At 35.4% G+C, this 55,218-nt stretch overlaps 1 protein-coding gene and 2 long non-coding RNA genes across 3 annotated transcripts; 2 read left to right on the top strand and 1 right to left on the bottom strand.

The window, feature by feature from the left end:
* The first annotated feature begins 22,492 nt into the window (after positions 1-22,492).
* LOC129571175 (uncharacterized) lies at positions 22,493-23,088 on the top strand. The gene is made up of 3 exons (XR_008688223.1): positions 22,493-22,584; positions 22,674-22,809; positions 22,892-23,088. It is a non-coding gene; the product is annotated as an uncharacterized LOC129571175 (long non-coding RNA).
* Positions 23,089-27,289: 4,201 nt separating this feature from the next.
* LOC129571174 (uncharacterized) lies at positions 27,290-28,005 on the bottom strand. The gene is made up of 3 exons (XR_008688222.1): positions 27,731-28,005; positions 27,508-27,587; positions 27,290-27,449 (listed from the first exon to the last, which is right to left on the bottom strand). It is a non-coding gene; the product is annotated as an uncharacterized LOC129571174 (long non-coding RNA).
* Positions 28,006-28,825: 820 nt separating this feature from the next.
* LOC129571173 (aminomethyltransferase, mitochondrial) lies at positions 28,826-31,925 on the top strand. Its single transcript, XM_055450937.1, has 5 exons — positions 28,826-30,553; positions 30,728-30,932; positions 31,002-31,205; positions 31,269-31,437; positions 31,517-31,925. Exons 1-5 carry the CDS (start codon positions 30,032-30,034, stop codon positions 31,683-31,685), a joined length of 1,269 nt encoding a protein of 422 aa, XP_055306912.1. The 5' UTR covers positions 28,826-30,031; the 3' UTR covers positions 31,686-31,925.
* The last annotated feature ends 23,293 nt before the right edge of the window (positions 31,926-55,218 follow it).

The following is a 55,218-nucleotide window of genomic DNA, read 5'->3' as shown; positions in this document are numbered from 1 at the left end:
TTTGACACCGAACGCAAAAATTTGTCCGGCTGGGGAGGGGGAGCCCATTTCGGTTCGTTTGCTCAGTTCTCTTTTTTAACGCTCATTGGTGTACGTGAACACAACCATGTTTTGCCATTGGTGTTTCGCCTTCCATTCTATCTGCATCGAAATAAAGATACAAGGCTCAAAATGAATAATAATAATAATATTAATTTTAATGAGTTCAAGCGATGAAAAATCGCATCAGACCAGCCGAATGTACAACTGAAGCAACTGCTCAAAAAATATATGTACGTGAATTGATGTAATAACGAATAAAGAGTTAAACGAAACACATCTTTCCCTTCTTTCACGTTCGTAGTCACCTATACGGTTGCCGGAGTAGTGCAAACGTGTCCGCTCACAATAGACTCGTTGAAAAATGACAAATGAAAGGTGTGACATTAAGACGAGCAAACGAAACGGCGATTAAGAAAACATGACGAAAAGCAAAATACTACGAGAGAACATGGCAAATACAATACGCGCATACATGCTCTGGTATAGAACTCATTGTTTTATATGTGAACGAGACTCGAACATAGTGAAACACTTGAAAAAAAAAATTGTATAAAAATTAATTTCAGAACATGAAAAATAAAATAGAATAAAACAAACGCAACGAACAAGCCAAACAAAGATGGAGTTTCCGACGTTGAGGCGGTACTACATATAAATGCCGCCCTATTAATAATTAATTAGCATATTTATGGTAATCTTTTTCAATGTAGGACTTATTTTGTATGACTTTGCCGTTGCTGCTGCTGCTGTTGCCACTGTTACTGCCTCTCCCAGGTCGAAATCTGACAATTTGTTCTTTGGTTACTATCGGAAATAAGTTTATATCAAAAGCTGTAGCTGAAAATTAAAAAGTAAAAAGGCGAAGAAGTGTTCACAAACAAATGATGTGATACCCGAGTAGTATCGAGCTAATTTGATCAAATTAACACGTTTCCAATTACAACGTTTCAGTGCGGTGCAATGTGATAATGATGATACTCTTGGTGCCGGTGCCGGTGCTGCTGTTGCAGGTGTCGAACTTAATTTACGTTCACGATGTTTTTATTCATTGTTTGCATATATTGTTTTCAACTCCTTTTTCATTTCCTCTTACGTGTTCGTTTCGTCCATCAAAGGCATTTATTAACAAAAAGCAACGAAAGGTGTTACATTTATTGTTCTTCAACAGATTCGCAACGGTCTTATTGATGTTAAATTCAATAGAAACCGGAATGAAATGGCTACTCCAGAAAACTTGGAATCTTATTCAATTCGGCGAAATTGGACATAGATTTCGAATGGCAACGCCAACCGAAAAATCCTTTGTCGACATTATGTTGAACGATTCTATCTGCGTTTTTTTCTTCTAACATAGTTGCAACTTGTTACACACTCTTTCTCTCTTTCTCAGAGAAACTATCACCCAATCGCACACAATGGCAACTTTAAACCGTATTATGTAATTTTGTGAAACATGCCTAACTTCAACCATTCAACTGCAGCTTTCATCTGAAATGAACAGAATTTTTGTTGCTGCATGAATTGAAAATAGATGCGATTCTTTCGAATCCAAAAATGTGAAATTAAATTTCCAAACGAAAAAATTCGAATTATGGCGGCTTATTCAATGTCGATAAGGGCATTACCAATGCCATTCATTTGGTTTTAACTTTGGGTTAGCATTTTGACTCTTGTTCCATTTGTAGACATACCGTTTTATTTCCGTATAAAATAGACAATTATTTTTTACGCTTGTCACAATTCGAAAATTAACGCTTTGCAAACACACTCATGCGATCACAATGAATGAAACGGTGGTTCAATACAGCAGCAGCAGCAACCACAGTGGGATAGCTGTACCAGAGAGTTAGCATCATCCCAAACTACATACCATATTGATTTGAATAAGAATGAGAGAAAGTGTAACTGAGTCTCAAACTGGGGAGGAACTGAACGAATTGAGATGGAAAAAAAACTGTGGCAAAAAAAACGACGAATTCCACAGAACCAAGCCGAAACTTGTTTTCCATTCCAAATGTATAATTGTGTGCAAGCTTGGAAGCGCGCATCGAATTATAATCTGTTCAGTACACGGAACGAGAGCGAGAGAGAGATGCAGAGACAAAAACAGAGACAGAGTGAGATACGGTTACTTAAATCTAGCTAGCGAGGTGGTAGATTTTTAGGACGGATATGCGTGTAAAAACCAATTTGCCTAACGAGAAACATCGGTTTCGGTGTCGGTTCGTGTTGGTGAATTTCAACAATAAAAGCAGAAGAGAAAAACGGGCAAATCAAATTAGGTGAACCCTATTGGCCTGCCGATGCGATATCAAAGGAATCGAATTTAACTAAATTTTATTAGTTTCGTTTGTTTTTTCATCATCGTTGGCTGGTGTTCGGTATGGAGTATCGTGTTCGGATATTCCGTGTCTGCTTCGTGTTTCGGTTTGTAAAGCATTCACTCATTCTTTACATGGTGTGTATATTTGTTTTACAATGCGAAGGGTACTCGGCCGTTCTTCTAAAATAGAATACGAAGCGAACACACACAGCCGACATAACACAGGCACCGAAAGGAAATTAGGAATACTTTGATGACAACAATGAACAATGAACGATAACGAATGGATCCATCAGCCAACTGTTAAATCTAAATAAATATATCGTCGTTCGCGTAAATTATATTGCCATCAAGCAACTTATAAATTGTCATTTTCTCGCATGCGCCTTCTCTCTCTCTCGCTCTCTCTCTCTCTCACTCTCTCTCTTTTGCTTGCTTTTCAATTCTTTCTCATTCTGTGTCAGTTCAACAAACACGACATTTATTTCACGTGTGTGCTGCTGCTGCTGCTGCTGTTGGATACGACGACGAATATACGTTTATTTTTATGGTTATTACGTAATTTATAATAGATTTTTCCACAGCATATAATTTGGATTATGGGCCACATATATATAAAATGAATGGTATAAAAATTCACATTCATCCATCCAAATGCACAAGTGAAAAAGTCCACAAACGTTTACATTCATTTGCCTCGAGAGCCTTGAATGTGTCAACGTTCATTTCTCGCTTACATTTGCCACACTTTCCTTCAAACATGACTATTTATGAACTCCAGCGGCTATGTCGCGCCTTTTTCGCATGCAAAATATACTTTGATCGTAAAGCCCATAGCATTTTAATCTTTTCAGCCATTAAAATGAATGAGTATTTGCCGTAGACACGATCAACGGTTCAACATGTGATCTATTTTGTAGACAAAATCGTGGATAATCTCCGCTTTTTAGTTTCATTTGAATCGAAAGTGCTGAAGAGTGGCAAAACATGGAAAATTTGTTTCTCGTCTCCGGTTGCCTAATATATTTGCGAATATGATGTAATTTCAGTCTCATAAAATGAATTTTGATGCCACCCATTTTTCGTGCACCTTGTAAAATATTGAGAGCGTAAACATAAAAATTATCGCCGATGGAACATTCTTTGAACATTTAACAAGCAACGATGCGATAAATAATGATTTTCGACAGCGCTGAATACAAATTTAGTCATAAAAATGCTTGAGCAAAATATCATAAACCTTTGGCTATAAAATATTGTATGCATCACGTTGTTGTTTATTCACACTAAAGACTGTTTCAACCTTACCTGTTTGTTTGAAATGACTTAAAAAGCATTCAGAGATATTGCAACCATTGCATTTATTCTCAAACGTTGAATGTGTAAAATCTGGCCGTATGCAGTCTATAAATGGTAAATAGACAACGTTATCGTTATCATTATCATTGACTGCGTTTTCATTTCGTTCATCAAACATCCCTCTTACTTCTCGATACCCCTTTTGTAACGATTCATTTTTGACTCAGTTCATCATTTCACAAAAGTACACTTGGTATAAACATTTGCGATGTGGTGCAGTATTCAGCGCTTCAAATAAAGAACACAATGGATTTTCAGGCCAATTGTTCAATCATTTCAATCGAATGATTCATTTTTCTCAGCATTCATGTTCAAATAATAGAAACATTACCACTTGGCTCTAATGACATCGTAAATAAAGCAGTTCTATCCCATTGTTCTGGAACAGAATGGTTAATGGTAAAAAAATGATGTGGGGAACACTTGCAAAAGTACAATTTTTTTATATGTAAAGCCATTTGATGAAATTCACTGCACTAGCTAAATTTACGACCGAGTATTGTAATGAACAAAAATTACCACAAATTTAATGGAAACAATTGCGTTCAGAAGTCACAGTCTGAAATTCATATAATAAGCAAAATTAAATTGATCTTATTAGATTCTTTATTTTGTCATGGCAAAAGTAATTTTACAAGTATTATATTGAAAATAAAGAGAAAAAAAATTAATTTCACGAATTTACGGTTATCAACAGACAAATTTTCTTTTTCAAAGATCAAAATATCGCTGTAAAAATGAATATCAATGGAAGCGAATGATTTCCAATTTAGGGAATGTTTCTGATCAGCAAAAAATATCACCAGGTCATTAGTGAATAATTATACCATTGCGCATCAAGTAAGTTCACGTACATATGATATCCGCTTTTGATGCGTATTTCTTCTCTCCCTCGTCGCTACTTCGGTGATTATTTGAAATTTAAGACAGAATTTGTCAAGAGGAAGACGACATTTATTTGATTAGAGCACCCCTTTTTCATGGTAAAATCAAGAGTACAGACAGCTTGTCGTTTCGATAAATGAAAAGTGAATTGGTCTGGAACATGTTGTGGGTGAATTGTATGTGAGGAGGTGCTATGCCGAAAATTATAACGTTTACAAACGAATTCCATTGGAATCGGAAGGTCCGAACAAATTATTCATAATACTCACGTTCTTTTTACATTGAAAATCCCCAAAATTAGTCACAACATTCATACACGATTCGGTACGTTTTGGTTATTTATCATCAATGCCGGAAATTTGTAATGGTTTATAGATTGAAATGTGGCTTTGATCCAGGACGAGATGCGGATTTTGTAACGAAAATATAACGAACCCAAATTCCTGCTGCAAAATTTCATGTCCAACTGTGTATGAAATATGTTTTTGTCGACACCCATCCTCACTCTTAATTACGGGTTTCTATTTGTCGATAAATAATTTTTTTCGGTCATGTCATCTGCAGTATGGTGTGTGCCGCCAAAGCGAGCCTTCAACACTCTCTTTACATGTGATTTAAATCGTAATGACGACGATATCCAATAAAATCATAATAAAATACATCATACGAAACATGTACAGTACAAACGCACAAAAGAAGCGGCGAGAGACAGGCGAGAACAGGGATAAAACTGCAGCGTTGAAATTGGATTCTGCATCATGCTCTTCAGATTGAAGGCCTATAATTATTGAGTGACGATTGATTCACATGAGATTGGTTTGCATTTGGCTGCACGAAATTATATTACAGCAATAAAAATTCGAACGGTAATAATGGTAAACGGAACATTGTGAAAGCAGGCGAAACCATAATCATACATGTACACGTTTTACATGGTGCGAACGAGAATGTGGCGGTTGGTCGCCTTCCGATTGCCACTGTCGATGTAGGTAAGAAAACAAACGGACAAAAACAACGAGAGAAAAAAATGGATCGGTATTATGAAACAAATGCTCAGATGCACCAGTCGTACATGTAGAATAAAATCCATGAGGGTGACGCAAACGAAGCGGTCCAAGATTATATCACATTGAAGAGAGAGCTCGAATGATTCGAAGCGTCGAGTGTAACACAAATTGAACAAATATTAGCCGTTCCGCACCAACATCGACTAAATAGCCTTGAACATTTCAAACGATCCTGTCGGGTTTGCTATCTCATTCTAACGTTAAGACCATTCAATGTGTCAAACGCATGCAACATGTCGAAATGTCGAGAAATAAATAATAACACAAAAGCCTAAACCGTGTGCGAATGCATGCCGTATACACGACCATTCATTTAGGTTTGATCATAATTTCGTAAATATCTAGATGAAATGAGGTGAAAGAGACCGATAATAAAAAAGGAACAACGACGCTTAAAGAAGCAAACCGAACATTAACAACAGCAAGAACAGAAAATAAGAACGAAAACGGCGTGACGTTGGAACATAAAAAGTGTATGTGTGTGCGGAGTGTTCTCAGGAAATGTAAAAATAATTGCCTAATTTAGGTGTCAAAAAATTAACACTTCAAGCTGTGCGCTCACTCACAGTGCAACAATGACGCTGAATCTTTCGCATTGCGTCAAATATTAAAGTCGTTCTTTCGCTTTATTTTCACTCAATTCTTCTCCTCTCCCATTTGTATTCTTCTTTATTCCTTTTCTTCACATTTTTTTGTTGTTAATTCGTTTTATTTTATTAGTACTTTTTGGCCTTTTATTATTTGCTTCTTGTCAATCTGACGTGTAAAATGATTCCATTTTTCGGCACAAAACCAAATTTGTGCGCACTGTTAAATGATATATGCTGCGTTTCTTCCATTCTTATTCTTATACTTTTCGAGATTATAATGTAATTTGATTGAGTTCAATGTGTGAAAGTTGGCACTGGCATTGAGGCGAAAAATGAATGCTCATGGAAAAAAAACTGCTAAGTGATTTTTATTGGTGGAACAATGAATTGAAGCAACAATCAACCATCGCAAACACAAAAAGAAAAAAAGGTGCTGCTTAACGAAAACCTTGTTAGACCCGGTGTCGTTTTTTTGGCAGCGAGGCACAACGAATGAAACACAAATTACGGATGATTATTATTTCACACTCATCCATGTCAAACGTTAAATAATTTTCTGTTTTTTTTTCTGTTCTGGTTCTCTACACTGCTTCGTCGTCTTTTCACGCTGATTAATTTAGCCAAATATTTTTTTTTATATTCTCTTGAATCGATTTTGATTGGATTCGAGAGAATGTTGAAAAAGTGTGATGAGCCAAATGAATAAAATGAAAAAAATAGAGAGAATGATTTTAAGGGATTTTTTTTTTCAATTGCGCACATGTTTCCATGTGTTGATCTGCCACAGGGATCATATATCAAATAATTATTAGTTGAAAATTTCGACAGCAACTGAAATAAATCGATAAACCATGAACAAAATTAGTGTGGCACTTCAGTGTCTAAGTATAATGATATAGAATTATAGTATTAGGCATATTTGATCGATGCCGATGCACGAACTGTCAGTTGGGTAATGATCGTGTATAGTGCGGAACATCGTTTCATATGCTTTCTAATCATTAAATTTCAATTTATAGCAATCGACAAACCAGTCAACAAACGGTGGAACCGTTGATATATAAGTCCGTCAAAGATCTAACAGACGTTCCAACATTTGCCAATGAATACGGATGCGGATGCAGATGCGGTTGCATTTGCACGCGACAAACTATCAAATCAAATTTTGGAAAATATCCAACCAGCAGTACCAATTTTAAAATCAATTTATCTTTCATCCGTGAACATGACACTCGCAAATCAGTCATCATTATTTTCCATTTGTATGCTAAATGTTTATTGATATATGTTTTTTTTAAATCCGTGATTCAAACCATACAAAAAAGGTGCAATTTGTAGGTATTTTTTCGATTGGAAATACGATTGCTGTTGTTGCAGACTGGTCACAATTGACAATAATCCAGATTTCGTTTGCTTATTTTTCGGCTGTTTTTTGTTATAGGTAATTGATGACGATTTAGGGATGAGACTTTGAAACACCGACACCAATTTGAGAATGCTAGAACAAACGAAGACCCATAATAACAAAAGTCAACATATCAGCAGCATTTCTACATTTTTTGACAAGTCTTCCGAAAATCTGACACACGTTTGACAAGAAGGTTGACAAGGTGATGATAATCTGTACACTGTACGTACATCCTTTTCTGCATATATTTAAACTTTACAAACGAGCAAAAGTCACAAAGGCTTTTGTTCATAAAACAGAAATATTATTATCAATCCATTTGTAGAGAAAAATATATTTCGTGGAAAAAGTAAATCGTATTAAATGTTAATCCGTTTAAACTAAACTGAAAAAAGCAGCTGTCTAATGCTAATTGACTTCCGATGACTTGGTTAGCATGAACTCAAATTTGGTGTGCTGATTTCTTGATAAAATGTTCATGTGTCACACACTGCTTTTCACACACCGCCCAGAGGAAATATTCATAAGATGGTACATAATAATGAGTATTCAAATACATGCAATAGGTATATAGAAATCTTTATTTTAATATTCAATAGACTGCTCCAAAAAAAAAATTTAGATATTCAAGCTCCCCGATCGGTTTTCGAAAATTGGCCTCAAAAAAATAGGTTTGGCATCAAAAAATCGAAAAACATAGAAATGAAACCACTTTCTCAAAATTCATGAAATTTTTGAGTAAGGTAGTTTCGGAATCCATTTTAGATCGCAGCATTTCGACCTAAATCATTTTTCCAGCCAATTTTCGGCCAAAATCATTGATGAGGTTTTATTTGGCTCGTCAATATCTATAACTTTTACCAAGACATCAGCCATTGAAAGGGCATTCTGGGCCAGTTACAGTGTAAAATGACCGAAAAAATGGCAAATTTTCGGCATTTCTTGCATCTTTTGCTCTACTGCTCACCCAGGTGGTAAGCTTTTGTTCAGTTTTCGACTTGTGTCGTGTAGCTAGAACCTGTACAAAAATTTTGGTACCTGTCAGATTGCGATTTGGATGGAATTTGGCGACAATTGATTCACACATATAAGACAAATTTCAGGCCAAAATGAGCAAATCACAAACATGAGCTTCGGTTTGACAGGTAAAAGCAAATGATTTCTACCCTTTCTGCCTTTGAACATCTAGTATGGTCCTTTACGAACATTTTGGGTACTAACATGACCAAATCGAGTGATGTTTTCACATATTTCTGGCCGTATATTCGATTTCAACTCCCAAAAAATCGACTTTTGACCAAAAATGCCTTAATTATAGGCTTTTCAGGGATGGTGTCTTGGTGACGAAATATGTGAAAACATCACTCGATTTGGTCATGTTAGTACCCAAAATGTTCGTAAAGGACCATACTAGATGTTCAAATGCAGAAGAGGTAGAAATCATTTGCTTTTACCTGTCAAACCGAAGCTCATATATGTGATTTGCTCATTTTGGCCTGAAATTTGTCTTTTATGTGTGAATCAATTGTCGCCAAATTCCATCCAAATCGCAATCTGACAAGTACCAAAATTTTTGTACAGGTCTAGCTACACGACACAAGTCGAAAACTGAACAAAAGTTTACCACCTGGGACCAGTACAGCAAAAGATGCAAGAAATGCCGAAAATTTGCCATTTTGCCGGTCATTTTACATTGTAACTGGCCCAGAATGCCCTTTCAATGGCTGATGTCTTGGTAAAAGTTAAAGATATTGACGAGCCAAATAAAACCCCATCACTGGTTTTCCGAAACTACCTTACTCAAAAATTTCATGAATTTTGAGAAAGTGGTTTCATTTCTACGTTTTTCGATTTTTTGATGCCAAACCTATTTTTTTGAGGCCAATTTTCGAAAACCGATCGGAGAGCTTGAATATCTCAATTTTTTCTTTGGAGCAGTCTAATATTCAATCAATATTTTCAAAATGGGGGGAAGGGGGAAATTCGGATCGGGGGTCTTTTCGGTCCAAACATCATATCTCACTACCAAGACATCCAACACAGAATATTTATTTATGTAAGAGATAGCACAGGAGAAAAGCTTTCCAATCATCTATAAATTGTGGAAATTCGTGGTCATTTTCAAGTCGATATGACTGATTTCCAAAAAGTGATCCCAATAGCCCCCCCTTCTTTAATTTATTTTTGTTTTGTTTCACGTTTATGAAATAAACAAAAATTACTCAAATTTACATCATTCGATCGGTTATGATAACGATGCACATAAAATTCCGTCCAAGATTGATTGACCTGTGGAGGATTTCGTTCAAAATTGCTATTTTATGCGTAATAAATGGAAAAAGTAATAAATCGAGTGAGAAGATACATATCTTTTTGATGTTATCATTCTATTAGCATCATTTCAAGAGGTCTATTGTTCACAACAGTTGCAACAAAAATTTAACAGCAGCTCATATACATTCATCTGCTTCTTATAACAAATTATCCTCTTCTTTTTCTTATTTTCAAACAACATTTCAAGTTATGTTCTCACATATGGTCAATGCTGTAACTGTATTCGCATAATCATGGACGGCGTCTAATGAGAATATCACATCACATACTTTAGTATAACTCGCGTTAATAATGATTTAAATAATAGAAATACTTGAACGCACATGCACTATATTAGCAGGCAATACGGATGAGTTATATATAGCGGCTGTTCAATGAAAAAATAGTGTATGGCTAACATTATACAATTTTTCTATGTTCGGCTTGAACAGTTTTTCGTTCGTTGGTAGGTCATTTGTTAATAGTTTTAGTTGTGTTTGCATTTTTTCGGTTGTACTATAGTACAAATAAAACTGCTTATGAAGTGTGTTCTACTGTGTTAATTTTTGCATTCATGTGCAATTATCGTCTGATCGGTATTAAAATTGTCATCTTCGAGCGAAGACGCTAATGTGCACTCTTGTTTAGCAAATTGCGTAGCTGATTTATCACTTTCTTTTGCAATATCATATGTATCTCTTTATTACTCTTACTCTTGTAAGCAACAAATTGTGAGCACTTGGAATTTGCACAATCCGACAACTGAATAATGATCATTTGCATTGCACGATCGCAATCATCAAATATTAACTGTGATAAATTCTCGCAAAAGATATGTGATTCATCTTAAACACGGACTTTCAAAAGAAACAGCAATATGATTTGGGGGCATTTATTTCGCAACAAATCCGAATATTTATTCTTCCTCCTTTTCCATGTCAAGATTTAGAAAAATCGTAGCAATTCACAGTGATTCCACCAAGATACAGGTATAATACCTATATCTGACTACGCTACGAATGCAAGAAAGAAAGAAAGAATGAGAGACTGAGAGAATGAACTGATTTGGTCCGAAATTAGTTTAACGTTGGATATTAATGCAAATGCATTTCGAGAATGTTTGTCGGCCGACGGGCTCGCATTGAAGAATCTTCACCAAATATGACATTGAATAATGGGCTGTTCATTTTTTGACTGGAAAACTTTTGAATATATGAAAAGTGCGATTCGCTGTTCTGCATTTCGTTCCAGTTTTAATGAGTTTCGATTTTAATTAGTCGATTTTAATGTGAAAACAATTAGTGTTATTTTACTCTAGGGGAATATCACGCTCCTGAATCTTGTGAGATATTTGAGATATTTGAAATAAACATCAATTGTATGACATATTTTCGAATATTTCGAATAAATAAATCAGATTTTTGTGGATTTTGGAGATATTTGAGATTTTTTGCATTAAATCCAAGTAAATACATTTAAATATCATTCAAATTCACAAAAATCCACAATATTCCGCCGTATTCACAAATATCCACCATATTTCATACGACAGATTCTTAGAGATAAATTGGATTCTTTTGAAATATTTGAAATAATTTAAGCGTGATATTCCCCTAGATTTTACTATTCACACAGCTCAAGCATTGCAATACATTATTCTCAACGATTATTACATCATTAGAAAAGAAAAATAGCAACAGACATACATTAAGATTCTTAATTTAAGAATGTGCCGTGATGTTTGGCCTTCCATTTATTTTGTTGAACATAGCGTTTTCTCTCTCTCTCTCTCTCTCTCTCTCTCTCTCTCTCTGTGTGTGTGTGTGTGTGTGTGTGTGTGTGTGTGTATCTGAATAGAACACTGCTATTGAATGTGTTTTTCTCTTATTTTTGGCTTTTTGAGATTTGCGTAGCGTTTTTCTATTCCAACAATCGAAAGAAGCAGACATTGATACGATAAAACCGATCCGGATAACTCATATATTTTTGAACGTCATTCCATTACCGAACCAAAGGAGAGAAAACACCGTAACACCGAAACATCAAACCAAGTGTTTTTCTGAATATGAAGGCATATTTGTTGTGTCTATCTGCTTTGATCGATATTTCAAACATACGGCGAACCGCTGTTGAGAGTGGCCGCTGCTTGGTTGCTTGCCACCACCGCTGCTACAATCGCCACCATCGTATGTTCGCCTAATTGGAAGGAAAGTATGTTTGCTTACGATTTGTTTATGCAATACAATCAAATCGAATCGAAATCGCGCCATCATCATCGTCGTTTTCAAGTGAGTCTTTTTTTTCACTAACAGTGTGCCGTCGTCATCATTATCCATCCATCCATCTCGGCAATAATCGATGGAATGAGTAAGTAGCCAACAAGAAAAATGGGCAACAGCAGTGTAGCACAACAACAACAGCCAAGTGAGTTATTCACTTGCTTAATTGGATCTGTTTGCCACATTTATCGTGGCACGTTAATGGATAAACGGAGAGAACTAGTAAAAACGAAACAATCGAACGACGAGCTGTGCTGCCAAAGGGACAGCATAAAAAGATGAAGAAAAACACAGCGATCAAGACTACGAAAGATTGTAGTTCAACCGCGCGAGCTATAAATACATTAAGATTAAAATGATTTTTTATTTCAGATAATAGTAATTATAATGGTTTTTTTTCTCGCGGGCTATTTATGTATATCGCACGGTTTTTGGCCCTTTTTCTCTTGTTCACGCTTTAATCAGCATGATAATCAGAGCCAAATGATGTAAAATGTACATGTACGCGATGCAGAGAGAGAAACTAGTAAGATTCCTTAATGTAGCGTCATCTGAAGTTATTATATTTTTAGAGGTAAGAGTAGAAACCAATTCAAAACCAGTTTGTGTTCGATTTGAGTACGCAAAAATGTAATCGCTAATCATTGCAATATCTTGCAATTATTTGAACTTGAAGTTTGTGATTCGAGCAGGAAACGTGTGTCTTTGGACCTTGTACGAACCATCTCTGTCGATATCTAAATGAGAAAAAATTATTCATACTATCCATGTATCGTATGCATTACATATTCATTATGCTCTCTGCACACCATCACAATCGCTGCCTTCATCTTATTTTGTCCATTCTAATTTTGTTAAAACTAAAAAATGAATTTGTGATAATGAAGTGTTTATAATGAACGAAAATTAATCATAAAATATGAATAAAGGTCGGAAAAATGGAGCAAGAAAATAACGAAGGAAAGGAGAGAGAAAAAAGAAAACAAAGACACAAAACACAAAACACAAAACACATGTATACAAATAGCATGGTGTTGCTCGAACACTTACAAAGCATCTCGCTTAAACATCATTAACTGGTGTATGACATCAAGACGGAACAGAAAAAGTCCACGCACAGCTAAGGCATAAGGCATAAGCTGAATGTAACAAATGAAGTGAGCAAGCGTCGGTGCATGAAAATCCAATGAATGAAATATGGTTTGTGGATGCTGATGATGCATCTCCAGCTTCTCAGTTGTGTTTACGTTCAATTCACACAGTGGCGAATGGTAGTGATTTTACGCTACAACAAAACATTCATCGCGTCATATATAATGTGCCAAAAGGGTACTTATTCTTGATTATTATGTAATTAACTGGAAATGTGTTGGTTTGTATTTAGATTTGGTGTACGTGCTAGCGATGCGCTTCGTCAGCTTTGTTGCGAGTGTGTTTCAAGTGCTTGTGATAACATTGCCGAGGCACTATCACCCATTTAATTTGTTAAAATAGAACAAGAAGGTATTCATCATTAATGGCAATTATTATTCTCGACGGTCACATTTTGAGGTTAAGTGGAATCAGAGATCTCATTTTGTGTACGCCTATATCTCGAGATTTTAATAGCTCCTATTTTTAGGCGATAGCTGTGTATATTTTTCAATAGCAGCTACCGAACGAATGCACAATTTACATTGCAAATACATTAGTTATGGGGATTTTTGTTTTTTTTTATTTTCTGTTGTTTGTAAACAAATCTGCCTATCTTTTTGCATTGCCTCTGTGCATAGCTTATGTCCATACTAAATGTGCAGAGGCATTGCAAAAAGATAGACAAATTTGTTTACAAACAACAAAAAATAAACAAAACAAAAATCTCTATAAGGAATGTATTGGCAATGTAAAACTAAAAGGCGAACATTTTACGTCTCTGTACTATGTACAGTGGCAATGCGTTGATATAGACAGACTTGTTGACAGATCATGGTAAATAAATAAAATCTCTCTTGCTTGTGTTTTCTCCGTTGTTTTGTCTTTGTTTGTGTATTCGTTTGGTAGCTGCTATTAAAAAATATGCACAGCTATCGCCTGAAAAAAGGAGCTACTAATATCTCGAGATATAGGCGTATACAAAATGAGATCTCTGCGTGGAATGTTCGAATGTTTAAGATTTTATCATTTATGGAACGAGCACATTTCTTTTAATAGGATGTCATTTCCGTTTCTTTTTCACGTGATATTGATTCAGGTTTTCGGTTTAATGTGCGGCACTTCAGTTCTTTTGGGCCACCTTTTTACGATACGCCGAAAGAGAAATGACTTTATTAGGTCTAATTTGTCGAATGTAGAACGTTCATCGTATGCGACGACGTGATTCTCGGATTTAGCATGGTTTTTGTGGGATTAGTGGCCATGCACTCAAGTATTTAAAAGAAAAATCGGGTTCATTTATAGATGCTGTGTATTCATGCATCGCATCATTTTACCGTGATACCAAAAAAATCAGCTTATTTACAGAATCAACTACATGTCAACGAACGCAATGAAATTTTAAGCAGCTCATTTGACATAATAAGATGTTGATGTGCAAACAGAATAAATACCCAAATGTGACTGGTTAAATTGCATTTTTCAACACTTCATTATTTCGATGAGAGGAAAGCACATCGAAAGAGAGACAGAGAAATAAAAAACATCGAAAGTATGATAATCTTGGAATTCCTTAATGCAAATGACAATCTATGGAACAGATAAAGTAGAACATTTCAAATACTTTCGCGAATTGAGTTAGGTTGACATCTTTTTTTTTGGTTTCATTTGGCATTAATTTGCAGCATTCAATTTCGATGGCAATTACAGCTGAAACCTAGTTGCATTTGACGACAAAGAGCACTTTCATCATTTATAAAGTTTCTTGTCAACGCTGCAAAAGTATTTAGTTTGAAGTTGACAAGAACGAATTCCTTCCTTAGCTCGACAATCACAAAGCCAGTCCCTTGCGGCTTGAGCAATTATTTTGCACAGAACATATTTTACTGCATGCGGCTGACAAAATTTCTCGGAAAGTCAATTAGTTAGTTGCACGTTCGATTGTTCTTTGGAATTGTCATATGCAAAACAAAAATAATTAAGAACGCACGCATAACGAACCTCGGAGAAATGCACACACGTTGGATAAAATAACACTGCAGGAGTGTGTGCGCGGGTTGTGCATTTTTATGCAATCTAAATTATTTCAGCTCGGGATTTTCTGGTAAAGTCAACTTTGTTCTATTTCTACGCACACAATCGCCAGCCATCGCGCAACAAAACATTAATCAAAGCCGTGATACACCATTAATGACACGTCAAATACGAAATCTTCCGAACTACTCTTTCGCTCAATCACTAGCTCGTTCGCTCTCTCGTTCATCCATTCAGCATGTCACTAGAAAATGCAGAATTGAATCGTAGTTTTTTTGCATTTGGGCTTTGTCTTCATTTAGTCGACAAGGCATTGTGTCTGCCCTACGCAAAAGAAGTGCATTATTGACACGACGATGTGTGCATGACAATTCTATTGGTGAGACGTAAAAGAACGCAAGTTTGTCCAACTTCGTAGCCTTAAAGAGAAGTATGTTTGATGGCAACTAAAAATTATTAAAAGAGTGTATGTATTTTGAATGGTAGCGTTAGCGAAAAAAGAATGCATGTTCATGGTCAAGTAAATTTTGCAAAAAGAATGCATGTTGTTCTATCTATTCAGTTAATAATAAAGAGAAGCATGTTCTCATACATTTATATTGTCAAAAAAGAAAGTATGATGGCTAAAATAGTGTAAATTATTAAATTTATTCCGACCGCCGTGAACAGGAATTCATAAACCTATCTAATGTATTTGTTGTTGTACACTGAAACGGCGCGCGGTTATGAATGAAGTGGACAGGAGATGCGTGTTTCATCGAGCGCGCATGCGCACTCTGAGAGTACTGTGCGCCTGTTACTCCACTCGATTCATTCACTGCGACGGCACGACTGGTGTGTGACAATAAATATATTGGTCGTTCGCTTGTCCGACCGTGTTAAGGTTTATGAATTCCTGTTCACGGCGGTCGGAATAAATTTTTTTATTTACATTATTTTAGCCAACATACTTTCTTTTTTGGCAATATAAATGTATGAGAACATGCTTCTCTTTATTATTAACTGAATAGATAGAACAACATGCATTCTTTTTTCGCTAACGCTACCATTCAAATTACATACATTCTTTTAACCATTTTTAGTTGCCATCAAACATACTTCTCTTTTACTCAGACAAAATCAATCGAAAACATACTTTCCTTTTCAAATATTTAAAACTGAAAAAAAAACATACGTTCTTTTACGTCTCACGAATAGAATTGAACAAATGCAAAGTGGGAAGGGAACTTTTAATTGTGTATGAGCAGAGCATTGAGAATAGTCAAACTGAATGCTGCTGCTCAGGCAAAATGAGTGGAAATAATTTGAAAATCCTAGAACGCTTCAAGAGCAGAGACTCTCCGAGAGACAACGGAAGGGAAAGAGTGAGAGTGAGAGTGAGAGAGCAACGAAAAGCGTAATCAAAATGAACTGATCTAATTAATTGTGTTATGCGATGCTAGTTGTCGAGCTGCATGTAAATACAGAATTGTATAAAATGTGTCAACCATACACATTTCGCATTTCTATTCCATTCCTCTATTCACCCTGTTGTCTGGTCGCTGCTGTTGTCTCTCTCTCTCTTTCTCTCCTCCTTCTACTCTCCGCTCCAGTTCAGTAGAACGTTGATTTTTTTTGTTATATTCATTTTTTCGCTTGTTCCGAGTTTGGATGTAGCCGTTGTCATTTTTTCATTATTGGAATTTTCTTGTGTCGTGTTCGTCGTCGCTTCACACAAATAGCTCGTTTGGCTAACAATGTTAAACGGTACCACAGATATTGTGCGGGAGCCAAACATTTAACATGAGTTGGTGAACGAATCCCAGGAACAAAAAGAAGAGTGAGCTTCCAAAACAAAGAAAGAGAGTGGGGGCAAGTAAGAGCGAAAAATGCGAAGAGCATGTTGGCGGTTGAATTTTTTTCCACTTATTCAAATTGCAGAGCGGCCGACTGTTGTTGTGTGCGTACAACACCCTTCCACGGTTGAAAATTCATTTCAATTGCGCTGCAGCAATGGCATTGTATTCGTTCGGTTTCGAATAAAATTAAATTATAAAATTCATTCAATCGAAAGGAATGCATAAACGTGACACATGAGTGACGGATATAGTCACGGATGGTTTAAATTCAGAGCTACCGACACTCGTACTTGATTCTAAAGCAGACACGGCTGGGCGATAGAGAGAAATAAACCTGAAATTTATTATTCTCGATGCTATTTTTTCCCTTTCACAATCGGCGTGAACGACCGTGATTCTGATTCTACCATTTCGTTCTATACACGTTGTATACAGCATGCGTTGCATTGTTTAGCAATCATTTTGACAAGCGTTTGAATGAATTAGAAAAGTAACAGTGCTTCACTCCATTCAAAAGGCCAACAATCTAAGAAACACAGCATTTTGTTATTCTTCTTTTATTGTCATATTTCATATTGCATTTTTTAAAAACAATATTTTAGGACTCTCTTGTTTCATTCAAATTTTTGTATCCTTTGTCTCAACATTAGCGCTAACTGTGAATGAATAAAACCCAGTAAGGTCTGAGAGATCGATACATTTTTTCGAGATGAAAACTTCAAAAATCTAAAAAAAAATTGTTTGTCTCTTCTGCACTTTTTGCATTTGATCTTCCCCATGTGCTGTGAATTTTAAAAATGTTTGCTCGATAATTTGCTCCCCATTTTAAGGATGTTTTCGCCGTATCAAAATAAATTGTTCAATGAAAAATTCTTCTGTTTGATACGAACGCGCTAGCTTCGCTGTGCGTCATCACAAAAAAAACGGTGTTCAATGAATAATGGAGACTCAAATCTGGTTGCCATGGCATTTTCTTGCGTGAAATGTGCGAAAATTGATGACATGCTGCTTCTGCTTGAAGTCTAGTTGACTGATTTGATACGAACATATTGCACAAGCGCATATTCACAGAAATGACGGATTTGATCAACAAATTTACACTTAATTTGGGTTTGCATGCGATGTTTCGCAGTGTTCCTCTTTTTTCTGCCACACACCAAAACAAACTGAGGCCATTTATACAGAACTTTCTACACACAGCAACATCATCGACTACGTGTATGCATACATTTCGCCTTCGTTCTGATTTTATTTGATTTAGATAAATGGGTTCGTATTTTTGTCTGGCAGACAGATAAAATGCAATATTACGAAATTCAATGGGATGGCAGGAAACGCGGGGCTGAGAAATCCGTCTCAATTTTTATACAGCTACGCTTATTTTGTTGTGTTCTTTTCATGTTTTTGGCCAAATTCGTTGTTTGCGATTTTTGTTGTTGTTGTTAAATTCGAAAACCATTTTCGAGTACATTGTTTGCGCTGAGAAACGGCCACAAGACTTTGAACAATGCTTTTTATTTCAATTTAACCATTGCTTGCTGTTCTTTCCATTACGAATTTCGAACATTTATTTTAAACAGATATGCAAAATATGGGAAAAGATTTCTTAATTTTTCCATAATATTTCATTATGTCTTCGTTGTCTATGGCACGGCACATTCCAAAATGTTGCATTGGTTGAATTGCAAACGAGGATTAAGAAGACGAAGGAGACAAAAATGCACTTGTTTATGCGCTTTTCATTGCATATTCTTCAGCATGTCATCAATCAGTTTAACTCTTCGCTTTAAAACTTGCACAAGTACGAAGAAAGTATTTACTTTTGGTCCAATTAGTGGATTTATTCGACATGAATCCTCGCGACAAATTTTTACATGACATTGAGGCGAACACGATGATGACAACTGTAAACTCGAGCCGTGTTGGTATTGAATTGTTCCGAGAATTGACGTATTTTATTTTAATTATTGTTTCAAGTTAACACTTTTAACCAATTAGTCGACAAAAATTGCGGAAATATGGCAAAAAAAAGTCAGGTACAACACTTTAATATCAGACATATCAAATGTTGATATGTGTTTTTACAAACTCAATGGAAATAAAATAATCCTCGATAACTTTTCCTTTGAATAGAAACTGAATTGTTAAAGTATTTCCGTAGCATTAGATTTGTCGAACGCATTTCTATCTGAAATCAATCGATATTCCCTACGCCACTATCATTGTACATCCGAATCGTACAAACATCACATTCAATTGAAAGACAATGATAGCGATCAACATTAAGTCGAATGGTCGACGTATCAAAAGCAATCAAGGATAAAAATGAGTACACATGATATGCGTAGCTCTAAAATTGGATTCTATCTGAAAAAAAGGAAAAGAAAACAGAACAGAAGTGAAGACGAAACTTCCGAAGCGTTTTGCCGGATTTTCTTTTGTTTCGCTTGGAATGGTTATCCTTGCACATTCAATTTACATTTATTTCGTGCGTTATTCGAGGAGCTGTGGAAAAAGAGACTTTTTGGGTAATACCAAAGATTTGGCCGTGTGAATAAGGAGACTCAATCAATAATTGATTCTACATTTTTTCCTTTCGATTTTACGATTTACGCAAAACCGCATATTGACACAATTCATGGATAACGAATCCGTATAACCACTCAAATACCTGTGAAATATCAGTTCAATCAAAAAGCCAAAGTTAATCGGAATTGAAATTGAAACCAGAAGCGTAACGAGTGTACGAAACACAAAAACACACACACACACACACACACAGAGAGAGAGAGAGAGAGATAGAGAGAGAGAGAGAGAACGCATGCCATGTCAAACACACTGGCAGTCGTAAATCCGAATTAAACGGAGCACATAAGCGATTAATCCATTTTATTCCGCATTTCGTATCGATACATTCAACCGAAACTGATTTGCCATTATTAATCGAAAGCATCGTTGGAAACGGAATAAATTCAAGTAAAATCATGGTATGAGAAGTGACAGTTAGTGTAAGAGTTTGTATCTCAGAATGTGCATAAAAGCTTGGAGTTTTGACGAAATTTTCAAATCATGCTATGGTGTTCCGTTGTATATGTTGGGAACGGAGAACGATTCTAATTTACCGTCATTGTCGTCAAATAATAGGTGCTTTAATTTATTGTTTAACACCAACGATTTATATCATACGAAATGAGAAAAATCACCGCCGACGTTTTATTTACGTTCGCTCAAAATTAACTAGAACAAATTTCTTGACGGCTTTTAGTTGTTATATAGTTTACCATATGTGTTGATATTTACTTATATATTGAACAAAAAAACAGATAGCGCCCGAAATTTATAGCACACGTTGTCTAAAATACCAACTAATGAATTTGAAAAAAAAAATACATTCACTGAAAATTATTTAGAGCTCACGCGCAAAAAGTGTTAGATGGGTGATTATGTGGATCGGTTAATTACTATGTTGAATTTTGTTGGGGAAAAAATGAAAAATGTTGTACATGTGTTTTAAATTGTGATGTCATTGGAATAAAAGGGGGGAATGATGATTATTCAGCATGTATTTATCAATTTCAATGAAACTTCGTAATAGACTGCGTTACGATAGATACAAATGAATATATGGACGACAGGAAACGAGGAAAAACAGATATAACGATTGAATGTTTTACGGTGCGTGCCGTGCACACACTCGAATGCGTCACATCAAGTGAATACAATTCAAATGAAAAACAATGAATAATTTAAATGTAACAGTATCCATTGAATGCATACGAAGATGACTAATAACAAGCAAATCAAAGTGACAGCTCAGACTAATAATTCTGACGGGCTTAAACTGAACTAAAAAAAATACATAAACGACACCAATTAAATTATTTGTACTAATTGCATTAATTATTTTTTTCGTTAATATTTATTCAGTTGAGTTTGAATATTATGACATAACAGTTTACGAATGGACTCAAATTAGAACGCAAAACGTTCAATCAGCAAACCATTTCGTGATCAACGACTGGAAAATAGACATGGAGACGGTCACTATGTGGTGGTAGTGTTCCTGGGCCTCGAACAAACATTCGAAACTGTTGATGGTCGTCATTATGACGAATAAACTCCAATCAATTGGTGCACAAGATATTGAACTTAGGTGACTCATAAGTTACGTATCTGCACGGACACAACACACGAAATTCAAATTTTTTCTAAAATCAATCTAAGCGAATGTTCACGTAATTTTCAGATAAAGGGGTAACCTTCAAACGTGTTATTTATTTTTCCTAAAGAGGCTATCTGTTTCAAAATTTGTATATATAACTGGAAAGGTCTTGAAAAGTAGATGGTATATTCAGTATGAAACATCAAAATCGGCAGGCGTAATTTTTTAATCTGTTGGTCTGTTTATGAAGCCGATTTTGACAAACAAAAAAATGGCCATATGCCGGCCAAATTTTGTCTTCAAAATCATTCATTCGGTCGGAGTTTCAAAAGGCTTTCAGATTAAAAACTAAATTTGGGCAGAGCACGCTAGCTACTAGTATATCAGCTTGAATAAAAATATCAAATCCCGTGTGCAAATATTGTAACTGAGCAGTCAGTTAACTAATTTCGGACAAAAATGACCTACTTTGATTGACATTTCAGTACAAAGTGTAGTGTAAGTCTATCATAGTTAACTGAAATCATTTGAAGTTACAAGTCAATCTAAGTTGCTTAATTTGGGACTTCACTTTGATTTTCTTAGAACAAAAATATAAATTCAATCAACTAAAGTCAACTGAAGTTATAGTCGGGATATTTTTGCGCGATATTTGTGATGCGTTTACCAAGCGACACATTACTGCTGAGTTGTTATATCTGTACGTGTCTGTTCGTGTGCAAAACGATCAACAAATTAAGTTCAATGTGTGCGCTAATACATGGGGACACGTATATAGTGCGATTTGGTGGACGCATCACAAATATTGCATAAAAATATCCGATATTTTCAATCATACGGATGTAATGATGTTAGCGTGCTCTAAAATTTGGGTTGAATGAGAAATAAAAACATAAGAATAATGCATTTTAAATGTGCCTCAAACTTTTGTCCGGTAGTGTACGTTACAAAAATTGACTTGTTTTCGCCATCGGCTAGCTATTCATACGTTATCAATGCAATGCGCGAAAAGTATAGGATATTTTCATTTGATATTTCTATTTCATCTGAATATTTGGAAGTAATCCGAGATGAATACAGTTTCTATAACGGACTTGAATTATTCAATGATCTGCCAAACGAAATCAAACAGTGGCGCTGAATGTTTTCAAAGGTGGAAATATATTGTAAATTGTGAAAACACCAAATATTTCGTATTTTATTGATTTTGATTACAATACGTTTCGAATATTTTTCCGGCAGTATTTTGTGGTAATTTTGATTCGGCATAATCGGACATAGAGGATAAACGAAAATTTAATGTCATCATGTATCGGACGCGCAGACCTAAGCGAATATTCAAACGATCTCCATATAAAGTTTGAAAAGGCTTAAAAAGGTATCAAATGAATGATAAACATCGAGTGAATTCAAAATGTAGAAGCAAACAAATGTCACGTGTGATCGATTTTGAAACGTAGATTTTCCACAACGAAGCAAACAAACGAATGAATGGAACTTGAATCTTTCATATGCATCTTGCAGAAGTGAAACAAAAATAGAACACACATAGCACCAGAAAAAAAGAACATTGAAACCTTCTCTATCAAAACGTCTTTCAAATTTTGGTTGTCGTTCATATAGAATCGACGGCGACAATGGTAAGATAACCAAGCAAATAAAGTGAGGCATTTTCCTCGATTTTTGACTGCATCCGAACTGCGTAAATGACAACTTCTTGACAGATTCTAATATATTCAATGCATGCATAAACCTCAACGACAGCGATGAAAGTGTGAACTAGTGTTGCAGACAAGTGAACAGAACAAAAACACACCGAGAAAATGTTAGCATATTAATGTATGTGTATGTGTTGCTTTACTGCCTGCCATGTTTATGTTAGCGTTGTGCATAGAGAAACACGTAAATCCTTGTTAGTCGCTGGTTTAACTTCTTTATTAGAACCATTCTTACGACTTGACTATCGTAATTTCACCATTTTTACGGGATTTTTCTTTTTTTCGGTGGAAATAATCAAGTTTTGCTACTATCTTTCTCCCAATGTATGTGCCATCTTACCGACATCGTTTGCCGATATTACCATGCGTTGTGTTATTTTGTTCTTTTTTCACGGTAGATATGGATGCTTTTCATTTGAACCGGTCGTTTGGAATAAACGTTTGAGGATTCACCGTCGTATTTTTTTTTTATCTCGTGTCATTTTTCTGCGTATAAATGTGTTGTATCGTTCGATATATACGAAATCTCACACCTTTGCTTCCACTGAATATCGGGTAATTTACGGTACACATTCTATGTTTATATTTATGCTTCCTGTTTTCATGCCGGATTTTTTTTTATTTTATTTTTATTTGAGCAGCAGCATCATCAGCAGTAGCAGCAGTTGCAGCAGTAGCAGAGGTGGCTGTGATAGCAGTATCAGTAGCGGATGGTTATATGGTACAGTGGATTTGTCGGCTACTGCTTTATTTGCGTGAACTTCCAGTGTTTGGGCAATTTGTGTACGCGGCATTTATGCTTATGTTTATATGTATCCATTTTCCCATATGCAGAGCAATCGGATCGGATTTTATGGTATTCTTGCAAACGCATATTATCCAATTTAGTCTTACATTCAACGACTAATGCTCGCAATGCAAACCTACTGCGATAACAAGCTGAGATCTGCACTCGTTCCCTTTCGCCTCATCTTCTTTTTCCTCGCCTCGTCGTTTTTTTTAATGTGTGTATGTGTGCGTGAGAATGCTAAAATTTCAGCAACAATTGTATACTGTGTATATTTTAATATAGTGCACAATGCAAAACACAACGTGTGAAATATTGTTAATGCTAACACCAATTACGAAAACACATATTGTTCTACTTTCGTTTTGCATTGTTCATACAAAGGAAAATTCAGATGAAAATAGTTGGATTTCAACAGTTTGTTCATTTGTTGTTGGTTTTTTTTGCATTTTCTCTTTACTATAATTACCCAATATCAACGGGTTGGCAACGAATTCATTCAGCGTACCATGATTTTTCTTATGATGTTTGTGTTCACCTTTTATTTATCTTCTGAATTAGTAAAACGTGCCGTGCATTTGATAGTTGCATTAGTTCTTGTTTTTTGGAGGGGGGGGGGTTGTGTGAGCTAAGAGCCGTTTGTGTTGCGATTTCGGAATAAATTGCTTTGAAAATGACCTTTTCTGCGTTTTATTTCCTATTTTAAACGTATTCAACTTTTTCAAATGTAGCTCTTGATTTTTTTCGCCACAGCTACTGTGAAAAACACGATGCCCTAGTTAAGTACCATCTTCTTTTGTCAAATGGAATTTCTAGCTTTGCAAAAAAAACTACAGCTGCGTTTGGAATTGCCATGTAACTCTTTCTCAACTCAAAACAGGCAGAGTGTTCACCCGAACACAAAACCATTGTATATGAAATGAGAAAAGTTTTTATACTCCGGTAGATGTAATAAAAATGAATAAGACTGCGCAACGACCGCAGTTACCTTTAAACCACGCTCATAAACATCCGAATGTATATGGCAAAAATAGAATAAATTAAATATTTGAGAGTAATACTTTCAACGCTTTGAGTGTCACAGTAACGTTATAGAAATGGAACGCTACTGCAATAGCGGTGGAATATAATTTGTTAAGTTGTTAGTGTGGTTTTTGCTTCATCTTCGCATCACAATTTAGATTATGTGTTGACTTTTAAATAAATCAACCCATATTCCATTCGCATAATGCATAGACTCGAAGGAATTCTAACGGCCAAGTATATGAAATTGATTAGGGCCAATGAAAGACTGGTCACACAGCAGTAATTGTGCAGACGATGATGACGTGGATCAAACGATTTCATTGATTTGAATTGAATTCATACGTAATATGTTCGCAGCATTGGAGCTAGAAGTGTTAAAATATCCGCCAATCCTGTAAACACAGTCTCGACATATAAACTGCTGAGAATATTATTTGAACGTATTTCAATGCTTAGTAAAATGTGGAACTTGAGAAAAGTTGTACGAATAAGCGGTACAAGCGGAGTGCGCTCAAAGCCTATATAATCAATGTTAATATATTTTACAATATTTAAATCGATGTGAAAGACGATGTGGTAGCGTCACCTATATAGATTCCTTATTAAGATAAGTGGAACTATTGAGTGCGTGCACCATATCGCACGTGAATTTTCAATATGGCGGCGTCCATAGAATTGAAACGTCAACCAATTTCGTAGACACAAATGCGCGGTGTCTGGGTACAAGTGCTGTTGTAACCACGGTTTGAAAACCCCAAAAAATTATTTTGATGTACCGCTTTTGCGTACAACTTTTTCAAGATGGACATTTACCAACGAATCAAAACACGCCCAACGGATATTCTCAGCCGTTTATATGTGACACAACCATAAAACTAAAATCAATTTTTAATTCAAATTTATTTTATTATTAGCAAGTGCAGACTTTTTCCTTTCTTAAGTACGTGATATGTTATTTCAAGTTCCTGTTTCTATTCAATTCGCTAAGGTTTGACTTTTATTCTCAAGGGTCTTTTTGAGCCCAGAACTTTCTTCCGCCAATGGGAAGTCGGAATGGAACTTTTTTTGAATCCCGAAGATTTTTTGGATTTTCTTGATTTTTTTTTTTCAGATTTTCCAGATTTCCTCTCCTCGCAGCAAAAATCTAGAATGAAAATCAAGAAAATCCAAAAAAAATCTCCTTCTTAACTTCCCATCAGATGGAGAAAAAAAATGTATCCAGCGATACATGTTGAATGATGAAAAATGTGCCATCAATGAAATCTGTATTATTTTTGAGTCCATTGTTATTAGGTATTATATGCAATTTAGTATATATTTTTCAATATATTTATTTTTGGCTGCACGTTAATTTAAGGTATGGATCGTCCTTAATAAAATTTACACCAATTTCATTTGTATTGATGAGTCGCTACTTTGTCGGTCTTAAATGCTGCATGATTTGATGCAGCGCATTTTGCGTACGATAAGAATGGAATCCCCTCTATACGACTTCTATTTTATATAACACACAATGCAGCTATATGTACCATACCATTTTCCGGGATGTTTTTTGTTTGGTTAATATGGATCACGTGAGCAATGAGCAAATTAGATATTGTCTCAACTTTATCGCATGCTATTTCAGCTTATACTTTAAACGCAATTCCCATCTTTGTTTATGGCAAAAACGTGTTTGAAGTGAGAAAAGAAATTTAAATTAAAGTTAGCAGAGAGTGTTTCAGGACCATCGTTGCAGCGACAATGATGACGACGGTGGCAATGGTGGTGGTTAAATGGAATGAAAGGTGATGTTGGTGTTAAACCACAAAAGTCGTTTACCGTCTTCAACGCGTCCACTTCCATGGCTCAAGTGCCACAGTGCTACGCGAGTTGGATGCATGCAATGTGTGCATGCTCTGACTCGTATTATGAAATTGGGAATGGAATAAAAGTGAATAAAAAAACGAAAAACGAAAGGCGATAGAGAGTCACTCCTGGTAAAATGAATTCATTAACATTGATTCCAAATTAATCCGCAACAGAAAAACCCACATGCCCCTAGACTAAACGCCAGCAGAAAATTATTTTGCTCCAACCCACACAAGCATATATATACATCTATATGCTTTTGAAATGAATGCCGTAACCAGTAGGGAAAAAATACTTATATTTCTTTTCGCAGTGAGAGCGTGAAACAAGTGCGAGTTAATTAAAAGATGTTGCCGCAATGTGTTACATTGCCTGGGCTTATTTATTAACAAGTTTTCAACACTTTTAATCATTCTTTTTCAGTTTCTGAGCGTCTGTATTTGTTTCGTCGGTCTAAATGTCTGTATCTGTTCCTCTCTCTGTAAAGATTTTCTACTGCTTGGTGTACTATTGACCATGAGCCACAAGGAGCAACATGAAAAATGTATAATCAGGAAGTGTACTGCTGAGAAAGTGCTTTGAATCTATCCACAGCAAATCTGATTCAACATGAAACACGACAGCGCACTTCTGAAACTAAATTATACAAGAAAATATAGTTCTTAATTAATGTTCTCAACCGAGCGCGTCATACGTTAGCAAACTTGTAAGCAGATAAATTCACATGCTGACGATTTCGGATGGTGGTTTGGCATCCGTGTGATGCTAATCCGCCTGCGAACATGTTAACGAAACAAAAAAGTGCAACTTATATATAGTCTACAGAGTAAAGCCAGTATCGGACGGTGTTGATACCACCTGAGCGACGGTCAGAGGTAATTGAGTGAGTGAGAGAGAGTAACAATTACAACGCATACCTTTTTCTCTAGTATGTTGCTTCACTCGTGCGGCTGATTTTCCGATCGACAAATTCGGGTTGTAACCGCAACAAATGCTCGAATGAGGCTAAAAGTTGTCCATAAGCTATTGCAGAAATATATTATCCGTGCGAGAAATGGTGGAATTCAAAATTCAGTTTGCGCTTTCAATTGATCCTCAACCGAGCCAAAGCAACACAACGATGAAAAGGGATAGTTAGCGAAGACACATACGCGCCGCGACAAAACATGCTAACATTCTTTCACTATTTCATGTCGACGTTGTAAATCCAACTGCAAGCCAGCGAAAGTAAAATTCATAAATTTCACTTGAGAGCAAAGTCGACGCTTGCCTTCAAGTCAGCAATAAAAATAAGTTTGTTTATGTGCGAACTGAGCAACAAAAAGGAAATAAAGTCATGGAGAATATCAAATAGTGTAAAAAACAATTGGAAATAATCATCTCCAGACGCGCTCACGGTGGCGTAAATGCCAGATTCGAATGTCTGCCACGTTCCAAAACTTTTCTTTCCGTTATTCATTTTGATTGCACCAAATGCGCACGGGGTTTCATTTGAAAATTGAAATAAAAGCGAAGAAAATTTGTTCCATCCGTGCACACTGTGACACTGTGCGAGCATTCTTGTCTGGTGCATTTTTTATGGTCTGGTATTGTTTTGTTGCCGGTAATTTTAGTTGATGCTCAAGCCACTTGGAAAGTTGTTGTGTACTTGCATGAATCTAATGCCAATGCGACACTAAGTCATTATGTGCAGCTACCGAGAAAGAATAATAGCGTCACATTGGCGACGCAAAACCACCGTCAAAAACAAATGGGAAGCTTGTGGATTTTGTCCGTCGGGCTTCTTATACTTCTTTATTAATTTCTCTATCGATGTTCTCATCGCATTTTTTTTTCGGTTTCGAACTTATTTTGTAGACTCATTTTTCGGTATTTATTTGCTCAAAAAAGAAAACGAATATTCAGAGCAGACCTTATTACGAATGATTGGACTCTATCTTATCGTTACAAATGGGCTGCATTCGTAGTTGATCGAGTAATCGTCGGCTGTTGGCTGTTGGCACAATCAACTCATTTCTATTCATGGAACCGAAATGATAAGCACGACAGAGCAACTGGTTGTTATTCAAACAAATCACTGCTGGGGTTTGGGTGATCATTCTACATCATTCTATCAATAAAATATAAATATAATCATAAGTTTGGTTTTCAATTCAATTTCAACTGATTTTGAAGTAAACAACGGCCAATTTCGGATGCGAAATAAATCAACGTTCGTTGATAATACTTTAATCAGTAATCCGTCATAAACTGTTCGTCCAAAGCAACTAAAATTACAAGTTTCAATTTCAAATCGGGATTAGTGTAATCGAGTATTGAAGTCAAAATATAAACTTTCTCTCTCTCTCTCTATATATATATATATTCCTTAACTGACTGGCTCATCAGAATTTGTATGTAAGAAATGCGATAGTGAAATGTAACGGTTTGTGAAGGCGAAAATCCGAGATAAATAACGGATCCCGTTTGTGCGGTGAGAAAGGGGCAGTCGAAACATTACAAAATGAGCGATATCATTTATTGTTTTTAAATGACATGGTTGACCGCATCAAAACCGGTTTCAAACCAGTTTTTGAATGGCTTAATCACATTTGCAGTGATGCGTTTTGTTCACTTAATGTAAACAGGAGCAAAAAGATCATACACACACACACGATTGAAATGAGCACATCCAGTTAAAGGCGGTTAATCTGTCGAGAGAAAAAATTGATTTCATGTACATATATATATACGTATATCAAACGCGTCAGACTGTTTCATTTTATGCGTCTCAGCGACGAAATTGTTTGGAAATATTGAGCTCAAGAATGTGATCTCGTTTGAATTTTGAATCTGTCAAACACAACCATTGACCTTTGGAGCCACAAATTTGTGATAAACACAAACAAACATTTGGAAGAGCAACAACGACGACGACAGCGACAACGATTCTGGCCGATTGAATGACAAACATAGTTCGTGTGATTACTCGTGTATGTGTATGCGCGTGTGTGTGCGACAAAATTGTAACAATCTTATGTAGACAGTGTTTAAAATGTCTTTTGACAGAAGTCATTTTGAACGTGACAAGTAAGCACACTAGAAATTATCAAGTGCAAAATTTAATTATATAGGGATACAAGGGATTGTAGCAAAAATAATAGAAGAATTTCATACGGAAATTGGCCAAAGTGATACACGACAGAAATAAAGTGAAGTGAAGTCAAGTGGAGTGAATTATGAGTATGTCTTCAGTAAAATATGCGATGACTAATTCGAAATTATTGTTTGGTTCGGTGCGAGCAAATACTTTATCGTTGATGAAGTTGCAACGACGTTCGGCAAGCAGTACTCAACCGGAACTAAGTGCATTGCCAAAGAAGACGCGTCTGTACGATTTGCATGAACAGTATAAAGGGAAATTAGTTGATTTTGCGGGGTATTTGCTGCCGGTGCAATATGGCAATCTCAGCATTTCGGCATCACATTTACACACTAGACAACATGCATCCATATTTGATGTGTCTCACATGCTGCAAACATATGTTCGGGGCAAGAATGCTGTTGAGTGTTTTGAATCCATTTGTACGGCTGATATCAAAGGACTTGAGCTCAATTCCGGCACTCTGACCGTGTTTACAAATACAAACGGCGGCATTTTGGATGATTTGATTGTGACCAAAGTGTCAGATGATTTGCTTTATATTGTATCAAATGCGGCTTGCCGAAAGCAAGATATGGCCATCATACAGGAAAGTGTGGTAAGCAACTGGAGCAAATGTGCTCTCCATTTCTCCATTTCTCCATTATCTTGCTCTTTATGCAATAAGATTTGTTGAAGTGAAAAGAGCAACGAGAAATTGTGGCAAATAAATGAGCCAAGAAAATTGAACGTTATCCGAATTGAATGCATACTATTTGAAATCCGAAATTAGGAAAGATTTACCAAGCTCGGCAAAGACGTTTCAGTTGAATTCCTCGACAGTGATGCATGTGCATTGGTGGCATTGCAAGGACCAACAGCTGTAGCTGCACTCGAAGACATCTCATCACTTTCGCTACGCGATTTGTACTTCATGCAAACCAGAGTTGCCAATGTAGCTGGCGTTAAGTGCAGAATTACACGATGCGGATACACAGGTTTGGTCTATTCATAGCGTTTTCATCTACTTCTTGTCCAAAATGTATGTTTTTTGTGTTAAAATTCAGGTGAAGATGGTGTGGAGATTTCGATACCAGGTGAAAAGGCCGAATTCGTAGTGGAAGCGTTGCTCAATTCGACACAAGCCAAAGTGCAATTGGCTGGATTAGGAGCCCGAGATTCATTACGACTTGAAGCCGGACTTTGCTTGTATGGCAATGATATCGATCAACAGACAACGCCTATTGAAGCCGGTCTAGCATGGCTAGTTGGTAATTAATACCAATGAATAATAATTTATTTCGAACTCACTCAAATCGCCATAAATATTGTAGCAAAACGTCGTCGGGCAGAAGCAAACTTTCCTGGTGCGGCGACCATTTTGAATCACTTGAAGAACGGTTGTGGACGTCGACGAGTTGGTATTCGGTTGGAAAAGGGTCCGGCTGCTAGACACGGTGTACGAATCTTAAGCGGTGATAAACCAATTGGCGTTGTGACCAGGTAATTTACTGAGATTTTGAATGAATAGTTGGATGATGTATAGACTTTCCTATCTTTATTTATTGAATTTTATCATTAGTGGATGCCCAAGTCCAAGTCTCGGAGGCAACGTTGCGATGGGTTATGTAGCCAGTGACTACAAAGCGGTCGGCACTCAAGTCGATTTGAAAATTCGCGACAAAATGTTCAAAGCTGTTATTTCAAAAATGCCATTTACTCCAGTTCATTACTATCAAAAACCAAAATGAATCAATCGCTCACTGTTGAACGAAACCAAAATCTCATTTCACCTGCGCTCTGTTTTAACCTGTCACATTTTATTACTGAGCACTACAGCCAACGCATTCATTTACACGCATGAATAAACAAACGACTTTTTGTTCATCATTTGATTTTTGTTCATCAACTGCAGAATGAGTCTCTACTCATATGAATTTATTGTGTAAAATATGATGATTTGCAAATAAATATTCCCGTTTCTCTCTGTGTGTGTTTGTTTGTACCCTTTCAATTTTCGAGGCTATTTCTCCCTTTTCCCCTCTTTTTAAACACCTCAAATATCAATTTGTAAATATTATATACGAAGTTTCAGTGGCAACCGTTTTTCCCAACACATCACAATTTATGAATGACATGCTATTTGCGAAAATATTTATTCACATGACTGAATTCATTAGCACAATTCAACTTTTAAAAAATGCCAAATTAAAATGTATTTTGAATGGATTTTTGACTCACTCCTGACCATTAGTAGGTACCGCATATTGTAATTAAAAACACATTTTGCTGATTTATAAATAAAGCAATGAATTTGCTAAATATTTCATCGAAATGAATCTATTGACATTATTTTTGATTGCTGGAATTCCGAAATCTGATAGCAAAAATAGGTAAGGTTGATTATGGTTTTTTCAGTGGACAATTTTCACAATTCAATGACACATTGAATTAATACTACTTGCTGCCACAAAAGTGTTTCAGAATGGAAACCTCAATAGTTTGGTCACATCTTAAGGAGTATTTCATCTGAAAGTATTAGGCTGATACAAACCAAAATGTTGAAATGATCATGATTATTATTTCTATTGTTATTATAATTTTAAAAGGCCAAAATGAATTGACCTCAAATGATTTACAGGTCGATGGAAAGGAAAGAGAATATGTTTGTAATTAATGGTATATTTGATTTAGCCAGTTAGACTATATTTCTTCCTGGTTATTCAAGTTGCTATTGGAATAGGCAATCGAAAGTTAATTGGATTGTAGTAAAGCTTGGATTTGTGCAAAATGAATTTTGCTTTGTAATTATGATCATTTTGAGTTTGTAATCATGTGTATGTTATGCCCAAATGGCTTCGAATGGCGGATTGCAACGAATGACTGAAACATCATGTATACATGTGTTGTGTGTATGCATTAAATTACTGACCACTTGCAGCGAATTCGGATGGAAGGCACGCAGAGCGCGTATAACATTCGGGAATATTGATCAAGAAATTATTTGGACATTACATATGTTGCACTATTTAATAAATAAGCCATCGAAAATCTAACCGAATCTACCAATAAACATGGGTAAATGGGTAGCCGCACCCGCAGTCAAAATATATACACATGTGACACATTTTAACAGCATTGCAAACAATCATCACAGTGCTTTCGCATTCATATTGCACAATGCACAATCAGACAGATTGTAATGGTTTTAACATTTTACAAACAAAATAACAATACGCATCATTGTGCGCACACACATACACACACACACAAGCCGGGACATCGACGAACGTAGTCAATCAAGGGATATAAACATTTCGATCCCCAGTACGCATACCTTATGCATACATACAATGTATGATGTGCAATGTGCGTTGAAAAATTGCTCAATCTACAAACAGACAGACAAACAAACGGCAAATTATTATTGTTAAAATGTTCCGTTTCGATGAATATACATACAAAGTGCAAATATTCGTTTCATTTTACATGCCACAATATTATTGAGCTAAATTGCAAAGTATTTATTTAAGATCCTTGAAATGATCCACATTCGGCAATACCTAGTCGCAATTGACAAAGACAAGTAAATACTAGGCTCTACTGTGAGCCCACTGTTTCAATCGCTGTTTTCAAATCGTGTTATGATAATGTGAATTACACGCGTACACGTCCCATAGATGTGCCAGAAAGCTAGAAAAAAAATCTGCTTAAAATTGTATCACCACACGCGTACACAAATGAATAAACAAAATTATCAAAATGCGCGATATTTTCGGCAGGCAAATAAAATAAATCGATTGACAATTCGCCTGATGCTTTCGCAACGAGAAAGCACGTCATTCATTAAACGTTGAATGAACGTATTAATGGGCTAACAGCCTTCGATTATGCGTCATTTTCTCGATATTTTCAATTTTGAAATCGTATTACGTTCGTGCTGTGGGTAAAAATGTATATACCAATGTGTATTTTGTAGAAATCAGCACGAATAATCATTAATCGTGGTTTTGTCGCACAACAATATGCAACCCAAACAATTAACCACAAAAATTCCATAGCATCGTGCAAATGAACGAACGAATGAGCCAGAAGCTCTGGCTGGCAGAGAATTAGAATTTTATCGTATTTTCAAAATGGTTTCAGGTCTTTTGTTGCATTGACAATGGCGTACATGGATAATGGACTTGACAGAGGAAACAAACTAAAATCAGCACGAACGACACTTGGCAATTTAGAAGAAAAATAGTTTACCAACGTGTCCCATGTGTGGATAGTAAAATGTCATCCATTCACGTGAATACATGAAGCATATACGTTGTACGATGCATATTCAAAATACACAATTTGCAAATGAGATGGCAAAATGGGTTTGCACATGGATAACAGCAAATTTAGTGGTGTTTTTAAGTATTTTATCAAACAAACACCGGGACAACAGCGCCGCAACATAAACAATCAATTGAAAGCGAACGCATTATGATACATGGTTTGTATTTGAATGTAGCTAATTATTAAAATCAAACAAGTAATGATCAATGTACCTCATTTCTGTATTAGCCAAACCATTTAATGGTTCAATGGAAAATTCAGTGTAATGTTAATCGACGACTTCAAAACTATCAACATTTCGAATTGATACTTTAATAGATAATTATTAAACCGAGAAATACTGTGATTTGTTGTCATTAGTATCAGAAAAATGGTCGCATACTAGTTGTATTTCGATCGAAACAGATATCGGTGTTTTAGGTTAAAACACAAAAATATGGCTTCAGACAAGTGAAAAAATTGCAATCATAAGCATCCATTGTGTGCAAATAAAGTGACTGACAGTCATTCAGTTGTATGTAGCTGCAAATAACTAAAACTGGCTAAGTTGATTGAATTCAAGAATGTTGTATAGAAACAATCACTTTTAGTTATTCTTCCAGCCAGCCGTCTAATTTTGGACTTTTTGGCTACTAGATGACTATAACTGAAGTTGACTACAGTCGAATATTTTGTTCGAGATAATCACTTTTAGTTACTGATAGTCAGCCAAAAAGTCCGAAATTGGACGGCTGGCTAGTCAGTCACAAATTTTTCACACGGGTATATACACGATTTGATTGATGTATTTGTCGTCAAATCGGTAAGATCATATTGAACATTTGAAGGCACGGTGACCGATTTGCTATATATATTCATAAATCTAAAGAAAAATTGTTTGCAGTGAAACTTAGTTTTTTTGGAATCGATGTGAATGCCAATGCGTGCGCTGCATTTGTGAACGGAGGCACTAAGCGGTCGGCAAAAGAGACAAAAAATGTTGAACAAAAGAGAACTAAAATAATTCCTATTATCACTGTCAATGTACATGTCCATTCGAACATTATCCGTCGCGTACCGAACACATGTTCCAATTTTATTTTTCGTTCACTCGTTCTTTCTTTCCCTTTCTCTGTTCGTCCTCTTCATGTTCGATTGTTTGAAAATAACCTGATGCCAGCTATACGTGGATTGAATGCAAACATATTCAATATTTAAACAATGTATATGATTCCGGAAGTCAGACTAATGCGAAGAGAGAGAAAAGCAGTATGCAGAAACGAAAATAAATAATAAATCCGTTTTATCCAATGCATTCTATAATATTTAGTACTGAGCCGTTTGTGATGTGTGTAATTGGAAATTTTCGTTCTATTGGTGAATGCGATAGAAAAAAGTACTTGCATTTAACTGCTTTACTCACAATACCGAATAAAGGAATTATTTCTTTTAGTCATGAATCATCTTTTCACTTTCCTTACTGATCATTTACGATGTGAATGCCAATCAACAATTTCTTTTTTCATGCAAAACTATATTTGTCTCAAATGGAATAATATATTTTTTTATTTGCCAAACATTTTCCTAATGAAATACTATTTTCGAATTGTTGTGTGTTCTATCCGTTGAAATTGGCTTTACCTAGTCAATTCGCTAAGAAGTAATTATTATGTGATTTTGTCTTATAATTCGTATGCGGTAGATTCAATTGTATAGAATTCAAAGAATACTCAAAACCTTAATCACAAAATAAAAGCAACTTCATGGCACGGCCACAGTAAAAGAAAAATAGATAGATGATTGGCAAGAAGAATGAAGCAGTTCATGGGTTACAGCCACCATGAACAAATGCATGCATCATATATAGACCCCCCCATCCCGCCGGGAATTGCCGGGAAATTCCGGAAAATCCCGATATTTTCACCGTCTTCCCGATTCCCGGTTTTTGTTCGTTTTCTAGTCAATTTTCCCGATATTTCTTAAAATTTCGAAATATCAATTTTTTTTATTCAAATCATAGAATATTATCTTTGTTCGATGATGAATCATAACAATCGAATCAACTTTTGCAACATGGATCTAATCAGTACATATGTTTTGGCTAAGAAGCAGAAACGAATAATTCTCGGTATAAATTAATCGATTACATAAACATATTTCATTTTGGCGATCATTTTATCAAATAAACAACTCTAGACAATAAGTCAACAAAAATGAGTCGACAGTACTTAAGATGTTAAAGTAATCAATTAGTTTATTCCAAGAATTATTCGTTTCTGCTTCTTCGCCAAAACTACAGGTGGGCGAATTCGCGAGTATATACTCTCATACTCACTCATTTCGAAAATGAGTATGTCGAGACATACTCTCATACTCATAGATACTCTTTGAGTATGAGAGTATATACTCTTTGATTTTGAGTATGTCTCGACCTACTCATTTTTTACCCAAAGAGTAACTCTACACCTACTCTTTTTCCTACTCTTTTTCATACTCTTTTTCATACTCTTTTTCATACTCATTTGAGTATGTCTCGACATACTCATTTTCAATTTTTTTTCTCCTCAGAAAAAGTTATATATCCTTTATATATTTTTCTGAGGGAGGGAAAACGAGTGAGTAAGTGTAGAGTTACTCTTTCGCAAAAAAATGAGTAAGTCGAGACATACTCAAATGAGTATGAAAAAGAGTAGGAAAAAGAGTAGGAAATAGAGTAGGTGTAGAGTTACTCTTTGGGTAAAAAATGAGTATGTCGAGACATACTCAAATGAGTAGGAAAAAGAGTATGAAAAAGACTGGGAAAAAGAGTAGGTGTAGAGTTACTCTTTGGGTAAAAAATGAGTAGGTCGAGACATACTCAAAATCAAAGAGTATATACTCTGAGTATATAGAGTATCTATGAGTATGAGAGTATGTCGAGACATACTCATTTTCCGTTTGTATGGGAGTAGGAGTAGGAGTATGAATTATACTCTCTTACTCCGCCCACCTGTAGCCAAAACATATACACTGCCAGTGTTGTCGGAAAGTAGAAATAATTTATCTAGATAAAGATAAGATGATTCAACTATTTTTCAAAATTTATCTAGATAAAGATAAGATATTATCTTATCTAAATGAAAAAAGATAAGATATTATCTTATCTATTATGAATTTTTAGATAAGAAAAAAAGATAAAACATTTGCAGTATCGATTTCACTTTATTGCCGATTTTGGAAAAACAACTGTTTTGGTGTGAAACTCAAATGGTTCTCCAAAATGGCATACTTTTCCTGCGTGTATCATCCGAAAAAAATCATCGCCATTGCTGATTTTCTTGAAAATCGATGAAAGTTTATGGCAAATACGCGTGGGCGGATTCAAAAATCACGAAGATTCATAAATCAGATTCACTGAATCATTTTTCAGAGAGTTTCAGTTTATTTTGATTCAGTGGATCAGTGATTCATTTTTGGACAATAAATTATTTTAGATTGAATCACAAATCGAAAATGATTCAGAATAAAGTGAATCTCTGATCCAGAAAAAAATGAATCTTGATCCAGATTTTTTTTTTGAATCTGTAATTCACGCGCGAAGTGACGGATTCAGTGAATTACTAATCACAATTCTGCCCTGTAATGGCAAATTTCTTGTACCGTAAACGGTAAATCGAAATTGACTATACGATTTTAATATTTGGAACATCAATTCTTCTGGCAAGTACTTCGGAATTGAATAGCATTTTTGTTTCGCCACTTTGGAACCAAGGCATTCAGAATTATCTGGAAAATTATCTAAAAAACCCAGATAAATAATGAAAAAATTTACTTATCTAGATAAGATAATAGATAAACACTCTTACTATCAAATTATCTAGATAAGATAAAAGATAATATCTTATCTTATCTTATCTGAATTATCTAGATAATAAGATTATCTTCGACAACACTGTACACTGGTTACATCTAACTGCTGATCGATTGCAAATTGTGAGCGCATCGATTTCGAATTGTGGGTGTAATTAGTTCAGTAACTCACTGACCGCTAAAGTGTAAGCATTGAATTCAATTGGAAAAATCCAAAATATTGTTTTCGAATTATAATTTCATAATGCCAAAAGCCACCAAATACAACAAGAGTTGGGAAAGTCAACCGCAGTGCCAAGGTTGGTTATCTGCTCTGAAGGATGGTACCTTTTCCACCGAAAGAGCAAAATGTGCGTGGTGCGATACGAATTTCTCGATCACTAACGGCGGAATGAGTGACGTTAATGCACATGCAACCGAAACACCAAAATATCGTGAAAGCAAGACTAACAACAATGCCAGTTATCAAGTGTTTCGACAATAAAGACAATTTACTGAACGCCGCGAAAGAAGCAATGTTCGTATATCGCAATACAATCTGCTGCAAAAACCAACAGGACAAGAATCGAATGTCACAGTCTGCTCTACTACTGAATAACATGCCATACATTGAATCTACCGACGACGATTGCTAATTTTCACGTTTTTGCTTAGAAATATCTTCATGAACTTCATTATATTTATATACATTTTTTTTGCTTTTCCCTTTCAAAAAAAAATCCGGATTTTTTTAATAAAAACTCCCGATATTTCCCGATTTTTCGACGACGAATTCCCGATATTTGCCAAAATATCGATGGGGGTTCTAATCATATAAGATTTGACCAACTAGAATATTGTTCAGTAGGCCACACATTTATTGTTCAATGAAATGTTGAATTCGACAATTTTTCCATTTTAGATGAATAAAACTGATGAGATCAATGTTCAAGTATCGAAGATGCCAAAAAGATATAGGTAAAAATGTTGATCAATGCATAATTTTCCCTGTTCGGTGATAGCAAATGTAATACAGTTACTTGAGCGAGTACGTAGGAATGAGCGGATAAAAATTACGATTATTATTGAACGAAAGCATTGTTTTCTAATTTTATTCAATTTTGGATGTCTACTGTTCTCACTGTAGCTATTATGGAACAAAGATCACTTGAATTCCTGAAAATGCTGCCATTTCTTCCGGCATTCGGCACACACACACACACGCACGTTAATTGCAAGAAATGTGTTCGTTTGTTGGTATGCTGCTGGCAAAGTCGCAATTCGTTAAGAAGCATACACCGTATTTGCATTAACGTACCTTTCGTTTTGTTTCATCTAGCCCACGCTTACACGATTTCAGGCAGTTTTTTTTAAATAAAAAAAAAAACTAAATAATGATTATTCAATGAAATTCTGAATTCAATTTGTATATATATGTATCTGCCTTTATTCATGTGAATGTTGAATGTATGCCATTCCATGCAATTCCCAATCAAAAGTAGCGATTCAAGCAAATGATATGCAAAACAATCTTATGCCTTGGCGATCAGAATATTCTGACCGTGCCGAAGTTTATTTGTTTGCTTTGTGTATTGTTGTAGTTTACATTTCTTTCCACAAATATTACGTATGTAGATGCTGATGATCATTCCATTTGAACTGAGGGTGAGAGACACAAAGACTCACTCGAAGATATGGTTAAAACGTGTCTTGCGGTAAGTATGCACTAAATCCGTTCGGCGGTTGCAAAAATGTCATTGACCACTTTTATGTTTTATAACGTGAACAAAAGACAATTGCAATTGAATTTGCTGCTACAAACAGAAATTTGGCGTATCAACCAGTGCCGCTCACCATTATTTGTTAAATGCCTCTGTTTGAAAATTCATTTCAGTTTTTGGAATATGTTTCCTTGAAGCCCATTATTTATTAGCATAAATTTCGCACTTATGCGGCAGCGATGCTGACACCATTCAAATTGAAAAAGACTTTCATGCAATGTCTACCAAGTATCTGTATGTACCAAACTTTCGCTGCAACGCATGTGCCTGGAATTATTGAATGAGGAGTTTGTTTGTGTAGACTGCAAAATTCAGAATTTCTTTTCAATTTAAATATTTCTTGCAGATATTCACCATAAGTAAGCAGCAAAAGTGAAACCAAAATGTGTAAAATTTTAGCTCTTGCTACCCGGGTGCATGATCTTACAATACACCATTCCAGGCTCTAAATTGATCGTTGTTTTGCGCAAATCCAATCATGTATTAAATTCGAAAGGAAGACGAGATCACACATAATAATATAGAACAAAAGAAATACGAATTCAGAAACGATTATGAATACGACGAGTACGAGTACCAGTATCGATATCGATATCACCACAATGTCCAAAACCGCATTTGAATATATTGAGCAAATTGTACGGGTCTCAACGCATGCAAATCGACCATGGACAAAAGAAACAAATCAGGCGATGTACTCTTGCCTTCACTTCTGTCCGTTTTGTGTGGATTCAAATAGAATGTTCAGTTGCTTTGTTCTCGATTTTGCATTGTTCGGTCGATTTTCCGTTTGTTGAGGCATGGCTTTGGGATCGTCTCTTCGTTTCATTCTTTCTTTCTTTCCTTCCTTCATTCTTCCTTTCTTTCCTTTTTTAATGATTTTCAATGAAATATTGTTATGCATTCGTTTGTATTTTGTTCTTTTCAATTATTGTGTTTTTTTCGAAACCATTATACGCATGATTTCGCCCGTTCATACATTTTTGCATTGAAAGCGGGCATAGAATTTCGTTTCATGATAGCTGCTGAAAAAACTGCTGCTCTTAAAACAAGTATTCAACAAACTCAATCGATAAAAACAAAAAAATGCAATTGCTTGTATTATATTTTGTAAATATTGTCACAAACTTACCAATTAAAACCGCTAATAAATAAATTTGTGTTATATTTCGAAGTTGGGGTAATGTTCTATCATCATTGATAGAAATAGACTTTGTGTCCAGGTCCACACCGATTTAAATTGAATGATACTCACTCATTTATGCATAATTATTTAGAATTATCATTCTAAACTGAAGTGAATTCGTTTTAAAGAGATATTCTACGAAAATTCCATTAAAATTTATTGAATCAATGCTATCAATAATCTAATTGTGTTTATCCCGTTTGATGGGTCCTCTCTGTATTGTCTCATATTCAGTGATAAAGAAAATTATTTTTCCTTCACATTCTCTTAGGCCCAATAACGTAGGTCTAAATTTTATTCATATTGAATTGAGATTATATTGCTATTCGGTGTGACATATTCTTTTTTGTTTTATTTGGTTAATCGTGTGTATTCGAAATGGGTCGCACTAAAATTGTGAAAGACAGCAACAGCAGCCAAATGTTGACAGGCAATTAAAGGTGAATTGTACAGGATATGAATGTCCCATTCCATCTCACAGTGTAATTCAGTCATGAAACAGTCTTGCAAATATTACGCTTTATTTACTATTACCATGGAAACATATGAGCCCTGAGCAGCTGAAATTTCAATATATATTACGTGTCATGGTACCGTAATATGGAAACGATTGAACCTGAATTATAAGTGCTGTCTCCATAAAACGTTGCGATTTTGTTGGAACACATTCTGACGAAACACTTGTTCAATGCGCAATGCTCATCAACACGTACAACACGTATAAATCAGTCACAAAGAAAAGAGGGAAAAAATTACACAAACAATTGTCCAGATTTTTCGTCTAATAAAATTTAACTTCACCCTCCATTTGGTATTAGTTTTTCTTTGCTCAATAATTTACCTATCCTTTTGTAAATTATGTGTATTCCTCATTTTCGAAGCACTTGTTTACTTTATACGTATTTCGTAGACCGTCGTAAATGTGATTGCTTGGAGGCTCAAATAGAACTACAATCATTAAATGTGCCATTGCAATCGTTTGGTGTTTTTCTCTTCGGTACATACATTTCACAATCCTAGCATTCGTCAACAGTTTCCGTGTCTGTATCCGTATCCGTATCCATGCGCCTACATACAGAAGACATTCATTAATTTTTACTCTGTGCCAAAGCCTCAAATGAGCAAGTACTGTGATGCCCAAAATCTCATAAATATTGGACGATCGTCTATAATCTAATATGCCCTCATTCAAGCGTATCAGTGGTCTTGTTCTCCACAAAGCGATAGCACGATTGGTAATGGTACTTTTTTGTGGTTTTGCAAAGTCAATATCATCAATGTGCACTACATGTTTTGTATTCGTATTCGTATTTTCTGGCGATGTTCTCCTATAATATAGAAATGTTTCTCAATTAATGGTAGAAATCAGTCCAATTGACATTTTTCCTAATTCACATTAGTTCTCCATGCCGTAATACGTCCGTTTGACCTCCCTCCAAACTCGACAAAATCAGCTCTACTGGAAATTTTGCTCAGTGAATTGAACGAAATCTCTTCGGTGGGTTTTTTTTTGGAAAATATCGTAGTTTAGGTAAAAACATGACTGTCGCCATCGATAACATAATGGCATTGAAATGCGAAATTGAATGGTTTCACTCAGTAGATGTTCAATCGGTAACATATGCTTCAAACTAAAAAAATCGACTTGATCCCAGTGTGCAATATGTGTAACGCGCCACATTCACCGCCATTACAAACGTTGTAAACAAATTCATTTTGATGCTCAAGTGGTGCGTCATCTCACCTCCGTTCAAAATTCGAATGGCAATTCGAGGCGAAACAAATCATACGATTGTTTTCAATCCCCGACTCATGCATCATATTCACCGTTTTACCATTTTCCAAATCTTGTAAGCATTATTGTTATTCAAATCAAAGCAACTCAATTGCTACGAACGGAATCCATTTTCTTCTTCTCCAATTTTTGTTGATTCGGCAAACCATCTCCACAACTTGTGCGGGTGAACAGCAGTAAAAATTGTTTTTGTTCTCCCTCAATCAACCATTACACTTGGTTTGGCTTTATTTGGAATCCAGATTCTACATGCATAGAAATACACGCAGAGGCGGTTGGAAGGTGTATCACTATATCGCAATGGGGCCGGATAACGGTATGCAAACAGAAAATGAAAAACAGCATCTTATGCCTTATCAATCATTCCAATGTTATGAAGTGTTCTCAATGAACTTTATCAAATATCGATAAGCTGTTCACAAAAACAAGCAATATCCGTACAATATTCCATGAATAGAATTTCGAACGACAGAAAATATAGAAATGTATCATCTGGCATCAGCTGACTGCGAATTGAACACGTTCTGATATTTTTACACGACGTTGACGGAAAAATGCTCGCTGACACATGGTTTCTTTAAGACATAAACGCACACGCAAGCATAACGCAATAATGCCAATAAATGCGAATAAATTATGCGACGAGCTGTGGCAGCAGCGGCTATAGTAAATCTCTACGGTGCACATAGGATACATGAATATCAACAAGAATATGACTTACCACACACTAAAAAATATCTATAAATTTTCAAATTAATCAATGTATTCGTCAATACTATTACCCGACATACGCATCTGTCAAAAGTTTGCATCAACTTTGAAACATTAAAAATTACACGATATTTTAACGTTTTACACGATTTGTTATATAAATCCAATTTTGATTGGTATCATCGTGTAGGTTCTTATAGATATTTTTTAGTGTGCATTAAAGGCTTATGCATATCCGATGGACTATAGCTCCAAACCTCCCCAAAAAAGTTTGTTAGCTGTCCGTTTTAACTTGGGGGCTCAAATTTGGGAAACTCATCATTTCTGGAGGCTATAACTTCCAAACGACTGTGAATTATGTAATATCTTCGAGCTTGAAAATTTTGTATACTATGTTTACCATATAAAATATGGCAGCATGGCATAGCGTCTGACCCAGGCGTAATGCTTACATGTCAAAATTCTTAACAATTTAGAAGTAAACATTTCTGGAAAAACGGAAAAATGGGATTTTCTCGGAGCTCATAACTTTATAAGGGGTGGTATTTCGGGGATGATTTGTTTGACAAAATTATCAAGCTCGATGAGATCTACACACAGAAAATAAACTTATTTCAAATCTTTCTACGTCAACGCAAATCGAGATGAACAATACATTTAATGATATTGAGATATATATAAATACGATAAAAGTCATCGCAAAATTAGATGTCAGCACCATTAAATATATATGGTTTATCCCGGTTTGCGATGACATTTCTATGGGTGAGATTGAGAGTGATGTATGTTTCACGGACTTTGTATTTGAAAAAGTAGAGTATGTTTTTAAGCGGTGAGCAATTCTTGAAATAATTTATTTATTTCAACAGATCGCAACAGATATACGGTAATTGTAATTTGCAAAGTTGTCCAGTTTGACAAGACCAACAATTTTTGCGAACACACCAGTTCGATATTTCTTGTAATTAAAATGAAAATCATCAAAAACCACAAGCGAACTCCACTTTATCAAAATATGTATAAGTCATCAAAAACATACACTATTCTCAATCTCACCCATAGATTTAGAGGTTATGTGTACAAATTTCCCAAAGACACTTTTAAAAATACAGTGGCGTTTGGAAGTTATGCCTCCGGAAATAATGAGTTTCCCAAATTTGAACCCCCCAGGTAAAAAGGAGACAGCTAACAAACTTTTTGGGGAGGTTTGGAGCGAAATTACATTGAATGTGCTTGGCATTTGGAAAGATTTTTAGTGTAAACGAGCCTTCACAAAAGTCTTAAGTATACTTGTTACAAGTGCATACGGAGTAAAGTAGTAAAATATACATGTGCAAATTGGCTAACTATAATTTAGTCGATAAAGATAAAAATGTTGTCACTTTTATCAAGCGTATTTTACGTTATACTTCGGTATTACCCCTACATGTTATACTTACTACACTGCAACATTTTTGAGTGTAAAGACAGTTGTTGAGTGCAAAATTTACAATACATGTAAATACACAGACTCGGTGCCAGTGCGTGCCTATGAATTAGCGCGTATATGAACAGTAGCCGTTTGGACTTACGCATAGAAAATAACTCAATTTACCCAAATTTCAGTGTAAATTCATCTTAAAATAGTTGAAACCTCTATATTGCCACAACTCAATATTAGTCTTTACACTCAAAAAAGTTGCAGTGTACGGAGGAGTTTGTCAGTCGAGACACTTGTGAATAAACAGTTAAACACAAATATCTTCTTATTCAATGCCTTTCATCTTATAATTTTTTTCTTCTTCTTTTAAATTCTTTTTCGAATTTAGCATCATTTCAAGCCAAGAAAAATGGAATACATTTACTGTATCGTTAACTCTTTCAATTTTTTTCACCCTCATTTTATTGAGTCATCGCCGGCTGCTTTCTTTGAATCTAATGGAAATGCGGTGTTGCAATAATATAACTTTTGCACGACTCCATTTATTTGTTATTGTGTCTGAATTTGCGGAACCCTTCACTCTTTTTCTTGGATCAATGTGAAATATTTCCAGATATGAAACGCTTCTTACCTGAAACCGACATCATATGTCACACATTTTTATTGTTTCATGTAAAACACAATTGAAAGTTTTTATTGGTTCGATGCCCTTTTTTCCGATATTTTTCAATTTCAATGAATTCATAACCACCTTTTACTCGATAGAAGAAATCGTGCAAAATAAGCCATCAACTACATAATCTGTTGAATTGCTGCAATGTGATTTTTTATCATCTTATATTTGATGCACGCAAAACTACGACCGAGCGTAATTGCTATTTTCCATATAGTATAATGGTATTAGCGCAATTTCAATTATGCAAAACAAACGGAATCAAGTGTCTTTGACAATATTGTTGATCCCGTCAAAATCTAAAAATTTGCTGAACATTTCACAGGGGGTGACTTTTTAGGAGTGAAATGAACATTTTATGTTTACTGGTCAGTAATTCTTCCAAATATTGTGCACCACTGTCTCACTCACATCAAAACAATAAGCAATGTTTTCGTATGTATTTCCAATAGATATAAGCATTGCAATAAACACAAGAAAATAAAACAAAACAAAACAAAACCAAGCAAAATTCATTTTACTTGCAGACACATAATTCTCGGTGGATAAAGGCTTGCCTTAATGATTTTCAATTTTTCTGTGCTGATTGTTAAATCACGAAATGGCGATAAGGCGTGATTGTATATCTTGCGAGTTTTTCGCATTTGAAAACGCAACTGTGGTGTAAACAACAGAATAATATGAATGGTTTGGAGCGAAAATGTAATACAGAAAAGTTGAGCGGAAAAATTTCGATGATGAATGAGCGGAAAAGGGATAGCTATATAGTAAACTGTAAAGTAAACTATAGTGATCTATATAGCTGTCCCTTTTCATTTGACATTTTTCCGCTCAACTTTTCTGTATTACATTTTCGCTCCAAACCATTCATATATAATGGACGGTTGTAAAAAAAAAGTAGAAGTAGTAGTAATGGCTATATTTTTGTACACACGCAATAACTAAGAGATCGGACGTTGGCGGTACCGTGATTCGATTGACGCACCTCAAATCCATTGAATCAGTAGAAAAAATGCTTCATTTTACTAGTTCATGTCTGTTAATCGCTCGATTTGTTTGTGACTTTTTGCGGATTAGCTGTTTGGATGTGTTTGTCAGCACGCATTCCAAAACAATGTCAGAGTCCAAAAACTGCTGATGGGACTATTTGTCGATTGGAAAATTTCCGGAGCTGGATGTGCACCACGTGTGTCAATTCCATTTAGATGAAGTAAGCACGAAGTTACGGTTATTCAAGCACGAGCAAAGCATTGACGTAGGATTTCAATTTCCTTTAATCGTCAATTCAATAGAACGAATCGCATCCTTGGCTAAATAAAACAAATACGAAATAATTTTCAACTTAATTTGAACAAACGGGCTTCCATTTGGTTTCCAACTATCGAACTGCGCGCAAGAGGCAATGGATTGACGTATTCAGTTCATTGGATGCTGGGCTCCCGTAAATCTTATTTTAGTCATAATGTGCTGGTTATTTATCTTCATAGCGCACATAGCAACAAACCAACGACTTGTCGTGTGGCATCGTTCATGTGTTACGCTGATAAACCTATTGGAACTTTTCAACTAAGCATCTCATTCTCTGGAATTTTAGGTTATGAAATTAGCCGAAAAAACCACGATTTCAATCCATGAAAACATAAAACGAAGGTGAAAGTAATGCAGAACGAAAAATCAAAGTGCGTGTAGTCGCGCACAAGCAATTTTCTCAGTCACAACACAGTTTCCTTCTTTTCCCTCTAGAAATTTTCAGTGTTTGACTTCATGTTTCGGTTCCTTTCGGATGTTTTCTTTACGTCCAATCTATCCGAATCATGTGTGCAAATAAATAACAAGTAAATTATGTATGTAATGTGTGATATGGAGTTCTGTTCACTCACACGTTCGCCGCTATTGGGCACGACACTTTCCGTTCTCCATTACACACGCCGAGTGTTTGTTGCGATAGTGAGTGCAGATTTCGGTGAAGATTCAATTATTTCAATTTATTGAAGATTCAATTTTCCCTTTTCCTTTTGATGGGAAAAATCCACATTTCCCCAAAAAAAATTTGCTGACGCAATGGAGAAATGAAGATTCTATAGCAAACAATCTCTGTTGAATTCCTGTTTATTCACAACATCACTTTGATAGAAACATGGTCATTTGGCCATTGTAATTGGAATTACATACTTACCGTTGTATAAGACACAAACGATTTGGCCATAGCAAAGAAAATGTCACATGACTGATGCAAATATGACTCATGTCCCATGTTTACATAAATTTCGAAAATGCAATCGGAAACAATTTCACATTGATGCAGTCTTATGATTGTGTCGAATTTCGACCTCCATAAGGGTTTGTTGGAAGTCATATTCAAAAATTTCAATCACGAAATAGAAAAACATGCACGTCTACCTCTTTCTTCTTCTTGAGAATGGATATCGAATGCAAGGAAAAAATGAATATCATAACTCGTTGGTAGTAACATCGCAAGTTTACCGACACAAAAAAAAACAAACAATAATCTTGGTCCATAGTTTCGCTATCGTCTCGTCACAGGCCAGAATACAAACACCCAGCTTCGTGTGTGATCATGTTTCATATGAGGATATACTTATCAACAATCCAAGCATAATATGTCAAACACATTCAGTACACACATTCCTGGCTGTTAAGAGGTACTTCTTTTCTTCATTCTCATATGAATGCTATTTGAATCGAAAGACCGCGTGTGCACACGAACACGATCTTCTGTTGCTCACAAAACATGTTGAAATGATAAGAATTTTGAATTCCATTTGGTAAAGTATGTGAACTCGAAAAATGTGCTGGCAAGTAAGATGGGTTTGAGGTCTTATTTCTAATATGCGATTGCAATTCTTTTTCTGACGGAATTTGCATCATTCATAGATCTGCATTGTTGCTCGTACGCCAACATGTGTGATGCGCTCACATCTATTTAATAGTTGAATAAGTTTTCCTCTAATATTTTCGTGTAATTCCATTATTCTTTAGTCTGTACTCCCCCGCAGCACTCATACCCATTTCTGCACTAGAGCCGGATATCATTTCAGTAATGCTGGTTTTGTTCTGGCCATTTTGTTCACCAAACATCAAGAAGCAAGCTCGAATCCGTAACGAGTGTGAATTGTGTAGCTGGAAAATTTATTGACTATGACAGAGACATTTGTAGTGGTGGTGTTGGCTTTCAAACGTATCGTACTTAAACGAGAACCAAACCATCTAGAAGCACTATTAAAGCATCGATGCGAAGATTCTTCATTGTTTACGTTGCGATTCGGTTGGAGGTGCTCCAATTGAGTAATGGAGGGATCAAGAAAATTCAATGAATTCAAGGAAGATGAACTCCATTCCATTTACATTCATGCCTGAATAATATTCTCAATGGTTTAAAAGAGGCAAAAAGTCATGCATATCACGTTTATTCTTCTCATGCATATTTCAAAGCAATAAGCGATATTTATCACTGCTCTTTATTCATCATCGCACATTTTGAACCTAAATTTTCGTATAGAAATTACCGAATGAAATTGAAGGCCCCATGATGAGTGTGTCAGATGAAATGGCGAATCATCTTCATTGAAAATAAAAGAAATCTCACGATATAATGAACGATATGCGAAGATTTGTACTGTTTTTCGAAAGAAAAATACTGCGAAATAGATATATATATATATATAATTTCTGTGATATTTTGCTCGCAGAAACTAATTTATAGCCGTCATTCGATAACTTCAAACGTTTGAGATTTGGATTTGTGGTTTTGAGTAATCTTTTAATAAGAATGCCTAAGATAATCGTGAGTTTTTATCAGTGTTTGAAATTTAGATGAATATATCCATGAAAAAATGAAAGAAAATTTCTAATTTTCACACTAAAATTTAGTTTTTATTTCTTACTATCCGATTCGCCTCGCTTCGCTCGTCGTTTCGGCTAGAATTTTTTTTCAAATAATGATTCATTCGCTCATTTAGTTGGCTATGGAATTAAACTTGTCATTATTTTGTTTAAAAAAAATTCAAATTAAGCGCATACGGCATCGTTTCATGTGTCCAGCATGAAAGTAAGATTCGTGCCTACCGAATCGCATTTCCACTTTTTTATGTTCTCCGTTTCCTGAACCGGTTCATGTATTACACCTTCTAGGCCCTATTTAGCTGTGCCTATGTTTTCTTCATGTCACGATTCCCACGGAAGAAGAACTCGCTTCGCTCGCCGGGCTGACTAGCACTTTTCAATTGTAAGGATTGAAAACATTCGAATTTCGTTATCATTGATTTTTTCATTCTAAATTTTTGAAAGCACAACTCTGCTATTAAAAATACCCCATCTGATAATACCAAGTGGTAAATAACATTGTTTTCGGTTCCGATGTTTTTAATTCCAATTTGTCTATCGAAACTTGTAAAGATGATTGTTAAATTTTCTTTGCTTGGTTGTGTCGTGACAGATGAACTGTCAAAATCATTACATTTTGACAGTACTGAACGTTCGAAACGTTCAAAACGTTCAAATCGCTTATTGTTATCTATAAATATATATGATGGATAAAGTAGACTGAAACTGGATACTGGAGATTTTGCATTGACGTTTCCGACTGTAAACATGACATCAATTCATATGCGTGTGCTGTCAAAGTAACTTTGTCATGCGTCATTCACATTAATGCTTTGACCGATTGTGGTGAACAGTGGTGAGATTGGAAACGCCATACATTTTATAAACATTATTTGTTTGGGAATTATATTCATTTATTTTCTTTTATTGTTGATATTCGGGCTCTGCAAAACCTAGGCTTCATCCACGATTTGTTTTCCAAAGAAATATTTTGAAAAAATCGTGAGTTTGCACTGTCAACACTTGTGTGGTTTTTCATATGATTTTGAAGTCATCGAATATGGTCACCCGTTCGCACATTCGATGAACTTGCTACATCAAGTGTTAGTATAGTTCATTGCTGACGTTTTCCAATCCACTATACGTATTTATATGTGTGTGTACATCGAAATGTCAAAGTTGTCAAGAATTCAAACAAGTTCGTCGTTCTTTGAATTACTCAATTTTAAGATGATTTTAAAGAAGGAGCAAAATTATGAGGATAAGTTGCAAACATTATCTGACACACTGTATATAAAAATGCTGGATTTTACATCCATTTTGGCCAATAATCGATTTGTTTTCATATTATGTACCAGTTTTCCCTAAAAAGAAATGAAAAACCTATCTGAAATCAAAGCTAGCTCCAAAACAAAGCAATTCAGTGACTTTTTGTCGATTTGGACTTGATTCCGGCTAGATATGCCGCATGGTGTATCAAACGATGCCAAGTACATACATTCATTTTGGCCTGCACCATGCTGGAAATATCGGCCACAACTGAATCATTGTTGACAAATAAACGACTCAATCGCTTTGTTTTGAGGCTAGCTTCGGTTTAATATAGGCACCCTGTGTGATTTCAAGAGAGAACCGGCCAAAAAGTGGAGGCCGAATTGAGTGAACTATTCAGCTTCTATTCTCAAACGATAAGTTTCAAGTGATGCAATTCGCCTCAAATCCCATGTCATTCGGAGGTTTGATGACTTTCATTGCATACAATCGTAGCTGCACAACTAGCGATTTAATACAGCTGGCGCCATCTGGAATTTCTGTGTACAGTGTACCGAACTACACAGAATGTGTGTGATTTGTTGTTGTAAAGAATAAAAACAATGCAAAGTAAACGTCAAACGTGAACACAGAGTGTACCTGTTGCGCAGCTACGCATACAATTCGTATCAAATGAGAAGATAAAAAATCTGAATAACGTCTATCTTCAATGAACAAAAGTATGCTCAGGAACACAACACAACTTAATGCAGATAGCATTAAAATCAATGAATTTTTTTTTTCGCCAAACTCCAAAAAATTCAATTTGAAAACTAGAGAGACGAACATTCAGTTTTATATATTATATATAGATATACGTATTTCGAAAGCAGACGTGTGCAAGGGGAGGGTTTTATCAGGTAGTTACAATATTGTCCGATGCGAAATAATACTATTTACCCTTGCAAAAAATCGACGTTTTCAATACATACACCCAATACTTTTTATACTCTATTTTATCGAGTTTTTTTTCGAAATGAACAATTTCCGCGAATACCATTTCTAGACACTTGACTTTACAATCTGTCCGGCAGAGAAAATGTTTTATTCTTTTGATTCCTGTGCATTGCAATAGATCAAATTTTATAAATTTAACATGCTTTCCAACAAAAAATTTCACTACCAAAAGTTTTGATGTACATACACTGTGTTTATTACGTGCCGGTTTGACAATTGGTTGGCAACACTGTAATTGATTCAATATATTTATGCTCATCAATACTGTGAGAAACAATACATGCGCTTGTGTGTGTATTGGTCAAAGAGATATTGCAAATTTTGACCAGAAAAAACGCCATCTTACATCGTGCCCGTAAATTATTTTACTGTACATTTAGATGGTAAAGCTTGAACAAAAGTTCGACACTATGCATAAACTTGGAAAGAGCTTGATAAACTTGATGAAATACCCTTATGGTATTGGTTGACATGAAACGTCGTTCTGTTTCTTCGGCGCATTGAAAGAATATATACACAAACACCGCAGTGACGATGTTGTTATTGAGATGAATCATTTCTCAACCGTGTTTATGACAAACAAGCGAATTTCGGCTGTGTGAAGTGATGCTTGTTTTGTTATTGGAACAAAACACTGTTCTCTTTATGTCTCACTTTCTCTTATGCATTTATGTTTAAGCATTTCAGCGGCAAATTCTTCTCCATTTATGCCTTTCGTGTCTCTTTCTCAACTATGTTTCCCAAACACACACACACACACGTTTCAAACACAGACAATGTGTCTATCGCGCACTTGTTTTCATTTCATTTCATTGTTCTTACTGTGTGCGTGTGTAACTCTCCGCTCGGCCTGTGTGTTCTAACTGTGTGTGTATGTAACACGTACTATGGGTGTGTTGCGCACTGGATTTGCCGAACAAGCAATAAGCAAACGGCTTGCGATACGTAAAGTGAGGCGAACGTCTGTATGTATTGATTTGTATTTGATACACACAGTTCAATCACAATTCTGAATATTTTGTACTCAGGCGCTTGTGTGTACGTTTTGATTGTTGTGTGCTCGTGTTGAACATTGTTTGGTTGGCAGAACTGCGCTTGCTTTTCAGCATTATTTACAAGTGTCATTTCGGCAATGAACAAACCTAGTGTATGTACATCTGTCACCAAATGTAACAAGCACTATCCCAATAAAACGTTATTAGGCGTTATCGGTTATCATCAAATTTCTTGATGCATTTGCAAAAGTCTACCAAACAAAAACCAAAAAATTCGGAAGGAACGTCTTTGATCTGTGAACAACACTACGATGCATTGTGAATTATCAATCAATGTGCGGAAATGTGTTGTACCATGTAATACACTTTCTGTGTTGATAAAACGAGAATGAATTTATACTGAAAAAAATGGCAATGGATAAATTGTGATGAAATCTTTTTTGCGCCGTTGATTAAGATCGGGTGAGATGAATCGATGCTGAATAAAATTTGTTTCTTTTTTTACAATTTAAATGACTATTATCAATATAGCCAGAGGTTTAATAATTTCATTTCGAACAGAAAAAGCGTTCAAGTAATGTGAACCGTTGCGAGTGTTTGTATAACTGGCCATCAGAATATTCGCCAAAATGTTTCGGAGTAATTTTTTATGGCTAACAATTTCATTATTTAAGGGAGGTCGTAAACAATTTCAGTGTGTTTGCAATGATTTTGTCGCATTTTCCGAAAAATTAAACCGAACGCCATTCATTTGGTTTAAAAATCATTATTGTTTCGTTCATCCAAAGTAATGTCTTCCATTCAGTTCCGCTCGTTTGTGTGCTTGCAGATGAAATATATTTAATTTTATTTTCAATTTAAATTTTGGATTAAAGAGGAGAAAGCGGCATTGCAATGATGTATTGGTTGATGTACATTACAAAAAACGGAGCACGTGGATGTTGGTCAAACGAACAATGTGCTGTAATCACCTCGAATCACGTGTGTCACTCCATGTATATGTGATGTGGTCGATGGTGTTTCGGCGGTAGGCATGAAATATGCTGCAATGCCATTTTATATGGTCAAAAATATCTATATAAATGCGAATTGCAATTCGTTGATTCGTACACCCGCATAAACCTCAGCACGCGCCGATACACATAAAAACTTGCCACACCGAAACAACGCTAATACTGAAAGAATTAATGGCGTTATGCAAATGCAACGAAAATTCGATTCGGCCCGCAAACATGTAATCTCTTAATTTCCAGCTCGGGACCAGAATCAAACGGAGTGTATAAGTAAATCTCTCCCTCTCTCTTCCACACTGCCCTCTTCCACTCTCATGCTTCAACATCGCTCATGCAACCGCGCTAGAAGTAAAAATCGGTAATATTTATTATTTTCGTTATTACTTACCCATTACAGGTAATAACATGGTAATAATTATTACCACATTTTATTACCGAGTCATAAGTAATAACTAAGATAATAAATATTACCGATTATTACCCTTAAACGCGTACTTAAGGGTAACAATTGGTAATAATTATTACCAGTGTTATTACTGAGTAATAACACCGTCGGTAATAACTGAGTTATTACCGATCTTATTACCGAAAATCGGTAATAGGTAATAAAAATCTTATTATTCACTTCTATAATTTTTGAATTCATCATTTATGATTTATCGTTTATATTGCTTGTTCGAATGTTCAAGCGAATCATATCAACAATGTTGATAAAACCGAAAAAAGTGTCGGATTTGCATAACAAATGCGAGATAACTGAGGATATATGCTAAGCATGAACTCGCACCCAACTGAGATTGGTGCATTTCATTTTTGAGACTTTTGTAGTAGTAAATTCGGTGCAGTCAATGAATTTGGAACATATATATGTTTATAGCATTGAAAAAATTGCCAAGAAAAACACAATATCGGAGGATTGAAATTCATGCTAGGCTTATATCCTCAGCTTACTCACATACACTGGAATCGCATTCAGATTTTTTAATTCACAATTTCAACTGCCGTAAAATACCATTGGTTCGCTTTTGGAATGCAAATATGTGTGTGGGATGTGGGCTCATGATAAAGTGCATAAAAATTCATTTCAGCGGTACACATTCTAATGATGGAATATTTATTATTTCGGTGAACTCATGCACTAATTACAGTCGGTCTTTACTATGCGTTACGAGATTTTGTCCTTGTCTTTCATTAATGAAACCAAATTACCGCGTAAATTGGCTTGAAATTTATAATGAAATTGTTTTTTTCCAAAAAATTGTTGATGTTTTATCGCATTAAATAGTTTTGATCTCATCATACTAGATATATGAATGTCCGAGAATGAAAACGCAACTTCTATTCACAACACATATAAGTGAAACAAAAATAAAAATTTTTATTGAAATGAAACAACAAAATCGAATTTTTTCAAAGTGTAACAACAAAAAAGATTTTTTTAAAGTGTAACATCGGTATGT

The sequence above is a fragment of the Sitodiplosis mosellana genome, unplaced genomic scaffold (assembly GCF_009176505.1).
Source record: "Sitodiplosis mosellana isolate CC-2019 unplaced genomic scaffold, AAFC_SMos_1.0 Smas_scaffold_1518, whole genome shotgun sequence".
Classification (NCBI taxonomy): domain Eukaryota; kingdom Metazoa; phylum Arthropoda; class Insecta; order Diptera; family Cecidomyiidae; genus Sitodiplosis; species Sitodiplosis mosellana.
Note: the sequence above shows the minus strand (reverse complement) of the source record. Positions and strands in the feature narration are given on the sequence as shown.

What these genes read in the sequence shown, in the direction of transcription:
- LOC129571173 (XM_055450937.1), top strand. Translation starts at nt 30,032, where the DNA reads ATGAGTATGTCTTCAGTAAAATATGCGATGACTAATTCGAAATTATTG. An exon ending in CGGTCTAGCATGGCTAGTTG is followed by an intron (nt 31,206 to 31,268) that starts GTAATTAATACC and finishes TAAATATTGTAG; the next exon opens with CAAAACGTCGTCGGGCAGAA. An exon ending in CCAATTGGCGTTGTGACCAG is followed by an intron (nt 31,438 to 31,516) that starts GTAATTTACTGA and finishes TTTTATCATTAG; the next exon opens with TGGATGCCCAAGTCCAAGTC.